Source organism: Syzygium oleosum, unplaced genomic scaffold, assembly GCF_021117445.2.
Source record: "Syzygium oleosum isolate NSW1041296 unplaced genomic scaffold, Sole_v2.1 Sole_v2.03, whole genome shotgun sequence".
Classification (NCBI taxonomy): domain Eukaryota; kingdom Viridiplantae; phylum Streptophyta; class Magnoliopsida; order Myrtales; family Myrtaceae; genus Syzygium; species Syzygium oleosum.
The window spans coordinates 15,195,494-15,267,582 of NW_026607487.1; the positions used below are offsets into that span (position 1 = coordinate 15,195,494).

General features: G+C 40.3%; 4 protein-coding genes and 1 long non-coding RNA gene across 5 annotated transcripts in view; 3 read left to right on the forward strand and 2 right to left on the reverse strand.

Annotated features, from left to right (window-relative positions):
• Positions 1-9,264: 9,264 nt before the first annotated feature.
• LOC115663885 (nudix hydrolase 1) lies at positions 9,265-10,335 on the reverse strand. Its single transcript, XM_030585864.2, has 2 exons — positions 9,968-10,335; positions 9,265-9,826 (listed from the first exon to the last, which is right to left on the reverse strand). The coding sequence occupies exons 1-2, from the start codon at positions 10,302-10,304 to the stop codon at positions 9,513-9,515; spliced, it is 651 nt and encodes a 216-aa protein (XP_030441724.1). The 5' UTR covers positions 10,305-10,335; the 3' UTR covers positions 9,265-9,512.
• Positions 10,336-18,778: 8,443 nt separating this feature from the next.
• On the forward strand, positions 18,779-31,882 carry LOC115671794 (phosphoenolpyruvate carboxylase 4). Its single transcript, XM_030593435.2, has 20 exons — positions 18,779-19,027; positions 19,489-19,652; positions 20,036-20,150; positions 20,487-20,564; positions 20,670-20,738; positions 21,005-21,083; positions 21,163-21,239; positions 21,327-21,422; positions 22,291-22,432; positions 23,358-23,489; positions 23,935-24,008; positions 24,102-24,383; positions 25,500-25,625; positions 25,722-25,823; positions 25,908-26,054; positions 27,250-27,348; positions 27,536-27,624; positions 29,029-29,155; positions 29,236-29,442; positions 30,821-31,882. The coding sequence occupies exons 1-20, from the start codon at positions 18,872-18,874 to the stop codon at positions 31,643-31,645; spliced, it is 3,186 nt and encodes a 1,061-aa protein (XP_030449295.1). The 5' UTR covers positions 18,779-18,871; the 3' UTR covers positions 31,646-31,882.
• A 3,794-nt stretch (positions 31,883-35,676) lies between these two features.
• Positions 35,677-36,426, forward strand: LOC115671719 (uncharacterized). Its single transcript, XR_004004628.2, has 2 exons — positions 35,677-36,084; positions 36,221-36,426. It is a non-coding gene; the product is annotated as an uncharacterized LOC115671719 (long non-coding RNA).
• A 2,423-nt stretch (positions 36,427-38,849) lies between these two features.
• Positions 38,850-44,754, reverse strand: LOC115672058 (probable isoprenylcysteine alpha-carbonyl methylesterase ICMEL1). The gene is made up of 11 exons (XM_030593816.2): positions 44,139-44,754; positions 42,871-42,947; positions 42,682-42,751; positions 42,499-42,579; positions 42,141-42,215; positions 41,691-41,792; positions 41,423-41,563; positions 40,408-40,473; positions 40,155-40,298; positions 39,605-39,695; positions 38,850-39,132 (listed from the first exon to the last, which is right to left on the reverse strand). The coding sequence occupies exons 1-11, from the start codon at positions 44,558-44,560 to the stop codon at positions 38,971-38,973; spliced, it is 1,431 nt and encodes a 476-aa protein (XP_030449676.1). The 5' UTR covers positions 44,561-44,754; the 3' UTR covers positions 38,850-38,970.
• Positions 44,755-70,643: 25,889 nt separating this feature from the next.
• LOC115671708 (phosphate transporter PHO1 homolog 1-like) overlaps positions 70,644-72,089 on the forward strand; it is a 5,028-nt gene continuing 3,582 nt past the window's right edge. The window contains exons 1-3 of the mRNA XM_056309079.1: positions 70,644-70,931; positions 71,018-71,318; positions 71,804-72,089. The exon at positions 71,804-72,089 is cut by the window's right edge and continues 123 nt beyond it. Coding sequence (XP_056165054.1) covers positions 70,701-70,931; positions 71,018-71,318; positions 71,804-72,089 — 818 coding nt within the window. The 5' untranslated portion in view covers positions 70,644-70,700. The remainder of the gene's footprint in view (positions 70,932-71,017; positions 71,319-71,803) is intronic.

The following is a 72,089-nucleotide window of genomic DNA, read 5'->3' on the forward strand; positions in this document are numbered from 1 at the left end:
GTAATAACCCATCCTCATTATCTTCCTTGCTAGCATATGACCATTCATGTGCGGACCACATACTCCCTCGTGTACTTCTAGCATCAAATGAACAGCTTCGGTTGAATCAACACACCTTAATAAAATCGAATCATAGGACCGCTTGTATAGGCATTCCCCGCTCAAGAAGAACTTCGACGCCATTTTCCTGATATACTTTTGGTCAGATGCGGTACTTTTCTCAGGAAATTCCTGTGTTTGAAGATATGCCTTGATATCATGATACCACGGATTGCCGTCAGGCTCTTCTGTCGTGGCCATGCAATAAGCCGATTTCTGTAAGACCTCTATCTTCAAAGGTTCAACTTCTAAACCACTTGTCACTCGTAGCATTGCCGATAACGTAGCCAGAGTATCGGTCTGTTTTGAGTCCTTGACAAGTATTCAAACGAAATGTCTTCAAACTCTTCCATCAACTCCTCCAGATAGACGTGATAGGGCTGCAACTTAGCATCTCTAGTTTGCCATTTACCAACGGTCTGAAGAATAATGAGGGTTGAATCCCCGAACACCTTAAGTCGAGCTACTCCCATTTCAATTGCAGCTTGTAACCCGAGGATGCATGCTTCATATTCGGCGATATTGTTCGTACAAGGAAATATCAATTTATTGCGACCGGATAATGTTGTCACTTTGGAGATATTAAAAGCGCCCGATACACGATCCACGACAAGTTTACGGCTCCATCAAAATACATGGTCCATACATACTCATCAATTGGCATGACTCTATCCTCTAACGGATCCAGATCCTCATTTTTCCCAGGATTTTCAGCCAAGACATCAGCAATTACTCGTCCTTTGACTGATTTCTGGGACATGAATCGAACATTAAATTCTGAGATGAGAATCTCTCCTTGTACTTCACTGATATGTGAAGCGCCTTATTATGACCACGTCCTTCAACTGGGATTTCCTCATCAGAAAATGCTACTTGATCTTTGAGGAGGATCGTCCCGACAAACCCTTCTAGCTTATCTTTTTCAATAGTCTCGGGCACATGAATCTCACCCAACACCTTCATTAGAACACTCCGATGCTTATCTGATGTCTGGAGAAGTTCCAACAACGAGACTTGTGCAGGTAACTTTCTCAGCTGATCAACCACGTTATATTCACTAGCCTTAATCACAGCTAGGAATTCCTTCGCTTCTTTCTCAGCCACTGACTTGGTCGGTTGCTTATCAGGATAAGTTCGCCCTGACCTCGTTATCAGATCAACGTCGTACGACCATGGAACCATCTTGTCACTCTCATAAGCGTAGGGCTGAAGTGATGCCAGGATCAATACTTCCGGAGTGTCGGGTATAATGATCCCGAGGTCATCGTCAGAGGCGTCCTCGAGAGCGGGCATGTCAGGATCCAACTTCACTTGTTCATCGGTCATCCTTGCGAGTTCTTCATTCCAATCAATGATGACTTGGGATATAGTGGCCACTACCCCGAATTCATCTGCTGTCCCAATCATCCCCTCTCTCACCAACTCATCCACTTTCTTTCTTATGTCACCAAGTGACACCACTTCACCGGTCGAGACATAACCAGCTCGGACTAAAGCATCGAACATATTTTCGAGAGGGACCCTGAAGCCTCGAACCTGCTTGACTCCCGGGCCAAGGACAACATTTGTACTGCTCGAATGATCAGGGAGTGGATTGTTCTGCACATTGGGCTTACCGGTTGGCTGTAGTGCCAACGCTCCAGTCTCGAGTAGATCCTGCACTCGATGTTTGAGCACTTGGCAATCATCTGTCGAATGCCCAACCTCACCTCTATGGTAATCGCATTTCTTCGACGGATCATACTTTGCATAGCCGGCAGCGTTAGATCTTTGTGGCTCTGAATTCAGCAAGTTCTTCTTCCTTAGCACCGCCAGTACCTGAGATAACGTCTCGGGAAGTGGAGTAAACCGGCGGGATTTACGCTGTTGGCGTGGGTCTTGCTGGCCTTGCCGTCCATAAGAGGTCATCTGCTGGGTGCTAAACTGTAGCTTAGGGGCATGAGCTGGCGTCTTCTGCGCATAGGTCATGTTGACTTCGGGGACATGCTCTTTGTCCTTCTTACTAGTAAATCTCTTGCTTGATGAACCTGACTCACTGTACCATCCTTTCTTGAGACCGGTCTCAATCTCCTCACCCATGGCTATCAGCTGGCCAAAAGATTAGGCGGCCATTACTAACATTCGTGAACGAACCGGCTGCGGTAGAGTGGACACGAACAACTTCATTAAGTCACGTTCTGAGGGTTCAGGCATGATTTGCCCTGCCATGTTCCTCCAACAAGTGGCATACTCCTTCATAGTCTCGCCCTTTTTCTGCTCAGCTCTCTCCAGGTCTTCCCTTGTAATAGTGACGTCGAGATTGAACTTGAAGTGCTTGACGAAAAGGTTTGCCACCTCTTCCCACGAGTCTTTCCGGTTGATCTGGTGGTTGGTATACCACCTCATTGCAGCATCCTGCAAGCTTGCTTGGAAGGTTTGGATCATTAGGGGTCCGTTAGACACATATCTATTCATGAGCCCTTGGTACATATCGATGTGCTGAATTGGGTTCGAGGTGCCGTCGTACTTCTCAAAGGCTGGCATCTTGAATTTATCGGGCACTTGGATCCAAGTAAAAATGGACAACAAGCGGAACACTTTGAGTTCCCTCCACTTCACGTAACCTCTGGTCGAGCTTGGCCAACAACTTGGCATTCTCATCGTTGGGGGGTGAATGAGGAACAGGGACCGACGGAAAAGCACTAGTGTCGATCAAATGGCATCATCCAGTTGAAGGGTTGTATTAGTGTTTACTGCAGGAGATTTGTCAAGGCGGAGGCCTTGACGGGTTGGAGGTGGAATCTCCGATTGGGAGGCAACATTGATCTGCTGCTGCTTGGCCATGAGATCACTCATCATTTTGGACATGGCAGCCATGATCAGCTCATTGATTGTATTCATGTGTTCTTTCAGCTTTTCGTCGATCATGGCTGCAATCTCGGCTTGATTGGCCATCCTTCTTTTGGTCACCGATCGAGTATTATGAGGATGAGGGGGATCCGTGGCAAATTACCTGCAAAAAGCAACGGTGGAATAAATACGACAAGTAAGAATAACGAGTCGGTCCATGACATTCTCTAGACTCTCAAGATGAAATTTCTTTCGAACGACCAATTCGTCCAGTAAATCCCGAAATTCCAAATTGCTTTATTCAATAAAAACCTGGACTGATTCCAAAATTTACAAATTATAGCTCAACGTTTTTCATTGAATTGCTCAAAATAGAAAATGTCTCAAAAGAATTCTTATAAAAATGTTCAGCAACATTTATTACCAAAAAACATCAATAGCATGAAGTACAAATGTAAGCTAACATTCCATCCTAAAAAGAAAGAAAAATTCCCTAAACCAAACTAGAAATCAGATAGTCTTCCTCTTTTTAGAGGTTACGTGATCTATAGGCGAATGGGCCTTCAAGGCGCGCCGTAATCGTGCATTCTCTTTAGCCAGAACATCTGCCTTATCCTGGGCCTTCGTCGCCTTTTCTTCGCTGATTTTGATTTGAGTCTGAAGGGTATGCCGTACTGTTACGATCGGGATCTTCGAGAGTATCTCAGCAGGGATGGTATGATGCTGAATATACCGGGCTGTGGCAAAATGACTTCTCATCCTTCCGGTGGGCTCATCCGCGGGTCAAATCAGCTTCTGAGTGGAACAATTCTGCCAAGCCTCAGAATGACGCCTAAGCTCGACTCTGTAGGACTCGTCCTTCTCGAACTGGACTTGAAATTCATTGGGCCTGAGTGGAGGTGGGACATCCTGCAGAACTCGGAATTGATGTGTAACTCGAAGGGGCTGATAGCAGGTTGCCCCATAAATGCCCATCAAAGGTACGGGCTTCTGATCGCCATGGTATAATCGAGCCTCAACCTCCCGAAACCACACAGCTTGCCAAAGGAAAATCTTAGAGCTTGGATCCTTGAACAGATGGACCCATTGTGTATAGTGCAAGCTCTTAGTTTGATCTTATATTTGTTTGAACCTTAAAATAGGGTTATCAATCATGTCCATTTCAAATACAGTCATATTTTCCCCAAATTGAGAAAGGTGTGAGAAAAGCCAGATTTGTAAAAGCTCAATCGGGGCTCGAAAAGCTCTATCTTTTCCTTTCTTGAATCGTGTCAGAGACATGAAAGTTTCTGCCAGAATTGTGTTTATAAAACTAACTCCACCACATATTTGTTTTACCGTCCTAGCTATCACCGGATCAATAGCATTTTGACGGAATGAAAAAACGATGAGTCCAAAAAAAACTAAGATAAAAATTTTAGATCTCATGAGGACGGAGTTATTTTGGAAAGATTCAATAAGAAAAGATAATGGGCATGCTTGACAATTACCCTTTAGCACTTTTTCAATTTCCTTTTTTGTCAAATTCAAAAATTCAGCAAGCACTACCACAGGATCTACCTTAATGGGTGGTTCGACTATATCCAACTCAATCGATTTCCCAATGGCAATACTGTATTCTTCCAGAGTCGGTGTAAGCTCAAACTTACCTCCCAACACAAATGTGGTTGTCTCGGAGCACCAAAAATGAGCGAGTGCTTGCATGATCCCGCTCTAAACATCTATGTCTAGGATTGGCAGCATGAATCCAATATGCTTGAGAACGTACTGCTGACCATCTGGCTTCAACTGGCTCCATAACTTCTTGAGCTCTAGCTTCGGAGTAGGCACGAAACGGATATTGAGGCGACCCATTCTTATAGACCACGTGCCAAAAGACTCAACCTAAACCATAGACCGACTCAAAATAAGATACAGAAAACCAAAGATAAAGCTCGAGAAATTACCGTCTTTGGGGAAAAAATGTCAATCACAGAGACGTGCACATAAATCGTGAGTTTAAATCTTAATCTATCTATCCTAATGGCTTTTGCAAAGTGAAATGATGAACGGAACGACACGTCGCAGCCTCGCGTACAACCATCATGACTAGTCGCGGCCTCGCATACCGTAGTCATGACTAGTCGGGTCCAATCACTTCGGCTTGGTTCGGTCGACAAGGGTAACCTCCATGCATTGGAGCCTCACGTGCATGAGGACGACCCTTGAGCCATTTTTTGAAAAAATTTTCGAGATCCAAATGGGATAACCTTTAGCGAAGTCTTACCGCCAAAGTTAAAGAACCATCCAAATACCATCTTAAAACTATGGGTGTGACCCAGGTCCGGTCACAGGTTGTGTGTGGTGTAGTGCAAATACTATAAATCGTGCACAACAATTATATGCAAACACCACTTCAATAGTACAAAAATTAAATCATAATTCCACTCTACCAAGCCTGCAAAACAAAGGGTTAGCCAATCACTACTCCCCTTATAACTCCCATCCTGCAAAACCATTTAACACCTAAGAATGAGAATTCAATCAAATTTTGTCAAATCAAGTGATTTTTCCATAAAAAAATTTTGGCCTAAGTCCTCCTTAAATTTTTTTTTTAAAAAAATTCAAGTTAATATCCCCAGCGGAGTCGCCAAGCTGTCGCGACCTAAAAAAATTGGGTTTTCCGATCTTAGGCTAATGGATTACTAGATCAATTAAATTAACTAACCTAGCTTGAGTTCTCCCAAACTCTACCAATTCGCAACTTAGGTCCAATTATGAGCATGCAAATATTTTCAATGGGAGTCGCCACTAATCATTTAAGGTAGGTTGATTAGAAACCTAAATAAAATAGCGGGAGTACTATTTTATTTCTGCGAATCAGAAATTATGGATTCGATGGCTTGGTTACGCTAGATTCCCTAACGCCCTTTCGGTATCAATTTCAAGAAAAATACTTAATTTGACAATTTTGATAAATCCTGACTTAGAGTTCAAAGGTGCAGAAATTTTCTTTTTTGATTTTTTTTATTTATTTAAATGAAAGCTAATCTATATGTAATGGCGTGCAAAAAATTGACATACGATTAATGCAACCTAACATGCAAACTATATGTCATGCGACGACGTGACCTATTTCTAATGACAGGTATATTATTTTTTGTATTTTTTTCTTTAATGAAATTCGGAATTAAAAATGCCAATTATCTAAACATGCAATTTTAAACTAAAGAAATTAACCTATTCTAGAGTAATATTTTTGGCATTTTTTTATCGAAATTCGAAATTAAAATCCAGTAAAAAAAAATATAACCGCTAAATCTTTCAAATTAAGTTTCGATCTGAAGCCTGATAGATCGATCCTAAAATTCGAAATACCCGTTATGAAAATAACTCTATCTAAAGCCTGATAGATAGATTTATTTCCACGTGTGCGGTTGCGGATTAGGAACTTTTCCTAATCGATCACATCTTGAAAAAATTTAGATATCTTAAATATCTTGGATATATTCAAAAGATTTTGAAAATTATAAATTCTATCCAAATTTGAAAAGTAATAAATATCCAAGATTTCAAAAAAAAGGAAATAAAATCCTAATTGGAATAATGCTTATTATCCAAATATGCAAAATTAGATATCAATAAGCACAAATTAGGCAACCAAATATTCGAATCAAATCGGGATATGATAATTACCTGATTTGCAGATTTCTTTCCTAATTTGAATCTGCAGCTGATCGGGATTGCGGATCGGAACGGGGTGGCCAGCGAATGACGGTGGCGGCGACGGCGACGGCGTCCGAACCAGCTCAGCTCGTGGTGGTGGTGGAGCGAGGACCAGCAGTGAGGGGCTCAACTGGCCGCGACGCCAAGGACAATGGCACCTTGGCTAGGCTCCAGGCTCACGGTTTGCTGGAATGCTTGTTATGAACTCGCTGGGGTGGTTTGCCGAGCCGAGGAACACATTGATCTGGAGTGGAAGCTATCGCCTGGATTTGTTCGACGTGTGGCTACGCTTGTGCTGGACCGTCGACTTGGTTGAACAACAAGCAAACACCGGAGAAATTGGATCAAGCGACGCAAGGTAAGGACTGGAGCCCGCCTATTTACTGATTTTGCTGAAAGAACCGCTGGAACACTGAATCGCAATAGCACGGACTGAATTGGAGTTTTGGAACGTAAGATGCCGCTGATTTGGAGCACAAGAAGCAGTAAGACCCAAGTGATGGCGTTGGTGTCAGTGGTAGACAACGCAATACTGAAGAAAACTCCAACTTTTGACTTTTCCCTGCACTTGCTCTCACTTTGTGAATTTCTGTGTGCACTTGACCATGTCTAGTGTTGACTAGATTTTATTGCTTTGGCAGTGTGTCTTCAATGGCTATTTCCCTCGAACGATGGAAGTGTTGGCGCGGCGATGATGGATGGTTGCCAAGCGCGGGAGGAACCACCGCGGGAGGAGAGAACTTCTCTTCTTTTTCCGCCGTCAATCTCGCTCTCCAAAAAAATTCTGATCTGGGAATTACGAGAGCCTCCCCCTCTTTATGAGACATAAACATATATTTATAGTGTAAACCTAGGTCAATTAGCCGGGCTTTATAATCCTAATGGGCTTAGGTTTAAGCTTTAATTTAATTCTAAGTGGGCTGAATTAATTTGGGCTTTTCTTTAATTAAGCATAATGGGCTAATTTAAGCTCAAATTAAAACAACCAAGCCCTTTTGCGTGTGATTTTCGGCCCATGCTTTCCGAGTGAGCCGAGTCTCGTTCGGTGCCCGAGCTCGATTTACATGATGAATTTTAAGCTCGCTTACCACCGCCGATCCAATGCGAAATACAGTTAATCTATATGAACCTAAATTTTATGCTATGTGATTTGTAATATTTTTGTTCACGGGTTAAAATTTGATCCCATTTTCTATGCAATTAACCACTAAATGATGCGCCGAAATTTAAGTGTCAACAGTAAGTCTGTTCTCAACTTATAACAATGGATAGGTATGGAATTTGCAATCGCTTGGCCTTCTTAAATTGACCGGCTTAGCCTAATCAAAAGCCACCGTGGTTACCCGAGCTTGAGGACGGCAACTCGCTGTTCCGCGCAACCCCCTCCTTCCATCTCTTGGCGCGCGCGCAGAGAGAGAGAGGGAACATTTGACAAGCACCATGCAGCGGTTGCTGAAATTATTGCGAGCAAATATGTCCTCAAAGCACCTGTTAAGCATGCTTGATTAGAAATATTTCAATTTTGAAGACGGTGATCAGATCTAGTAAGAGAAAAAACCGTGCATTGAAAATTGCAAAATTTCCTTAATTGCTCATTTCACCAGTGATATTGGGACACCCGCTAACAAAACCATAGTAAATTGCTAACGTTTGATGTATTATTATATCTTGTAAAAACTTTCGGATCTATTTTTTTCATCTGTAAAATTGTTCTTCGGCATCAAAGTGGCGATGGTTGGTGGTGGAGTGGCAGCTATTTGCATCTTAACGAGGGACTCTTAAAATTGAGTTATTTGGGTAAACATAGGTTGTGCCCAGAGGTGAATAACTGCGTGCTCGGTGTGCGTTGGGCCTGTTCTGTTGCTCAGGCCCACCCATAATTAATATTAATGCGTGAATATTCGAGCAAGATCGGGTGGACTTTAAAATTAAAATAGCCTTATTCAAAACCATCAAGAATTTTTTTTCTTTGGCAAATTATCGCGTTTAGATCGTGCATTATGGATTAGGATATGACGGTATGGATCATCACAATGTACCATAGAAGAACCAAATCTTTACCCTGAGTATTGGGCGAATTATGATACAAAATCGTGATTATTTGTGAAAGGCACGCATAAAACTAAATTGTCAAACTAGAAAGCTAACTACTTAGTATAAAATAATGAGGAGAGAGGAGAAGGATGGAGGGCAATAAATTAGTGCATAATTGTTTTGCTACTTTGGTGGAGAAATCACCGATTTTATTTTTTTTTGCAAGGACGAGTGACCAATTCTAGTAATCTAAAGTCTAGGTGGCACACTTTGAAACAATACTTGAAGAAGCATTTATACATACATACATTTTTTTTATCTATTCTTTCTTTAACTCTTCTTACTCTTCGACCTTTTGCTCTGTTTGCTCTGTTTCAAGAGTCCAACACCATACTTGTAATACTAGCGTCCCCACCCCTCAATACCTTTACTAGCAGGATCGCATGTCTATTGACATACATACATACATACATACATAGTTTTAGGTTAATAGAACAATTTGAGATAATTAGGCCCCAATTGGGTTCCTCCACATGTGATCCAACCCAAACCCGACTTAGGCCCACTCGTTTGCTACCTCCATGACACTAACTTGCCTAATCTCTTTAAGATGTCTTTGCATTGTAACCGTAACCATCGAGCGAAACAGAGGGAAACTTCATCAATCCAAGATGACACATGAAGATACGTTCAAACCTAAAAAGAAGCAAAGCATACTACTTTGGCTATGAAACGAAGGATCTCATCCAACCCCGCGAAAGACTCCCAAATGACCACCTAACTCACTAATCAAAAACATCATCATATAAATTTGGCATCAAAATGCGACTCAAATTGATCACTCTTCAGCTTCTAGCGAGGCTTGGGCAGAGGAAGGGATCGAACCCGCTTCGGACCATCCTCCCGAGCGGCCAGAACAGCGGCGCGGGGAGGCTGTCCCAGTCGTACCAGCCCCACCCGTGGCATTTGTCGGGCTCCCGGTTCTGGGGCTCCTGCTCGGGATCGGCCAAGCGCGCCCGCACGAACACGGTGACGTAGTGCGCCGGCGTGGGCTCTTCCAAGAACACGTTGTTGGTCACCGTCAGGAGCTCCGCTCCGTCGACCCTGAGGCCCGTCTCTTCCTCCACTTCTCTCGCGGCGCACTCCTCGAAGCTCTCCCCTGAAACCACCCACACCCAAGATCAGCTTGACGCTAGAATTTCACTGCAGGACACAGGGCCTTGAAAGGCAAGAAATCGATCGCTTCTCCGCTCTATGGCATTCTTCCGAAAATGAGTTGCTTGGAGAGAGAGACACACACCGAATTCGAGGTGGCCGCCTGGGAGTGCGAAGGTGGAGTCGCCGACGGCGGACCGACGGCGGCCCAAGAGCACCGCTCTACCCTTGAGCAAGAACACGACCACCGCCACCCGCGGCACCCGCGACGGCGCCGATCGGTCTCCCATCTTCTGAAGAACGAAGATTACTCCTTGAAAGCTCGAAATTTTTTTACGAGGGCGGCTTTCCAATTGGACGAAGCGAAGTGGGCAATTCAGCAGCACCTCCATTGTTATATAGGGGGGTCGAAAAGTTGAAGGAGAGGGGAGTTTCGTGGGCAATTTATTACCCGCTATTTTGCTTCGCCAGTTCCCGCCCATGCTGACTTTGACGTTTGACGCTTCTTTGCGCTTTTGCTGTCCCTCTGTTTCTACGACTTGAGCGGCACGAAAAGAAACAGGAAGTTAGGCCAAATTATTTAAGTTAGTCATCCCGGCTCGAAAATAAAATCTGACTAACCTTTAAACTGATAAGTTTGCAGTTGTGAAAGAACCAGAAAAGTACAGATAGAATCGATATTGTGGTAAGCAATTCAAGAGAAAATGAGTAAAATGGGGGGTCTACGTCTACATGAATTGAATAATAGTGTTTGAAATTGTTACCCATATAGGTAAATTTGGGTGGACCATCGAGCATGATGGCGCTAGCGTGAGTCGCCCATCTTCTAAGAGGTCAAAAGCTTAACATCATATCATGAACGAACCTCTACTTAAATTATGTCTTGGATATTTTGTTACGGTGTGTGGAGAGAATCTTGACTTTTAGAATGTCGATGAGACTTACAATGACAGAGTTATCAAGTTTTGACCTTCGAGTTTAGAGTGAATCATGTCAATGACTGAAATCAAATACTTATAGAGGATATTAGATTCGTATGACAACGCTAAGAAAAGATTGTTGCGTTGGTTAGACATCCCCACGGGGGGATTAATGGTAGTACAAATACTTGAACTTTTTTATCATTAGTCAAACAAGCATGAAACGCCGCTCGCTCCATTTCTCTTCTCCATCTCTTAAGCCGCGTTTGGTCGACCGGATAAAAGTCAGGATAGGATATATTTTATCCTATCCTGTGTTTGGTGGTGGTCCAGGATAAGATAAGGTCGGATATAGACCGGATATAGCCCGGATAAAAAAAATCCGAGGGGGGAGGTGGGATAGACCCGAATAGGATTTCTAATGCCTATTTTTCTAGAAACACTATGCTCCACTCGCCGTCATCTTCATCCCCACACCTTGTGCGCTTTCACCAAAAAAAATTCTCGGGTTTTTTTCCTTCACCGACTCCTCCGGACACGTGAATAGAAAAAAAAAATTATCATATCCAACTTTAAATCCGTAGTCCACCAAACAGTGGATAGGATATGAAAAAATCCCAGGATTTCTTATCCTATCCTATCCAGTCCTATCCTGTTTAGAAATCCGGACGACCAAACGCAGCCTTAGGGTTTCCTCTCTTTTCCAGCCGCCAACCCCTTCTCTGAAGTTACGTTCTTGAGAGAGAGAGAGGGACGCTCCCTTCTCCGTCTCCCTATTTCTTCCTCTGCAAGAGTCTGTCAAGACTTCTTTGTTGATTTCATGGAAGATGTTGGCAACTTCCTCCACGGAAGTGAAGAGTTTTGTCCCAATGAGCATTGAAGATCGAAGTGCAAGCGCCTCAAAAGAATTTTGCCCTCTTCGGATTTGCTCGCTCGCTTTGGCTCTAGGTGCTTGCTCCTGAAAGTTGAGCGCTTTGCAAGTCTCCGAAGATCCTCTCCCGCTGTGTTCTACGATGAGCTTATCTTATCTAAAAGTGATTTTGGGATAAACTGGTATCTGTTTAAGAGCTCTTCTCTCTCAATTTGGAGTTAGATCTAAATTTAGATGCTCTTCTATCCCGATCTAAATATAAATCTAGATATAAATATAGGATTTACAAGGCATTATTTGTGCTCTTTCAATATATTGGTGTTATTATTGTCTCTATCCGGTGATAGTGGTGAGGACGCCGAACCTAGGCGCGCATTCCCTTTTGACAAAACCGTAGCTACTAGAGAGGTAAATTTCGACTTGTGCTTATCGCTATTGATGATGCAAGTTTAGATGATCAGCTGTCGGTGGTGCTCTGATGCTGTGACAAATCCATTTTTTGTGAAATGAGCGAGTTCCTGCAAGTTATACCGAGTTGATTCATTTTTCAAATTTGCTCTAGACTGTAACTCTTTAATATTGGTTTTGTCTTGAAGTTATGTATCTCTTTTTCATGTGAAACTAGCATGAAACTCTTTTTTGTTCCATCTAGCCCTTGTACTTCTTAAAATCATTTCAATTCCATTCTTCCATTATATCTATTTACAAAAATTACTGCCGTGGCAGCTCACACGATTAATTAATCATTAAGTTTCAAATTTGGTCTAGACTGTAACTCTTTAAGATTGGTTTTGTCTTGAAGTTATGTATCTCTTTTTCATGTGAAACTAGCATGAAACTCTTTTTTGTTCCATCTAGCCCTTATACTTCTTAAAATCATTTCAATTCCATTCTTCCATTATATCTATTTACAAAAATTACTGCCCGTGGCAGCTCACGCGATTAATTAATCATTAAGGGGCTGTTTGATAACCTGCCAAATAATACCCGATTCTATTATTTTGTTTCCCAGAATAAAAAAAGAATAGATATCCATTCGGTAAATTTTTTGTTCTCGGACATAAATTTATTCTCAAAATCAAGAATAAAAAAAAAGTTGATTCTTGATTCTAGGAACAATAATCGGAAATGAAAAATAAATTTATATTCTTTTTCTATTCCAGAAATAGAAATTTTGGATAGTTACAAAACGCTTTCAAACCCTTAGAAATTGTTTCCGGGAATGAAATAAAAAAAATCATTTCTGAATAGAAATTATTTTCGAAAATAAAATGGTTATCAAACATATCCTAAGTGTCAAAGTTGCCATTTGACATGTCGAATCGAGTGGGCCGCATGCTTGCCCATCTTGCTATCAAACCATAATCATTGACACGGCTGAATTACTAATTAAGCTTTGATCAGTCGTTTTATGAGATGAGGAGCCGCTTATCAAAATTCGCAAGGGGGCAACGCGACTATAGGAACAGAGTGTCCCTTCGCAGCACCGAAGGAGCAGAAGATTTCCAAGGCCCCCGTTCTCATCGTACTTCGATTCAATTCATGTTGCCATTGGATGATCATCGTGATGCAAGTCACGATGTGCACGAGCACGTACCCGACACGATTACTTTCCCAATGGGGACGGTCAAGCGAAAGGGGCATGTCGACATTTGAAGTTGGGGGGGTTTCAAGCAAAAGACAAGAAAGGCATAGATTCATAGGCACGCTTGGAAAAGGTTATTTGACCATTTTAATTCGAAGAGAAAGAACGCTCTTTTCTAGAGAGCTCTTTGTCAGTTGTTACCACAACATGACTAGGGATGAAATTGTTATTTTTGGGTCGAAAACTTGGGATGAAATTGAAAGGGCAAATGGTTTGGGACTTAGAGATACTTAGGATAATTCCTCTTATATATCTGATTTGACTTCATTAACATAATTCCATTTTCTACGTCATTATTCCTATCTTGGTATTAGAGCCAGTCGATTGTGATTTTCACCGATTAGGTGCACGCACAAATGAATCCATCCTTGCCACTCAACAGTTTCGTGCGCACAAGCCTCATCCAAGAAAGCACTTAATCGAATCCATTCCATGATGGTCATGCTTAGACGCGAACCGCATCAACCACGTCGCCCTATCGAGCCTTTTCACGAAGGAGGCTTTTCTTTTGATGCTAACCACATAAGCCACATTGCTCGATTATTGTTTCGCAAGTTAGACGCATTGGCCGCTTGTTATTTCTCCTCCGATTTTTTATTTTTCGCACGTAATTTCGAGAAGCCAACACCACCCCCAGACTCGCCGCCCTCACACTAGCTAGATCTGGAAATTTCGCCACGAATAGTCGGGACGTCGCCTCGTATGTTGCGTCTCTGCTGTTGAACACTGTTCGGACTTGTATTCAAACTTAAGTTGACATCTTCAATGCATTTTGAGGGTATGCTAGAGATATATATAAATATTTCCTATACATATTTAGGATAATTTCTTTGATTTTCCATATCTCTTTTGATTATACATATCTGATTTGATTTCCTTAGATAGTCATCTAATAAAACCAATAAATAGGCTCATGTATTCCTTTCTATACACATCGAAATATACAAAAATTCCTCAAATCTATCTTCCACATTATTATTAACTGGACGACTGATCTCGTCCGGCGTAGCTCAACTTATAATACGCTAGAGTTAGTAGATTTAGATGCAAAGCATGCACAATCGTGAAAATATAGCTTTCCAATTATTTGATTTTCTTTTTACGACTTGACACGCAAATCTGTTCCATCGCCTTCAAAATCTAGCCTACATATATATTCAAAGTAGAATATATACATAGACTTACTATTATAGATATACTAACATATGCTTAGGAATTAGAAATACAGAATTGAAGATTTTCTATGATCCGAAATTTGCTAAAGCGATCAGGAAAAATTATCAAATCAGTCCTAAACCTATTGTACGGCGGCCAATTCAGTCCTAAACCTTTTAATTTTGCCAATTCAGTCCTAAACCTTTCTAATTCTTGCCAATTCAGTCCTTCCGGTCAATTTTGGCCGCCCGGCGCTGACGTGGCAATTTTTTTTTATTATTTTTTTCAATTTTTTAATCTTTTTTTTTCTTTTTTTTTCTGATTTCTTTCTCTGGCCGGTCTGGCGACCGGCGGCCGGTCAGAGGGGAGGCCGGCGAGGTCGACCTCGCCGGCCTCGCCGCTGCTGAGGCGAGGCCGATCTTGGCGAGGCTCGACCTCGCCGTCGCGAACCAGGCGACGGCAAGACGAGGCCCAGCAGCGGCGAGGCCGACCTCGCCGATGCCTGGGTCGCGACGGCGAGGTCGGCCTCGCCTCAGCAGTGGCGAGGCCGGCAAGGTCGACCTCGCCGGCCCTCCCCTCTGGCCGGCCGCCGGTCGCCGGACCGGCTAGAGGAAGAAATCAGAAAAAAAAAAAAAGAAAAAAAAAGATTAAAAATTGAAAAAATAATAAAAAATTGTCACGTCGGCGTTAGCCGGACGGGCGGGCCTGGCACGGCCATCGGCCAGCCGCCGGTCAAAATTGACAGGAAGGACCGAATTGGCAAGAAATTAGAAAGGTTAGGAGCAATTACCGCCATACTAATAGGTTTATGACTGATTTGATAATTTTCCCAAGCGATCATGAAAGATAAATTACTGGGTAAAGCTCACACGTGAACGTGTCACATGATTTGACCTCTCGCGAGCATACTATTGGAAAGTTGGGGAACACAGCGTGCATGAAAGCTAAAGAGATATCGTCCAAATGGGTCTAGAGATGGATTCATGTGATTTTCTTTTGGGTCGAGTAAGTAATAAAGCATACCCTTTCGTGTGACTCCGGTTGAATTCCAATAGAAAGTACGAATATACTATTATAAAACCACATCTCGAGTTTCACGGATTGGGACTCCTACCCACTCCTCTTTCCCCACACAAAGCAAAGCACTTTCAAGCTCGGGAGCATATAAATGTAAAGATACTTAATACCTAAAAGATATATGATCGAATTGATCGCTGTATAATAGATTTAGAATATTTTGAACAATCACCTCCCAAATTTCACATCGGCTCATCCCAGACGAACTGAAGTCGGCGTGACAAGTTGGCTCGTAAGTCGATCTGCCACGCATACACAAAACGGCAGTGTCATGTTTCCCATCACACATTGAAACACTACCCAACTTGCTTAATTTTTTTTTTTTTTTAAATCTTGGCACATTGCTGTGTAAATCGATGATTGTACCCCATCTCATGAGTCTCCAGGGGATTACTACTTCACGTCAGCTTTGCGGAAGGACGTGACCAAAATTGTACGACCTCAATAATTCTAGGACAACCGTCCAAACATGTGAAAACCAGTAACTATCACATGGTCCTACAAACCAAAGTGCGCCGTGACCTTATGATAGTGACTCTTGAGAGCTAGGGGACCACCCGCTTTCGGTTTTGTATTTATCCTAGCGTACATCCCCAAAACCATTGACTGATCTCAAAAGAATGAACTCGTATCGTAGTTTCGAAGTATTGAAGTCGCAACCTTCTCAATAAATAGTTGCAATTTGTATTGTCTATGTCGCCATGTCGATATCGGACACCGCCTCTCGAAGGAGGGCCGAGAAAAAATCGCGGCCCTGTATCAAAGTCAGAGTACCTACGAGTATTAAAGTCATTACGAGATCTACACATGTTAAGGTGATTGGCGTCTCCGACTCAAAACGGTGAAGATCTTAAGTTAGATTTGAACAAAAACTCAGGGTGAGTTTGTTCACTAGAAAATGAATATTTTACAAAATATTTTTCTAAAAAAATGATTGATTGTATCTTTCACGGAAATGGATGAACGGATAATATTTTCATCATCCACGGAAATAATTAGAAATAAATTGTTGTCGATTATATTTTTTTTCAATAAATAATTATTGGGATATGTACACTAGAAGCTTTAAAACCTTATCGAGTCCTAAACTTGCAAAAAGTACAATAAAACCTTAAAACTTGTCAAACTAGTTTAATCAAGTCATAAAGTTAACACCGTCCAATTTGACTAACGAAAAATGTCGACATTGTTTTTTTTTTATTTTTTATCCTACATGGTAGTGACATGACTTTTTTATTATTTTTTTAATACTAAATTTATTTAATTTAAAATTTAAAAATAAGCTAATTTTTTTTAAAAAAAAGGAGGAAGAGGAAGGACTGCAACCTGCAAGCCCTTGCCGCCGTCGCCGTTGCCACCTCACCATCGCCAGGAGGGGCTTGCGAGGGTGGGGGACAGCAGGCGAGGGCCTACGAACCCTCGCCCAAATCTGGGCCAGGGGTTGCAGCCTTCTCCCAAACTCGGCGAGAGTGGTGTACCATCGGCAAGGGTCGCCAGGCCAAGGCTGGCGACCCCCGCCTGTCGTCTCCCACGCTTGTCGGCCCCTCCCGGTGATGGCAGGGCGGTAACGAGGGCTTGCCTGTCCTCCTCCCCTTTTTTAAAGCTTGTTTTTGAAAATTTATTTTAAATAAAATTAGAATTAAAAATCAAATTTGGCTAAAAGACGTCGTTTTAGTCTTATGTTTCATATTTTAACCACGTCATCGCCATGGAGGAGAGAGAAAATATTAAATGAGCCACGTCAGCATTTTCGGTTAGTTAGTTTGACGATGTTAATTTTAGGACTCAATTGAACCAGTTTGATAAGTTTTATGGCGTGGTTACACTTTTTTGCAATTTTTATGACTTAATTGCACTTTTGTGACAAGTTTTAGTACTTTTAGTGAACATATCCCATAATTATATATTTTTCTCCAAACAAATGGAGCGTAGACATAAGTTTTTGGAATCGAATAGCATATTCCTCTTTTTGTTTTTCCTACCGTGTTAATAATCTCGATTGGCCCAAGGAGATACAAATCAAAAAAGAATTTTACATGGGGAAAAGCTAAGGGAATATCCGTGGGATCTTATTCGCAATGTAAAGAATCTCCAAGCATTTATGCTCATAACCAACCAAAAGCGTCATTTCTATGCTAATGCATTTATTCTTGGATCTAGCCAAAAAAAAAAAAAATATATGCAGACACTTATATTCCGTGCAAATGAACCTAGTAAAGGAATAATGTGATTTGATTTATTTTAGAAAGGAAATTACTTAATGCATGATAAGGAAGGTTGCTTGAATTTTAAACGCGGGTAGGATCGATTCATTTTGGCAGCACGATGATTTGGTTCGCATCTTGGATTACTATTCAATCCACTACTAAGTGATGCATAACCGTTATACGTTGTTCAGCTAGCACGTATGTCTTGTCAAATTTCTTTAAAAGCTTTCGGGTCGGGATTTCTTTCTGGATTTGATTCATAACAATACTCTTTCTAGCATTTATTTAGATCCCATGTATTGAATTTACATGGAAAATGAGTTGTATCAAATTTTTTTTAGAAAAACACATCTCGCTTTTGTTTCGATGGCTAATGTACACACACTCCGCTGTTTTATGTATATATATAATTCGCATGCCTCTAAGTAAAACCTCGCATCACTAAGACCAATTGTCCTTCGGTGTAAACTCATCATCTTATTTAGTGTCCGGAGGGGCATGAGAATTTAGGATCTTGGGATGAACGTGCGTTCACTTATTTTTTCTTTTGGAAAGAAAATGAAGAGGGCACGAGGATAATGGACGGGAAGGCGTAAAGTGGTTTTCGAGAGTAAATCTCGGGAAATATTTAGCGTTTTTTTTTCTTTATAAAAATAGAGTCGCGTTAATAGTAATCGGGTGAAAGATCAAGCCCGCCTTGCGGTATCTTACAAAAGATAAAAATATTTGATTCCTTATAGTATGATTTATTTAATAAACGAATCCGAGGGATTCATCGGGCAGCACATTCTCCGGAATCACCTTGGCCACGGCCCACGGGGCGCCATGCACGGAAAAGACCAAATCTACCCCCCGGACCTCACCGCCCGCCCCGCGCGCGCCCGTTACCCGCTCGGGGGTATTTTCGGCATTGAAAAAGAGCGGGGCCCCCAAAACAGAACAGAACAAAACCAAAAAACTACCGCGTCACGCTCTGCAACTGAAAATCACACACGCTCTCTCACTCTCTCCCCTTCTCTCCATCAAAGCTCGCTGGCCCTCCTCGCTCTCTCTCTCTCTGTCTCTCTCTGTGATCGCGTTGCGCTGCAATCCGTCCTCCGTTTTTGGCTATCGGCGCTCCCCTCCGCCGCCGCCGCCGCCGCCGCCCTTGCCCTTGCCGCCCTTGCCGGTGAAGATGACGGACACGACGGACGACATAGCCGAGGAGATCTCGTTCCAGAACTTCGACGACGACTGCAAGTTGCTCGGCAGCCTCCTCAACGACGTGCTCCAGAGGGAAGTCGGGGGCACGTTCATGGAGAAGATCGAGCGGAATCGCATTCTGGCTCAGGTCCTTCTCCTTCCCCTCTCTCTCTCTCTGTCTCTCTCTCTGTTCACGGCTCTCTCTTCCGATGTGCATGCTCTTCGCTCGTTACAGTGTAGTAGGTAGCCTGCCCGAGTCGTCTCGCCTGTCGTCTTTTCCTTCCCTTCCCGCGGATGTTTTCTGGATTTTGCTCCTTCGTCGTGTCAATTTTGGTCGGAGTCTCTGTTTGGATGATGGAAACCGAGGGGACTACGTTGAAGCTTCGGCTCGCGACGAAGGAAGAGGGAGGTGTGCCATGAAAATGAACGAAGCAAAAAGGGGCCCGTGGATGCTGATTTTTCTCGATCCTATCTATGTTTTTGCATGCTTTCAGTGAAGCGAAACAGAGATCGAAATGCTGAAAGGAAGAAAAAAGAGGTACATGCCTGCGCGACGCGACATGCTTTCCTCTCCTGACGGTTTTTGGTTTTTTTTTTTGTTGTTTCTAGAGTGCTTGTAACATGAGGACGGCGGGAATCGAAGATGCGGCGGAGCTGCTGGAGAAGCAACTCGCGTCCGATATATCGAAGATGACGCTGGAGGAAGCCCTGACGCTCGCCCGCGCGTTCAGCCACTATCTCAATCTGATGGGAATCGCCGAAACCCATCACAGGTAGTTGATTCGGTGACCGTGTTTGTTCGGGTGTCCCGGTGGTCCGGTTGCCATGCTTTGTCCTCTGATCAAACTGCTACTATCTAAATAAGCACTGCCTATCGGATTCTGATCAGTGACGCCCGAGAAATTTTGGGTTATACTCGAAATGGAAGAATCCATTCACGCGAGTAAATAGAGGGACTGAAACTGAAAGTATTACTGAATTCAGAGGTTGGGCAACATTGACCTGTGAGAGAACGAATTGAAATGGCTACAAGCATGGATGAGCAGGAATTTTTATGCATCTCCTCAATTGACATGTTGTCTGTTTGTTTGCTTGGTTCGTAGATAGTTTGATTGAGTATTTGTGTGCTCTCGGGATCTCATATCATCTTGTGCAGGGTGAGGAAGTCACGGAATTTGACGCATTTATCAAGGTCATGTGATGACATTTTCAGTCAGCTGATTCAGGGGGGAGTCTCTCCGGACGAGCTTTATGATACAGTCTGCAAGCAGGTTCAGTGTTCTTGCTTATGTGCTTTCTGGTGGTCCTACCCTCTACTGAGTGTTCTGGTATTTTGATTAGAAAGAATATCAGTGCCGAGTCCCAGGTCACTTGCTATCTAAAAATTCATCTCCACCATACTAAGTGATGGACTATGGTATTATCATCTTGGCATCATAATTTAATGAGCTCTGGACCGGAATGCATGATGTAATGATATTTTATCAGTAACTATGCTTCCTCATTTAGCACAATAATGCATCTAACATTAGCACACAGCATGTAGTCAGTCATCTGGCATTAATATTCTGTCATGTGGCTGATTCATTTTCCTCTTGTTCCTTCAGGGGGTTGAGATTGTTCTCACTGCGCATCCCACTCAAATTAATCGCCGCACCTTGCAATACAAACACATAAGAATCGCTGTAAGTCTTTTGGTGGCTTCAACAAAGATAATACTAGAGAGCTGATGTTTGTCTCTGCAGAGCTCGTTCCCCAGCTCTATTTACTTTATGCATCCTTTTCTTCAGCATCTTTTGGACTACAACGACAGGCCTGATCTCACTCATGAGGATCGAGAAATGCTGATTGAAGATCTGGTATTGTGTCTCCTATCTGTATTCTGGAATCTGCAAAGTGAGTACTTGTGTGTGCATTTGCATGTTATATACTTACACAGGCAGGGTTGCTGGTATGCGTGTGCATGCATGTCCATGTTATTTTCCCGTGTCTGAGACACATCCTTCTGCGCTGATAGGAGCCACTCCTCTCCCTGAATTTCTTTGGGAAAGTTTCTTTGGAGAAATGTTGGCTAACTTGGATTTTTGTTTCCTACTCATTTTTGATTATTCTTGTCTTTTTCTAGGTTAGAGAAATTACTTCCATATGGCAAACAGATGAGCTGAGGCGACATAAACCAACCCCCGTAGATGAAGCCAGGGCTGGTAACCTGAGATACATGCACAATTTAGATACGTGTTGGCAACGATCTAGTTCATTGTGAAACATTTTTTTACATTTCAGGGTTGAACATTGTTGAGCAGTCTCTTTGGAAATCTATACCTCATTACTTGCGCCGTGTCAGCAGTGCTTTGAAGAAGGTCTATCTCGAGTAGCCCTGACAATTTGAATGCTTGGGTTGTATTTCATCGCTTCATCTCTAACAATTTCATATGCTTTTACCACAGCATACAGGGCGGCCCCTTCCTTTGACTTGCACGCCTATTAAATTTGGATCTTGGATGGGTGGTGATAGAGATGGAAACCCTAATGTAACAGCAAAGGTATTCTTACCAACTCGAATAATGCATAACTTAATTGGTATGGAAGTTTTACAAGCAAGCCCTGCATTATGATGGCCCAACTATAATGTCATCTTAATTCAACACTCAAAACTCTGAGCTTTCTGGGAAAGTGACAGATGACCGAGATAAAAATTGCGTTTTGACACCCTTTACTTATGGTCTGCAGAATGTTGTTGTACTTAAGATACAAATGTATAGGTAGAATTGTGAATGTATATATGTATATGCATACATCTTTCAATTATATGAAAAATTCAATGGTTCTGTCTGTTTGTCAAATTTGTCTGTGAAATTCGTTTTTCACATTTTCAAGTGGTGAAAAACTCGCTTGGTTATTATAGTGATTGGACCTCCACTTCACTCTCTTTTTTTCTCTCAGCCACGCTTCCATTTTTGACGCTTCCCACTTTCTTCATTCCTCTCTTTCTCTCTCTATTAGTTTTGACGCACATGTATGTGTGTGCTCCTATACTAGTATTTTCTTAAATGCTTAGAAGAGTCTGGAGCAACAAAAGCACATACCCAACCAAATATTTCTTCGTTTGGATTTGTGAACTGTGAACAGTGAAATTGCTCTAGCGTTTCAAGTTAATTTGTTAACCTTTACTTGCCTCGTCCTTCAACCGCTTAAAAGATCCAGATGAGAAAAAAAGAACCTACGAGTTACTCTCCTGCCATTTTCTTGAAGAGATTCATATTATTTTCTGGGTTCCCTGAATAACAAAAATTGCATATTCCAATGTCCTTGGGACTGGACTCCCTTATGGTCTTCTGCTTTGTTCTTATGGGTGGTTGTGCCTTATATTTCGTCTTAGATAATTGTGTGATCTTAATTTTCTTACTTCAGGTGACGAAAGATGTTTCTCTTTTATCAAGGTGGATGGCAATTGATCTCTACATCCGAGAAGTTGACAGCCTGAGATTTGAACTATCCATGAATAGGTGCAGTGACAGGCTATCAAGGCTAGCACATGAAATTCTTGAAAAAGGTCAGAGAACTAAGATTCTCATGATAGGACTGGATATCCTGGCCATTGATGGGATGTCATAATCATGATGCTTTACTATTAGGAAGGCACTGGAACTTAGTAGTTTGGGAATCATATCTCTGATAGTGATGGTGACAATGTTAATGATTACATGATTGCAGCGGTTTTAATATCTGTTTTCAGATTGGAGTGTCATACAAGTTTTGTTTTCAATTGAGTTCGTCAATAGGCTACCAATGAATTTCTCCATTGGGATATAAAGTGATTAATCCCTCTGCTCCTTTTGCTACCTCCATTGCATTTCGTTTTTTCCCTATTAAGCAAGAAAAAGAGACAGGAGGCGTTTGGTCTTTCGAATATAAGATCGTATAGGATGAGATTGGACTGGTTGACAAAAACTCCTTTGTTATATTCGCGTTGTTTTGAGAACGACAAGATAACAATATATTGTGTCCGAGCTGTGTTTAGTGTGAGTCTGGTCAGACTAGACTGGTTTTTTACAATAATTTAGATAGGCTAGAAAAGAGGGCTAGCTTTCTTCGGCGATTATAGAATTATCAAATACTAATCAAGAAATAGAGAATAGCAAAGCAGGGCAGTCGGTTGAGAGAGAGAGAGAGAGAGAGAGAGAGAGAGAGGGGGGGGGGGCATGTTTACAACAAAAAGCAGCGGTGGAGGTGCCGATTGGTTGGCTGTGCCGTCAACACCATTGGTGGACATGGCTGGTGAGATAACTGTATGAAAACTTGGAAATAAATGATGATAAAGTTCAGAAAAGCTGATTTTTTTTTTTTTGCTTTTCCTGGTTTGTTGGATAGGTGTCAGCATTTGAACAAAAATTGTGTTGGTCTGACTATTTTTTCACCATTCACTATTGTTGTTATTTGTTATGAAGTTGAATGGCTATCCAAAAAATTCTCTTCAGAAACATCATCGGAGGATAGGCTTGAGAGTCGAAGTCAATCTTTGACTAGAAGTCAAATAAAGCTTCACAATCAACAACTTCCATCTCTTCCAACTCAACTCCCAGCTGGAGCTGATATGCCATCTTGCACAGGTTAACATTTACTATGTTTCCGCCTAAAGTTTTACGCCTTCATCCACATCTAGGATTTTCTTTTTTCATTTGTTGTTGCTTTCTTCAATTGGGGAAGTATGTGACTCCTACTTGCAAGTTGCTGTGACAGCAGTCCGAAGTTTAAATGCCCTCGTGAAATTGTTTGGGCTGCGAGAATAAACAAAATATTTAAAAGTATTATAAGTGGACAGAATCACAATGGTTCAAGGGAATAGTGACGTGCATTGAAAAGACTATGTATTACAGACAAGTATGGGAAGAAGGGCAACAACTAATTCACAGGCAAACTTTGTTTCGCAACTACTTTTTTTACCGTAATTTAGTGCTTATTTTATCTCCATTATTGGGAGCAAATCACGGTTGTTTTTTGGCTAGACAACAACTTGGCATTATTATTTTTTGTTTAATGTCATGTCTCTTGTAGAATGCAATGATGGTGACTCTCAGTATCCAAGACTGGAACTTCCTGGTAATGATTATATGCCATTAAATCGCCAGGTAAACCAACTTCTATTGCAATTGTGGTGTGGAGCTGCACCCTGTGCAGTCAACCTTTTTTATACACCTGATCCTGTAATATTTCTTCTGTAGGATGGTCAAGGTTCTTCATGTTCAGATCCTCAGTTCCAAGATTCAGGGCGCAGTTCTTCTAAACCATCTGAAAATGGAAATTTAGCTAGCTCCAACAGTTTGCAGCCTCCTGTGACACCACGTGGTTCCTCTTTTGCATCCAGTCAACTTCTTGCCCAAAGAAAACTCTTTGCAGAATCACAGATAGGAAGATCCAGCCTCCACAAGCTTCTAGAGCCAAGTCTGCCTCAGCTTGCTGGAATTGCTCCTTATAGGATTGTTCTTGGCTATGTAAAGGATAAGGTATTTTCTCTCTTGACTGAGTGACCTGGTTTTACGATATGGAGATGCTTAATTCAGATTGAACCAAACAAAAATAGAAAGATTCTCGCCTAGAATTACTAATCATGGGGGTAGGACCAGCCAACTTTTCTTCAGCCGTGTTTGACTTTAGGAGTTCTTTCTTGGAACCCAGTTCTGGAGTTCAAAGGTTGGTACGGAGAGGGAAGAGGACCAGCCACTTCCTTTGTTATTACATTGGCTTAGCTTTCTTAGATCTGCTCGTCATGCATTGATACCGTCTATTTCTCCCAGTTTATCTCTCCCCCGCCCCCCTCCCCACACAAGAAAAAATGCAAAATTTTGGGCCTAGGATAACTAAACGAATGTTGGAAAGAAATTTAAATGCTCTCTTTTTTGCAGCATATCATATACAATATTCAGTGTTAACAATTCTCTAAAGATATGCAGTTTAGGCTTGTAGGTAATCATGATGCACAATTAAAAGCAAATGATTAGGTATGTGCACTGGGTGCAAAGCTGGTAGTCAGGTCAATGATTTGAAACAGTGTCTCACAATTAAAGCCTTAGACAAGATAAGCTGCATTTTCAAATGTTTCAATAGATTGATTTGATGTGGTTTATTATATTTCATTTGTGTCTCTGCCTCCCTTATCTCTTGGACTGACAAGTGCATGTGTGAAACATGTGCTCATTATTACTGGTATGGCAACTGTTCCTGGCATATTATTATTTTCAACCATTCTAATCTGCATTATTATATTTGAAATGTTACATGTGGCTTGGGTTTAATAACATGGACCAATGAGCTACCTCCCCTCTATTGAATGGTTAGGAAGTTGGCATCCGGTTCAATATTCTTTGCAGGACGGTTATCGTATCAATCGAACCAATTAGATTGTGTGGTTTCCCGTTTTAGGTTGGTTTTGGGTTGATATATAAAGTTATTTCATGGCAGTCGTTTTTGTAATGTGTTCACCGAGTTCTTTGACAGTGAAACTTTGAACCACTTTTCCATAGAAGCAGGTCACATTGACCAAATCACATAGATGGCTTGTATTTTTTCTACTTTTCGTTTAGTTGAGTGTAACATGAAGTGCCCAAATTTTCTGAGTTCAGCTTATGAAGACACGTAGAAGACTGGAGCTTCTCCTTGAGGATCTTCCCTGTGAACACGATTCTTGTGATTATTATGAGTCATCAGACCAGCTTCTGGAACCTCTGATTCTTTGCTATGAATCTCTGGTATATAGAATCTCCTCCTAATGAGCCCCAGTTCCTGTTCCCACTCTTTGACAGTGATGAAGCTCTCTTCACGCTGACAATTCTTATTATTTGTAGCAATCAAGTGGATCTGGCGTGCTGGCAGATGGTCGGCTTGCTGACCTGATTCGGAGGGTGGCCACATTTGGGATGGTGCTAATGAAACTTGACTTGCGTCAGGTTTGTAAATATTAGGTGCTAAAATAATCCTTGATGATTGCTACTTCTGCGACTCATTTCAAATTTTCTTCTTTAATGAGTCAGGAATCAGGAAGGCACTCGGAAACACTAGATGCCATAACAAGATATCTTGATATGGGTACATATAGCGAGTGGGATGAAGAGAAGAGACTGGAATTCCTGACAAGAGAGTTAAAAGGGAAAAGGCCGCTAGTTCCACTTTCCATTGAGGTAAGGTCTGGGACGGTACTGTATATGATAACGCCTTAAGTATGCAAGAAATAAATTTATGAAATGAAACATAACTATTGCTAACCCTTTTACCTCAAGAGTATAACTTCTGGCCCTAATTCGGTGCAAGTTGTTCCATATTTACTTGAAAATTAACGTGTTGCGAATGTTTTTATAGTGTGTACCTCGAGAAAGATGGATCTGAATTTTTTCTATTAGGACCTTTTTCATGAAGAATGTTTTGACTGGGCTCTTAAGAAGTCTAATAATTTGTACTGAAGAAAACAAGAACGTGGCAGAGAAACATGCCGTTGCTTATGTGTACATTTGAAAACGTATAACTGCATTAGACCTGTCAAATGGGTGGGTCGGGTCATAAATGGTCCGACCCAAATTGACCCATTAACCCATTTATGAGTAATGCAATTTTTTTAACCCATACCCGACCCGACCCATACCCAACCCATACCCGATCAGACCCATATTGCTAAAACATTTCCATATTTAATTAAATCTAGAAAAATTCATACCCAAACTGAGATGAGAGTGCGAACTGAGTGACCGCAAGGTTGAGTAAGGGCGAGAGAGATGAGTTGAGTTTAAATCAGTTGGAAACTCATTTACGACCCATTTATGACCCATTTAATACTAATATTAGACTTCTACCCATTTATGACCCATTTACTAAATATAACTAACCCATTTATGACCCATTTACTAATATATGGGTTAAGAAATGGGTTTATGACCCATTTTGACAGGTCTAAACTGCATGCATCCATCTGTTCTCATAATCACTTGTCCGTGAGAAGTGCATGAAATATATCTGCTATGTGGGCTTGGATTTAGGGTATTTCAACCCTGGCAATAAGTGAAAAAGGGCATTCTCTCATGATTCTCCGTAATTTGTCCTTAGAACTGGTGATTATATTATTGACTGTGACATATTCAGGTAAAACATAAATCGAGGAGTAAGCAAAAAGATATTTAGAACAACCAAATATATGTGTTGTGGATCTGTTAAAGCTTGTCTGCCTTTCTGAAATACTCTTTCTGTCTGAAAATCAGTCTACATTTTGTTATTATATCTTTCTGACCTATACCTACAAGCATCATTCTATGTTGCGTCATCATGTTTTACAATTTTCCCTTATGGCAATACATATATTCTGACTTGTGAGTTGAGCCTCTTCAGGTTGCCCCTGATGTCAAAGAAGTACTGGACACATTCCGAGTAGCTGCTGAACTGGGAAGTGACTCATTAGGAGCTTATGTGATTTCTATGGCTTCAAATGTACTATTCTTAACAGTCAAATGCTATTTTACTTTACTGCTGTCTACTTGTTTTTACCTTCAAGGTGCTCTTAGCCTTGGATTTTTAGATGCTAACTGTAGTCTACTTATTTTTACCTTCAAGGTGTTGTTACTGTTAGCCTATGATTTTCTGATTCTAACTGTAGTCTGGAATTGGAACATGGTAGGCAAGCGATGTTCTAGCTGTGGAGCTCTTGCAGAAAGATGCTCGCCTTGCAGTCAGTGGAGAGTTAGGGAGACCATGTCCTGGTGGAACGTAAGCTCATATGCTCTCTAATGTTGATACCTTATTGCAGAGATCCTTTCCTATTATGAATTTACTTCATTCTCATAATAAGATGGAATGTCTGATTTGCCATTTGTCTGATCATTTGCTCCATGAATTGCTAGTTTAGATACAGGTATCGTCTGCATCTCGAATGTATGCATAAGTGATATTATTTCAGATTATGATATTATAGGCCTTTTGTCATGGGAGTTCATGTTTTGTACATTACATGGTTGTTTGAATGTCAAGTGGTGCCATCATTTTTGAATGGTTGCTTCCAACATGAAGTCAAGCACTTGACTTTCTGGTACTTTCTTAACGTTAGAGTAACTAAATATTAAACCACGCCTTCATCTAATAGCTTAAGCTTTTAGAACAGTTGGCAGTGGTCTCACAAAATCTCACATGGTATCAAAGGTGGAGGTCCGAATTCAAATCTTTCTAGGCTCCATTTGCCACTCCAATTAAATATGTCCACGCTTAGTACTAGACAAAAAGACTAAACTAAGCGTGATGGGGAGTGTTAGAGTAATTAAATATTAAACCACACCTTCACCTAATTGCTTCAGCTTTTAGAACAGTTGACAGTGGTCCCACAAAATCTCACACTTAATAATTCTTGGAAAAGAGGTATTTTATGACACTCTTGTGTCGAATTTTCACCAGTGGATTGATGCATTTACCTCCAGCTAATATAAATACAACAACATACTTTAAAGTCTGAGTTAATTCTTCTTTTGCCCTGTCGGTACTTTCTTTTGAGCAATATTACTAGAAAGAACAAATCCAGGTGATTTTGACTGGTCCAAAACATGGATTATTTTTCAATTAACCAGACACCATTACAGAAGCCAACAAAAAACCACCTTTGCTCACGGTTAAGGATCCATTTTAGGAACAAATATCCCTGTGGTGTAGGAACATACAATATGATACTACGCGACACTTTATACCCGCGTAAGTATTTCTTTCTAGTCCCGTTGTGCTTCAGCTGTGACATTACAACCAAGAAAGTGAGTGGAATTGCTCTCATCATACCTTCTTCTGGAGAACTTAATCTAATTTCTCGGTCATGTGAGCCGATTCGCATTTACTCATGTTCTCCTTGGTTGCTATTCAAAGGAAAATTAACAAGAACCAACTCATAGTCATGGCTTCTAGGTGTGTGAAATTTCTCATTATGGAACAAGTTCTAATGCTGGAAGCACTTTTTTCAGCAAAGGGAGGCATGCATTTTTAATTTTTTCACTTTTTGTAAGAACTTGGACGACATAAAATTTCGAAGTCAATTCAGCTTATGAGGCTGTTCAACCTGGTTTGATGGAAGGCTTGCTTCTTGTCCTTCGTTCTCTCTTGCCTGGCTCTTCTCATATTACCTTATACTCTAAATAGGTTGCGGGTCGTTCCTCTGTTTGAAACTGTGAAGGACCTTAGAGAAGCTGGGTCAGTGATCAGGAAACTGTTATCAATTGACTGGTACAGGGAACACATTTTAAGAAATCATGGTGGCCACCAGGAGGTACATATTTTAGAATATATATTCAAGAACTAGTTAGATAACTTTCAGAAATATTAAGAATCTTTTAATTGATATCACAGGTAATGGTTGGATATTCTGACTCTGGTAAAGATGCTGGGCGCTTCACAGCTGCATGGGAACTCTACAAAGCACAAGAGGACGTTGTAGCTGCATGCAATGAATATGGCATTAAGGTTACCTTATTCCATGGACGTGGAGGGAGCATTGGTCGGGGTGGTGGCCCCACATATCTAGCTATTCAATCCCAGCCACCAGGTTCTGTCATGGTTAGTCATCCTATTCACATCTAGCATGACATTAGTCAAGAATGAATAAATATAACATAAGGATCAAAATTGCATCCGCTCGATTCAAACCAAACAATCGTAAAATCTTTTGCAAGACATTAGTCAAGAATGAATAAATATAACATAAGGATAAAAGTAAGTCTTGTTATGTGCCTGTATACCACTGTTTATTGACAAAATAAAAACTCCCTTTTCTATTTGAGGTAGATCTTTCTGCCAGACCTATTTGGGTGTAGTTGACCTGAAATGAAGCATTTTGTGAAATGGTGCTTGAATTCTGTATTGGATCCCATCTATGGTTGCCTATTTGATACACGGACATAACATGAGTGTTGTGAGGGAGAAGCTTTGTCTGTCTTGAGTCATAGTTGGACCTTAATCTGGCTGAGAGTCTGTTTGATTAAGCCAACGCATACAAGACAATTTTCAGCCAGATTGATTGAATGGTGATTTGAGCTCAACATAGCACAAGCTAAAACCATGCGAATCGGCCTATTCACTCTCTGGAACAGCTTGTTTTGAAGGTTCTGTACAATTCTGTTTGACATGAGATATATCATATGTCTTGTGTTAATACTTATAAATACAATTCATAAGCACTGTTTGTCTTCTCGGTCCAGAACTGCACTTGTACTAATGTAAACTTGGAAATGAGAAGTCTTACTGCACTTCTAGTTGGTTATTGTGCTTTTTTTTATACATTTTGTGCAGTTATACACCACTTAATTAAATTGTTAGAATAATTAAATATTAAACCACGCCTTCATCTAATAGCTTAAGTTTTAGAACAGTTGGTAGTGGTCCTACAAAATCTCACATGGTATTAGAGCCCAAGTTACCAACAAGTCTGGACCCAATAGTCACGTGGGAGATATGGGTTGTTGCCGCTCCGACTCAGGCTCGATATGTAAGGGGAAGATTTATCCACATCGGTTGTGGAAGGGGCGGGTGGTAAGTTATATGTGTGAGGGAAAGCGTCACTCTTTGAGCTAGCTTTTTGGGTGAGAGAGGCCCAAGACCACCCAACATTGATATTAAAGCTGGAGGTCCTGAGTTCAAATTTTTACAGACGCCATTTGTCTCCTCAATTAAATATTTACATGCTTAGTATTAGGCAAAAAGACTAGACTAAGCGTGAGGGGGAGTGTTCGAATAATTAAATATTAAATCACGCATTCATCTAACAGCTTAAGCTTTTAAAACAGTTGACAGCGGTTCCACAAAATCTAACATAAATAATATGATAGTTTTGAAGTTCTGTTAGTTTGTGCATTGATATAAAGTAAAGCTAGTTCTGTATCGAGTAGTCAAGAAGCATTCAGAACCATTTCTTAGGTACAACGATGGTGCTTGACAGGGTACACTTCGCTCAACTGAGCAAGGAGAGATGGTGCAGGCCAAATTTGGGTTGCCACAGACAGCGGTAAGGCAGCTGGAGATTTACACTACAGCTGTTCTCCTTGCTACTCTACGGCCCCCACTCTCTCCTAGAGAAGAAAAATGGCGTAACCTCATGGAGGAAATCTCGAAGATCAGTTGCCAGAGTTATCGCAATACCGTATATGAAAATCCCGAATTCCTTGCCTACTTTCATGAAGCTACACCACAGGCTGAACTCGGCTTCCTCAACATCGGAAGCCGTCCCACTCGGAGGAAGAGCTCAACGGGAATTGGACATCTACGTGCCATTCCGTGGGTGTTTGCATGGACTCAAACTAGATTTGTTCTTCCAGCCTGGCTAGGTGTTGGAGCAGGTCTAAGGGGTGTTTGTGAGAAGGGACATACTGCAGAGTTACAAGAAATGTATAAAGAGTGGCCTTTCTTCCAGTCCACTGTTGACCTTATTGAGATGGTGTTAGGGAAGGCAGACATACCCATTGCCAAGCATTATGATGAAGTGCTTGTATCAGAGAGCCGGCGGGAGCTTGGGGCTGAACTAAGGAGGGAGCTCTTAACGACAGAGAAGTATGTCTTGGTCATCAGCGGGCACGAGAAACTATCTGAGAACAACCGGAGCTTAAGGAGGCTGATCGAGAGCAGGCTACCTTATTTAAATCCCATGAACATGTTGCAGGTGGAGATACTAAAGAGGTTAAGGCGTGACGATGACAACAATAAGCTCAGAGATGCATTACAAATCACCATCAATGGAATCGCTGCTGGCATGAGGAACACCGGCTAGAAAGTGTCCTGTCGGTGGTTCTACCGAATGAGCCTGCCTACTAACGGACACTTTTTTAATCCCTAAGCCCGTCTTTTTGGAACATCATCTCTTTACTGGTTATAAGTGGTGTAATCAGAGATACACGGCGAGGACAATATGTTCGGTCGAACCATGTTACTAAGTTTATAGTAGAAAATGTTACGCTTGAATTGTGGCCATGTTTCATAAAGTATAGCCGAGAATGCTTTCTCATGCTTTGTCAGGCCAATTGTACAGCCCACTAGATTTCACTGACGAGGCAAGCACATACCTAACTGGTTGTAGCTTCTGGCTGAGCTACGAGACGCAAATGCATTTCCTGCATGCGAAACCCTATTTCCTGCGTTTTCTTTGATCCTCATTTCTAAATCTGCCCAAACGGTGGGGGCATTTGGGTGATAAACGAACTTTAGAAGACGAATTACTTGATTTCTCTCCACTTCCTCCCTCAAGATTCTAAAATATCGTCCTTTTTTCTCACTTTTATATTGGAAAAGATTTGTTTGTCACCGTTGACACCAAAAAGTGATCTGGTCATCTCGACATGTGCCTAGCACGTGAATAAAGAAAACTTGTGAATGTCGCGTGAGCAAGGATAAAGATAATCACGTGTATAGTATATGAGCGCTATCTTGCACATATTGATCTATTGATGGGCACCGGAGTCAACATGTGGCGATCGATGACAGTATTCTTTCATGCCACGTGTCTAGTTGACGAAGTACATTGACGGACGGTTGATAACCGCCAACATGGGCGCCTGTGGTGAGTTCTTTCACCATTCAAAGCTTGAAACTGTCAAGACTGCTAGCATTAAGGATGTATGCTGTGGAGAGAACAGTTATCATTCAAAAACCCAGTCATGGAACAATCATCGATGACTACAAAACTGTCCCCGTGTGAAGAAGATAGTGTGAAGAAGATAGTTATTCAAGAACGTGAATGAGTAAACTTTGAGGAAATAAAGGAGCAGATGAGGTTGATGGAAGTTACTTAAAGAAGTAAAACTGCTGAGCATCGTCTAGGAGCGGTTGCTACGCGGAAACAAAGGAGTATGGATGAGGTTGACGGAGGTTATTTGAAGAAGCATAACTGCTGAGTATCATTGAGGAGCGGTTGCCACACCTTCACTATAAATACCACCACCTATGCAACAAAGAGCCCCTCGCACAAATCAAACAAAATGTTATCTTTAAAGTATTTTTAAACTTTTTTGCACAGTACTTTTAATTCATTAGTTGTAGCTTTCAGATTTGCGTCGTTGATTAAATTTTGGCATGATATTCCGGTGTGGTCAGGCCTTGTCATCAATTAAATTCCGGCATAATCTATTTACATTTATACTCACTGTACTTTCTGGGCTTTGTCATCGATTAAATTCCGGCACAATAATCCAAGTTCGTATCGTTTCTATCTGAGTGAAGTTGTTGATTCCATAATTTGCCTGGATACCTCTTGTCCGGAGTTGCCACAAAACCCAGTCTCCTGTTATTAAAAGCCGAAGAACTACTTTCGGCGAAAGATATTTCGTCACGGGAACAAAAATTCCGATGAAACAATCACTCAAATAAAGATCGGTAAATTCATCTAAGAGGTGGAAAATTCAAGACTTTGACAAATGTAAATTATTTCAAGATAAGAAAATTCGATAATTCATGAACTGTTAAAAAGAGTTAGTAGCGTCATGAAAATGTCGGTAAGTGGCCAACAAGTTACCGAGAAATCAAATGACCGGTAACTTTACTTATCGATCATTTTTTACACTAACTCTTTTCGGAATCTGCAAGCATAGAAAAAGAAATTCGTTTTCTTAGAACGAAAAAGCAGAATTGTTCGCGTGCCTTCAAAATGAAACGTCAATAATATAAGATTCCACGTACGTGGGAATGGGAAAATATAGACCAATAGGGTCGAGATACATCATCTCCGCATCTAGCAAGCTGAGGGAACATGTCCAGATAGGGATTGGGATGTGATAGGCGAGTTGTTTGGCTGAAGAAAGAATCTGATACTACTTTCGCATGGTGAGCTAAGGGCGGTAGCATGTGCCATTGCCGTTCTTTCAAAAGATTGTGAGGATGGCTGTGCTGCGGTCATCCATTATTGTCTGCTAGACCCCCCTTGTCCACAGTTTCTTCTTTCAGTGAATAAAACAGTAGGACGGATTGACCCGCGTTGATCACACTTGGAGTCCCAAATCCGTTAACTCGGTTTGAATTATAGTTACTCAGCACCGCGAGGAAGCTAATGTTCCACGTTGGTATACAGTGCCGATGCAATCACACTGGTGAGTTGGCAGTCGGTAACTTCATATGACGTAGGCACAAACCGGCCAGAGGTTGGCTCACGGGGTCGCTCAAACTTTTGACCTTAGAAGAGTGCCTTAATTTGTTCATGTCATGGCATCGTTATCCTCAACTCTATCTATGTCGTAAAGAGAATTTCATGGTAGTTCTCAAGTCAAGCGTACTTACCTTGGAGACTCTGAGGTATCGAGAGCAAGTTCGTTACATGAAATGCTGCGTTGGAGACTCCGGAATCGATAGCGATTGCATCGTTACTGGAATTTAAAAAGCTCATAAGTTTCTCTTATCCACATCTAGATCGTGTTACGATGCGTATATAGTTTGGAAAACAACTGTAAGAGAAGGGAAAATGTAAGGCATAAGCAAAGGTTATACGGTACAGCTTTCCTTGTAATGATCTCACGTAGAACCTGCTGCCATGTGAGGAAGGAAATACCTTAGTAGAGCATTTAACAATCGGCGAAATCGAGCTTTCACGACGACAATAGGAAGAAGATGGAAAGAGGCAAAGGAAAGGAAGTACTTAGAATACGTGAAGGAATATGCTTGTGCTGAGGGAAATTGGTAATGGGGATGAAAAGGTGGAACTCAAGTGGGAAGAAAGTGCAGAGAAACATGAATGGTGAAATCCCCCATCAAGGGCTCTAACTGAAGCGTTAACTTGGCAAATGCAATCTTAACTATGATCTGCGTTATAGTAACGCAGTTCCTACGTTTTTGCCTACTAAAAGAATAGGCCCATTTCTAAAGTTCCATTTGTCAAGCACGGAATTCTGTTCCATAATTGATACATACGTATCATCGGTAGCAAATTTGAAATATCGATGGTAAGTATAAAGTGACTGGTAATCCGGTCAGCTGTTTGTAGGTTACCAATGAAATAATAATTTTACCATCCACAAAACAATAGTAGATGGACACTTGTATTTTTTATTTTTATTTTACAAGTGGGGGTGTAACTATTTGTAAGTTACCTATGGAATAAAATTTTTAGCATCAACAATCCCCATAATAGATCACCACTTGGCCGCTATCACTTTCTTTTGAGCAGTAAATGTATAAGAAGGTTGGTAAGTTACCCGAACATTGGATGGTCATTGTTGTCAACATTATTGATAAATTATGTCAATATACCTAACTAGGATGATGTAGATTGCACGGTTTTTACCATCGCTATTTAGAATTTACGAAAGGTGTGACAAATTTCCTACTGAATTGTTCCATTTGGGCCAAACAGAATTTTAGACACGTCTAAAGAATGAAATCCCATTTTAAAAGGCTATGAAACAGTAGAGTCCCAAAGGCGATCATGCAACTATTTTTCACACCATCAGTTAATCTAGTAAAAGTTACTATAAGGTCCAATGATGGTTCGAAAAACAAATTACGTGATCATCTTTGGATGGGTAACACGTGTACTTAAATCTATACCACACATCACATGCTCTAATCCCGAACTTAAGTGGTTTCTCGAAGAGCAAATTAACAAGTCATGTATCAGGTCAAGATTAGATTTGAGTTTGAGCCGTGTCATTGGAAGGCGCAATGTATGCACTGCTAAACATATATTTCAACTTTGCAGGTATATGTCTATCAAATGATTCCCAAGCGAAATATCGCTTCCTTTTTCACCGTTTTGAGAGATAGATGCCTGAAAATTGACAGGCCAAAAAGGAGTTGTGCCTTAAAAATGCTGCACCACAACGAGCATATTTTCTCACTCATGGTGTAGGGAAAAATATGCTTAAGCAAAGCATCTGATACAATCTTCTCTCTGAAAGAACTCTCCAGTCTCCATTGTTATTCTCCAGCTCAGTTGCACTTGATTCTGTTATTCCATGCCATTGTTGATGCAATCGATCAACTATAAATAAAGGGTTACTGGAAGAGCTACCCTTGAGGCCAGCAAGATATCATCTCTTTCGCTCACAAGAGAAAGAAGCCCTAGAAGAAGATATGGCATCCCTCAAGGCTGAGAAACCTGCTGGCTCTCAATTGCCTGGCCAGGCCAAGCAAGAGCCTCCCAAACAAAGCGGCAGCGCCCCGAAAGCCCCGGCGACGAAACCTGCCCCCAAGAAGGCCGAGCCGAAGCCGGCTCAGCCTAGGAAGAAGGTATAACGTGACACCCTTTTTTTTCTCATTCAAATTTAAATGGAATATAGATTCAAAGTATGGATATTTTGTTAAAATTTGCAAACTGAAAGATTAAATGTCGTTTATCGTAACTTTCTTAAACAAGTGTTGTCAGGCAACCGGTGGCAAGAAATAGAAGATCGCGTCGCGGTTTTTGTCGTGCCGGAGACTCTGTCGTGAAGCTTACACTCATGGAAGGGCCTCTCTAATAAGTGTGTGTCTTTGATGAATACGGTGTTGTACTTTAGCTTTTGAATTTCGACCATGTCCTCCCTCCGTTTCAGCTCGCCGTGATGAATAAAAGATAAGTATTGAAAGAAACAGATCTTGTCATATTCTTTTTTTTTTGGTTGCTACGAACTTTGAACGAAATCGAGAGTGCTCGGTGATCAAACTTGGGTAGGCTGATCACAGCTAGAGCGACTTCCCTACTTTCGTTCTCGGGTCTTACACTGGCCAATATTAATTGTCCAAAAAGTCTTTAAGCTATTGTACGGCGGCTATTTCAGTCATAAACCTTTCGATTGTGCCAATTTAGTTATGAACTTTTTGATGATTTGCCAACGTAGTCCTACCGACCAATCTTGGCCGGAAATCGATGACGTGGACACCAGTAATCTCACATGGCATGGTCGGCGTTGAACGTGGCATGATCGACATTGACGTGGATAATTTTTGTAATTTTTTGTAATTTTCTGAAATTTTCATTAATTTTTTTCTTTTCTTTTCTTGTGGGGCTAAGGCCTGGTGGCCCTCTCTGGCCACTAGGTGAGGGCTCCACTGGCCCTTAATAGGAAAAGAAAGAAAAGAAAAATAAAATACAAAATCATTTGTAAAAATTATTCACGTCAACGCATATCATGACACGTAAGACGGTCGACGTCCGACTCATCGATTTCTGATCAAAATTGGCCGGAATGACTATATTGACAAATCATCAAAAGGTTTGGGATTGAATTGGTCGCCGAACAATAGATTTAGGACTTTTTAAACAATTTAGTCTTCACCTCTCCTCTATGTCTGGCCTCTTGTACTAGTGGATAAGTCTCACGTATCTCAAACTAGCACGATGCTTTTTAAAGTCGTGATGGCACATGGCGATCCGCGACCTGAGCGGAAAATATCCTACTGGCGATGGCCCGCATAGAGCTGCCTTCACAAAACAATATGGGATTCATATTTTGCATACGACACCCACTCGGGTGAAAGTTAGACGAGTGAATTTCGTGCATATACATATCAATAGAACATCTCACCATTGATCTTAAATATATACAGTACGATTTATGTGGAACAATCCCAAATTGAACAATTATATGAACTTGTTAACCACGCGGAAGATATCTAAAAACGTAATATATGATACAATATGCAAATTCTACGGCAGATTATCAATTCGAGAAAAGAAATTAGGCTTCTTGATGATCAACAATGATCAACAACACCCCTAATAAAAACATTTTATAAGAAAATTGATAACGTGAATACCATGTTTGAAAAAATCTACTGATCCTACACATGATCAGTAGAGAATGTAACTGTTTTATGCTTGTAGTGTACTTATCACGTCAATCTTGCTCTTCTAACTTTGATTTGTGCAGCCAAAATGGACTTTTATGATGATAATAACGAAATGGATGTACATTAATCTAGAGCCAATAGGCAATTGGCTTCGTTCTAGTTAATAATCATAGCCTATTAGTACTTTTACAATTAATTAAGATAAAAAAAAATTTGTTTTCTTAAATCTAAGTTAAAATGCCTTACCAATAAAATGTCGCTTTAGATGGTATTGGAGTTTGCTCGTCTTCTTATGCTTTTGGGTTTGCTAGATGGACTAGTTGCAATGCTCGAAAGTTAGCACGGACAATACTAGACTGCTTATTAAAATAAAATAAGAGCTGGAATGCCTTAATTTGCATATATCTGTAGACTATGATAATCCATAGGTAGTCAGAAACCCAGTTTATAAGGAGATTCAAATTTTAGATTTTCCGAAATAAATAGCTCTAGGCTGTATCTTTATTATGATTTGATGCAAAAATATCCAAAACTCAACAGTTTGGTGGTTTGAAGCTACTACAAAAAGTAGACACCATATGTAACCAGGAAAGACAGAATAACTTCAAACGCTATTTCTATCGGAATCATTTATTTGTCACATTGCCTGCTTCAGCCTTGTTCCTCCAATGTGCTGTAAGCTGCAAAATCTGGTGATTGTAAAGAACCATAAACGTAATTTAGCTCCCTTAGGATGTCGTTCGTTTCGCGAAAAAATGAGTGATTTAGAAAATATTTTCCAAAACATAATCGCTTGTATCGCTTACAAAAATAAATGAATGAAAAATTATTTTATCGTCCACAAAAATAGTTGGCCATAGATTATTATCGATGATGAAAATATTTTCGTTGACTAATTTTTCTAAAGGATATAAGCAATTATTTTTCGGAAATTTTTTTCCAAATCACCCATTTTCCGCAAAACGAACGCAACCTTAATATGAAAAGCAGAGGAAAAAAAAATGCAAACTTCATCGACAAAAAGATAATAAAGAGCATCATAAAGTCACATGCAATTTCATTACAAATACTTTGTATCTGTGGTGTACAAGTGCATTTTACATCAAAAGCAGTTGCAGGAAGTATGCCGTTCAAGGGATCTTCCTTGGAGATCTGAAGAAAGAGACCAAAATTTAAATAGCTAAACAATGACAGTAAAAAGTAGATGGAGAGGAAGAGAAATACTGTAGCAAAAACACTAAAGTGAGACTTAGAATGGGGTATTATTCACAGTAACCTAAGCTCTAAATATAATTACCCCAATAGGTGGGTTGTCTTTGAGCTACCTAATGGCAACATTACAGTTCAAAATGGACTGACAGCGCGTGCTAACTTCAACATACACTCAGGTACCATCCGACGTCTAGGAGGAGCTACCGCATCCTTGGTGAGAGCCTCTGTATCACCAGCATGTATGTAGCCCACCAAATCTTCCAACATATCATCTTTGCCACCCCTCATAGGATCCTGGAAAGTCATTTAGGATAAGCTTAAACCCAAATTAAGTAAATGGAGACTCATCGTATATGCCAAAATAAACTAATGAAATTATCAGTATTTTTTGAAGTTATAACAAATCAGGCAGTTATTGAACATCTCCCTAAATCAAGTCAATTATTGGGTAGGAAATTCAATAAGACAGTCCAACGAAGGATCATAAATGGCGAACTGATTTCAGGAGAATGAAGCATTTAAAGTAAGTGGAAAAACTCCATTTACTTGAATCAGTGACAAAAAGGATTGACTGTGCAGAAATAACTTGGGATATATATGAATCGGATCAGAGGACCATCGCCATGCTTAATGCACGAAACTTGAAAGATCCATTGGATGAAATGAGTAAGAGAAGGAATTTACTAATTCTGTCCTCCTACCATAGACACAACCCAAGTGGAAAAGAAGTAAAGAAGACATCAAAATGTCCTTAGCATCTCCTAACCTGGAGAAATAAATCAGTGTGGGTTTTCCCTTTGTATAATATTGATTCCGCTTTCACTCCAGCTCTGTGAAGAGTCTCCGCAAAATTTTTACTGTGAAAAAAATAAGTCAGAGGAAGCTATGTGGAAACAATACTGACATACAAACATCATCCTGCTCGGAATGGCAGCCTCGAGAATAAATACTTACTCATCTTTGACACAATCAAGCAACAATTACATAGTATATCCACATGGGATATCATTGCTGATGAAGCATCATTGTCAGTCAAGAGACATGCACAATTTGCAACAAGTCTGCAACAACTTGCATGGTTTACCAACCAGAATTGTGGTGAACAGATCATTGTCTAATAATATACTTATCTTGGTTACAGTTAAATGTCATGATTATTAGCGCTTCACGATTTCAACAAGTAGCGTTTGTCACAACATTGCAGGCTCTTTACAGCACCTACTAGGCCATCCAATTCAGTTTATGCAAGTAGCATTGATGATTCAATCTAAGGATTTATCCTTCATTAGACAATACATCCTGTAAGAAACACAAACCTGGCATCTGATGGAATAGAATAATCTGCAGTGCCGTGAAACAAAGTAACAGGAGGCAAACGAGAGACAGCAATTCTTATGTTCGGGTCCTGGGCCACTAAATCCGGAGAAAATCGTTGCAATGATTGTTCACCCTCCATAATGCTTTGAAAACAAGGAAAACGAAACACCTCAGATCCTTCAATTTGATGGAATCAACTGCTGTATTGAGTTCTTAGAAAAACAAAGATATGCACTGGGTAATGGAGGGTACCCCAGGAAGATCGAGCGGTACAGACCTCGACTGTGAAAGTAATCAACGAGTTCTAACAAATTGTACCTGTTCACAGAAATGTATGTAAGATGACTACAGGTGATTATAGTTGCACCTAAAAATTGCCCAACAATCAGAATGCTACCAGTAGGACTCTCAAAACAAAGCCGCAATGGATCAGAATATTCATGAACCCTAACTTGTAGAGGTTGAAATTTCAAAACAAATCAGATCACTGAATTTCCATATGAAATTGATCCTGGATATTAGCTTTGCTGTTAGATGATACGATTTGAGCAATGAGATAATCATGCGATTGAATTGAAATAGAATTAGAAACCATAAGATCTGAACCACAGGTACACAAGAATGGGGAGCATAAACCAATCACGCTGTTGGCTCACTACTGACGAAACCGTTAGTTTCAATACCGAAACTGAATGATTAAGGAAAACTTAATCTAAATTTTGATTCTTGTCACTGTCATATATGCATGAACTACCAAGCTGAATTTGATGTGGGAAGTTCAAGACTAGCTCTTCAAAGATCATTCTTTGAGGACAACATTCTGTGACATGGCCAAAATAATATATCAAGTGCAACAGGAGATTTAATTTAAAGAGAATCCAAAAGGGAAAACCTCCTTTAAATCGACTCCCAGTTAACAAATTGTCATTTGGTTTCTATAACTTGTGAAACAGAGGCCAGGCATTCCCAAATCACGGTTAACTAGTTGTAGTCTGTAATACGTTGAGACTTCACATCTGCGAGAAAATAAATACTACATGACAAATTAAGAAATAAAGTATATACCAGAAAATGGGTCTGTCAGTCATACTGTTAATTAACTTAATCTGCTAATGCAGGTAGGATTCCGCAGAATACCGGTAAAAAGTCTCTCATGAGATGGTCCAAGATCAGTCAGACACATTTTCACTACCCGACGACGACCATATAATTCTCAAATGGCAGTTATGAAAATAGAGTTCACCGGAAGATGTCAAGAGATATTTACCCTCCGGATAAACCAAAGTACGCTTTAATCTGAGACACACTCCAAGAAGTGCTCTCTCCTTCACCACACTCTTTAATTGTTTGCTCCAAGAGTGCGCAAGCAGCGATATGTGCCCCAGCTGACTGTCCCATCAAATAAACTCTACCAAAAGAAAGCATGCGCTGTCATCATGACTACAAAAGTTCGATGCCATGTCCAATCAGATACTGGCAAAAGAACATGAACTGACAGTGATTTAACTCTCTTAGGACTTCAAGAGATCTTTTACCTGTTTGGATCGCCTCCATACTCAGCTATATGGTTGCACACGAAAGAAATACCCTGGGAAGCATCCTTAACCATATCGCCAATGGTAACTTGGGGAAAGTTTCTGCAAGCAGGCGCCATTGAACAACTTGAGGATTTCGCTATTCAACATTTTGCTGATCAATGAATTTTTTGCAAAAAAAACTGTTGCAAAATATAATATTTATTACTATTTTCAACAATGCCATCCTCCTCCAGCAGTTCTAGCAAACCTTTGCCTATCGATGTACATCCGGTGCTTTTATAAAGGTAAGCATGGAATGAGAACTGTAAAAAGTAATCAGATTTTGCAACTTCTCTTTGCCAAGAAAGTGTTCATAAACTAACCATACTAGCTCCTTGTCCTAAGTTTTGACTCACTAAAATCATGTAAACTCAACCAGTTTCTGCAGAAATTGCATTCAATGTAAACCTGTAATCAATGCAGGCCACCATGATGTCTCTTTCTGACAATTGTTGTCCTAAAAGAGATCCCCATGCTTTGTAGCTGCATGAAGAGAAAATTGCAGTAGAATGTTATATCTAAACCACAGCAAATGAGACAGAAAACTTGTTTTCCTTCTTCATCCATGAATTCTGTCAAGGGACCAAAAATATTATCGTAAAAGATCTTTGTCAAGGGACCAACAATATTATCCTAAAAGATCTTTCATGCAAAAATATTAGCAAACATTGCAGTTCTGCCATCACAACTTTGTCAAGGATATCCATTCTCAACCAAAGAATTCACTCTCGCATTTTACTCAACTGACACATTGAGGAACACTCACCCAATTATCCAGGCTCCACCAGTTATAAATGCAACCACTGGCTTTGGCCCATCCATGTTTTTCGGTAGATATAAATCAAGCCTGCACTAAAAAATAACTTCCAGTAATTAATAGATGATCAGCGGAAGCACAAAGGGTACACCTATTTGGTGCATCTGACATAACAGTCAAGTTTGATGTTACCTATTTCGGGGTAGATCACCATAAACTATTCCTCTGCGTACCTGACTAGAGAAGAAATAGTAATACCCAACTGCAAAAAGATAGAACATTGGTCATATGCTTACCACATGTTAACACTAGTAGTATAAGCTGTAAGTAGGCAATTAATATTGGAATGGCTCAGCAAGATAGACATAGAAAAGTACAGACCTTGGACAAAACCAGGCATTAGTAACAAGGAATAACAGCCAAGAGCAAGAAATCTTGTAATCCATCTGTAGCCTACCCTGAATAAGAATTAAATGATCGGGCAACATCAAGAAGTTGAGATGGAAATGCATAAGAACCTTGTACTTCACGTTTAAAAGGAAATGAAATTCCTAGATGATTTCAGTTTTTAGATGAAAAAACAAAGAAATAGAATGCATTGCGCCTCTTCTATGCAACAAATAATGAACTTCACTTCCCACTACTCGTTTCATTTTTTTCGCCAAAGCTTTTCCAGGTGCATCATGTAGCATCCAATCTCCATTTCCTCCTCACACAGTCCTAGCAATTTAATTACATGACCATCTGGCCGATCATTCACACGGCAATTTTTCTGATTGTCTCATGGCCAAGTGCCTATGCTACAAAGGCGCCACATGCTGAGGTTCTGAACATACCGATATTTCCATATAGTGTTTCCTAATGCTGAAGAATCAACTTCTACTCACTTAACAGTGGTCAGAAATAATGTAGAAGGACAGTGAACCACAACTTTTACATCAAATCTGCATTCACTAGCAAAGAGCTAACTCAAAATCCAACTTAATCCTACTTAGCAACCATGATCATGACACCATTCTCGAAAGGCTGCTTGTGGTTTACAGCACAAGGAAAAACAGCTAATCTTTAATGTGACTTTCTAGTTCGACTCCTGCCCCGTTGGTAGGCAGTAATGTCAATTGATTCTTCTTTCATAACAATTATGACCAATATCCCACATTTGAAGTTCAATTACCTTAGGGCACTTTACTGCACCCCAACTCAAGGACTCGATGACTTTCTCATTGGAAAAGGAAAATCATCAGTAATTTCCACTGCCAATCTGGACTACATGCATTTTCTGAATACGCGATTTTCGTCATGACCTCTTGAATGAGGCTCAGCGAGAATTTTGCCCCCCCAGGAAAAAAATCAATCAGGTATGCGGATCAAAGCATGAACCATGGCACTTGTTTCGTCGCGATCATGAGAAAATTAGAAACTTACTGTGCTACAAAAGGAAAGTTGCAATAAATATCAGGGAAAAAATTTGAACTCAACGAGGAAATTACTACCCATGAAATATCGCAGTCAAGTAACCATGCCATGGGGCTTAATAAGCTGATAACATTACAAATTCAGCATCTGTTGTGCAGGGTACGACCATCGATTGAAAAAGGAAAAAAAAAAGAAGAAATTGCGATCACCAAATGAATAAACGGCCACATTACCCGAGATATCTCAAGAGCTTCAAGCTGAGGCGCGTCAGCACGAACGTCTCGGAAGCTGCATCCGCGACCTCGCGCCCCAGCGGCTGGTGCCGGCCGTTGTCGGACATCGACGAGAGGGAGTTCTCGCTGGCGGACCGCCGCCGCCGCTGCTGTTGGAACCCGGATGGGGGGGCGGCGGCGGCGGCCGGGGGCACGGTGGGGGCGTAGCTGGAGGCCCTGGAGAGGAGGGGCCTGACGGAGGCGGCCTTCTCGTCATCGAAGGGGGAGGAGATGAGGAGGAGGTTCGCCATCGGGTCGTCACCGGGGCCGGCGCCGCCGTCCTTGGAGGGCGGCGGGGAGGCGAGGGAGGAGGCGGGATCGAAGGAAGGGGGGGCAGCATGGCGTGAGGATGGGTTGGTGATGGGCAGGAGCGGGGACGGCATTGCGATGGGAGGTGAGCTGGGGATTCGCTGTCAGACGTGTGGGGATCCGTTTCTTGGGGTTGGCTTCGGTTGAGCCACCCAGAGAATGTTCGAAGGCGAAGCGCTGGCGGAGGGATCGATCGGAGATGACGAAGTATCTCGTCAATGTTCCAGCAGAAGCAGAGGAAACAGAGGAGAGACAGAGAGGGAGACAGGGGGAGAGACAGAGAGACGATTGGCAGAGAGAGACAGAGAGAAACCAACGGGGGAATCGGAAGTGTTGAAGTCTGATTTGGAGGCTGCCGGTTTTTACTTCCCACTTTCTGGTGAGATTGGTCGTTGTCTCATTTTAAACGCTTCTCTCCTAAGAACAAATGGACATATTCGCTTCAGTTGTTTGTCTCTTAGACACTTTAGATGAGAAAAATATTCATTTTTGTGTTTTTTAAGATAGTAAGACAAGAGATGGCTTAGTGTGTCGGAAACTATAGGGCATTACCGATTAGTTGTTTAACAGGTATTCCCGAGGAATTTGTTAATGAAATCGCATGCTTATAATAGCGTGATCTCAAAATACCAAGCTCCATAGAACACAGAAAGATTGATGTATTGAAATCACAAATTTTCCCTTTAGAATGCTTTATAAGTGTCGATGGGCACTTGTAAAACATTATTGATTATATGAAACGAGAAAAGTAATGCTTAGAAAATAAGTTTTGCCTGTTCAATTTTTGCCTTCGAATGCTTTAACAAGGGTGCATGCGATAGCCATATTAATGTAAACCGGCTTTCAATATTAAGGTATTTTCCATCGCTATATAAAGTTCAACGATCAAATTGTTGGATTTATTGAACTATTGCATCGCTAGCATGATCAGTTCAGCAACTGCTCTCGCTTAGTTATGGATCTCTATGTTCGTATGTACAAAATTTACCGAGTCGATGTGTCCCCATTTAATCTATCTCAACAACCTCTCTAGCTTAGTTGTGTATCTCTATGTTCATATGTACAACAGTTACCATATCGATGTGTCCTTATTTTTATCTATCTATATTTATGATTGTCAGGCCTATTCGCTGCCCTTCTTGAGGTCATACAGGTTTATGAACTGTTGTAAATATTTTACAGAATAGGTTGCACTTAGAGGAGCTACTATGTTTATAAAGGTACTTATACACGCTTCCGCAAAAACATCAGTGAAGGCATCAACGGGAAAATTGTCCAAAAAGCTCTAGATTTATTACAGTTTTGCCAATATAGTCATAAATCTTTTAATTTTGTTAATTAAGTCTTAAATATTTTTATGTTTTATAAATTGAGTCAATTTGACCAATTTTAGTCGAAAATCGCTGACGTGGATGTTAGCCATTTAATGTGACACGGTCGGCACTGACATAGATAATTTTTAATAATATTTTATATTTTAAATTTTTTTGAATTTTTATTTTCTTTCTTCTTCTTTTTTTTTTTTCTTCCAAGCCTTGGCGAGGGTTGCTGGCCAACCCTCGTTGTTACAGGCAAGGTCGGCCGACCCTCGCTAGTCATATGAGAGGGCTGGCCGACCCTCGCCAACCGCAAGCGAGGGCTTCACGGCCACTGGGAGTGGCCGACGGGAGTTGACCGGCCCTTGCTGGACTTGATAAAAAAAGGAAAAGTAAGAAAGAAAAAGAAAAAAGAAACGAAAAGAAAAGAAGAAAAAAAATTCAAAATCATAAAAAATCAATTTCTAAATAAAATTTATAAACAATTTGTCTACGTTAGTGCATGCCGTTCTACGTGGCACTACTGGCATCTATATCAGTGATTTCCAGTTAAAATTGGCCAGATGAACTCAAGCGGCAAAACGTGAAAATGTTTATAACTCAATTGGCAAAATTGAAAGGTTTAGGATTAAATTAATAAAAGTGTAATAGGTTTGAGACTTTTTGAATAATTTTTCCGGGGATCGACTTATCCTCACGAATTGTTATGATGGCCCTCGGGTTCGCGACTTATTTAGGCTTGATAGTCAATGTGATCTTCTCACGTTAGGTAGTAAACAATATTCAAACGGGTACACGTGATAGCTTTACCTTTGAATTACTCTTCAAGCAGGTCACCCTTGTGTAGCCTACCAAATCCTGTTGACTTTCTCACCATGACCATCATTAAATTACTCGGGACTTGCTTGAATTCCGGCTTGCTCGAGTCATTGTTTTTCTATCCTCTTTGCATTGCACGATCCAAAAGGAGTCGCGCTTGCCCTTGATGGTATCGTCCTCAACCTCAGATCCATGTGAAGCAAAGCGAGGAAGCTTTTTGAACTGGCGGCAACGATTTGATGATTTAGATTTGGCGCAACAAGGCAATCTGATCTTCTACTTCTGGACTTAGGCAGAATATAAGAACCAGCAGAATAATGTTAGAAATTAGAACCCACATGATGATGCATGAAATCTCCGGCCAATCTCCGATGACACCGAGCTCATCCGGCTTCCGTGGATGGCCGGACACCTTGCCGTGTGTGTGTGATAACTTGACTCTTGGCCAACAATTTCATTAATTTTAACCACATTTCATCATCTTTCTCACAAAAACTGACTTAAGTATCGGAGGGTCCTCCTAATAGAAATCAAGGATGACTTCCTCCCTCCCTCTTAGGTGTGCACATCCACGGCAGTTGGAGGAGCCTGGTGTCGTCGAAGATCAGCCGGAGATTTTGTCCATCATCAACAACCCATTTGATTTATCATCTGAAGTCATGTAATACCGATTTTTGATAGGCATCACTTTGGCTTTTGTAATCTCACAGTTTTTACAGTTTCGATGCTTACATTGTTGCAACTCCTTATCGACAGATGCTCAAGATGACCTTACCAGAGAATGGATTAAGTGTTACAGCCCGGATACGTCTTTCGGCCCAAAAGGCATTAGAGACGGTCCAATGATCAGGCCAAGCCCACTTAAGTCTTGGAGCCACAAAGCCCGGCCCATCAAGTGCTACTAGAAAGCACTCATGAGTAGATGCGAGCATTTACGACGGCCAACCAGCCCATGACCATCATGCCATGGTCCGATTTCTTCCTTACCGATGCGAGCTTTAAAAGCGGTGCTTCGGGGTATCGGGATGAAGTGCAAGAATTACAGAAGGGATGATGCAATTGGGTCGTGGGATCGGCGCTATGATGCCTGTATTTGGAGTTCGTTGGGCCAGTGATCATCTTTCTTTTTGCCGGCTCGGCTTATATCGAAATCGAGTATTATCGCGTAATGAACATTACCAATTACGGACCAACGCCAGATCACGATTAGGGTCGTTGAAGAGCCTAATTATTGCTCGTAATAATTGGAGTTCGAAAGGGTTCCCCTTTCCGCAAAGATCAAAAGCAAAATTAAAGGGTCAAAAAGGAAAAGAAGGTTAACTTTTTACATTGTAGTCCATGCTACGCTTCTCCAATGTGTAATTGCTACTAATTTTGTTGACACTCGTCATGTCGTCACGCTTGAGAAATTGCGTCTCGTTCATGAAGAGGCCAAGATAATATTGCCTAGCCAAAAGACAACATTGATACCGAATGGATAGACAATGGCTGATTTTATTGAACATAATAGAACTCGACTCCACCTTGTTGTGTAAAACCTGCTTTATCATCGTTGCAGAAGTTTACGTGAGAATATATATACATACGATTGATTCCTGAACTTTAACTCAATGTGCAATGTCGTCCATAAACTTTTAATATATTTAGTGTGGTCCATGAACTTTTTCTCAATGTATAATGTTATCCCCGAGCTTTTTATTTGTACAATATGGTCCATAAACTTTTGATACACGTTCAATTTAGTCCCTTTCGACCAAAAAAAAAATCTTGTTCCCGAATTATATGAAAATATTCAATGTTGTTCCTGAATTTAAATTAATAGAAAGACAATATTGTACATTTTCATATAGTCCACGGACTAAATTAAATAAGTACCGAAAGTTCGGGGTTCACATTTAAAAAATAAAAAGTTTATGAATGATATTACACATTGGGTAAAAGTTCAGGGACCGCATTAAAAAAAATTAAAAATTCAAGGACAATATTGCATACTGAGAACTAGTTTAAGAACTACTTGCATCATTTTCCCAATAAACAAAAGGTAATCCGCATCGAACCGCACTCGACCTCTCCCAAAAACCCAACAACGCAAACCGAAATCACAATCTCGTTCTTTTCCCTCAAGAAAAAAGACATCAAGGAGAAAGTAAAAAGCTGCAATGATTGCCACAAAGTTCGATTCATCACTGTCTTTTCCCCGCACGATTGATTTTGTTTGTTTATCTTTTTATTATTTTTTTCGCCATCGCTTTTTTTGGGAGCAAAAGTAGCGGGGAAGATCATATGGGTGTTAGAGATCATAAAGATCATTGACCAGTTTGTTTTGTCTACTAGCTTAGACCCAAAAGGAAGAATTGCCGATTTTAAGAAAGTTTCGCACCTATCGCATCAAATGCTTGATCTTGTGAGGGATACAACGTTCAAATCATCCAAGTTACTTGTAATTGCGTTCATTTTGATCCTGAAAGAATTTGGACAAAATTTGAATCACAAATTAAGGGTGATAGTTCATTTTAAAAAAAGAACTTCAAATTCTAAGAAAGTTTAGTTCAAATTGGATCAAATGTTCCATCTTATTAGGTTTAGAACTTTCTAATCATTCAATTTACTTATAATTATATTCAATTTTGATTCTAAAAGAACTTCAAATTTAAAGCACAAATTAAAAGTCGCGGTTCGTTTGGATTGCACTCGACCTTTTTCAAAAACTCAACGACACAAGCCAAAATCATAATCTCATTATTGTTGCCACAAAGATCAATTCATCAGTGTCTTTTCCCCGCACTGAGTGATCTTTTTTGTCTGTCTTTTTTAATTTTCCCATCACTTTTTTGGGGGCAAAAAGAGTCGGAAAGATCAAATGGGGATTGAGAACATTATAAAGATCATTGACCAAAGTGTTTTTTCTGCTGGCTTGGACCGTCTGACTCCACTTTCTCTCATTTTTCTTATATTACTTTCGGGAGTTTTCCTTTCTGGTTCAATAAGATACTTAATTTATTGTAATTTAATCGATTCAACTATGCAATAGCACCATCGTCGAAAAAAGAGAGGGACAAAAACCATGCAATATTAACAAAAAATTGCGCCCTCGTTCTTGCTAAATGTAAAATTCTCTAGTGTCAGAAACATGCTTTGGTTCGGGTTTAAGCCAACTCAACACCCATTTTCTGAAATTTTCCCCTAAAAAGCAGATACTTATGAAAAAATTTAAGTGAATTTGAATATCGTTATCTGAATTACGAGGATTTAGGATGTCTAATATCCAGTATGTTGAGGTGCACTTGTGAGAGTGTTAGGTAAAAAAAGCCTCTCATCAAAGATGCGATTTAAGGTCGAGCAATTGATGTATCGGGGTTGGCTCATCACTCGTCTGCTCAAGTTTTTTTGATGAAGGTCAGTCCAACTGATTATATTGAGTAGGCTCGGACTTGGAGTCTTACTAAGAGATCTTCCAGGACGAAGGTATAAGCCAAAAATAAAAAATAAAAAATGAAAATCAAGCCAAACACTCCATCAATTTCATGAGCTACGCCAAGTTGAAGTTCATGCAACCAACAATCATTTCAGAGAAAAGTTTAGGTTTATCAATTAAAGAGAAGCATTGCAACAAGGCATTTGGAATTCTCAGAAAGAGAATTATTGGCCCGCTAAAAGAAACAGAAACTATACATTAGATCCCGTATGAGCTTGAGAAGAGCTGATATATGCCTAGCAAGCAAAAAGAAACCGAGAGAGTCTTTGTACTATTTCAATAAAATGTGTTCATATTTGTCGGTCATAATTTTGTCGGGTTTCCATCGTCGCGTCTGAATCGAGATTCTCTATAAGTGGTTAAGAGCTTTTCATTATTATTAGCTGAAGTAGTAATTCTCGCCATTACCTGTTGCCTTTAATTTCTTCAAGTAAGTCTAACTCCCAATCAACCAACTTTACTGTTGCGAGATTTTGTTGGACCACAGCTTAAAGCGTTGGCTGGACTTTGCTTTCCTTGTGTTTTGTAGGAGCAAAAAAATTTGTAATAGTGTCTTTGTACTATTTCAATATGTTGAAAATTTGGATTGCGCCGAAACATGATTTTGGTATCGATAATAGTTTTTGGTTAGTGATGTGCAAGTGTATATATGTATGGTCTAGTTGATGTAGAGGAAAGGACGAGGATAGGTTATATGCAAATATAGTTGGAGGAGGTGTTGGTATAGGAGGTACATGATATGGAGTTTATTTTAATGCTCCCCCTTGATCCATTTTCGTGATATTCCTAGCATGCTTTGTATCATATCAAACTTGGCTGGGAATTCTTCTTATGATGTCCCATGCCTTTTCACGGCGGAATACATTTTAAACAGATGTCCAGCTAAAGCAATGTAAAATAAAACTCCAGTCGAAGCATGGAGTGGACGGAAGCCTTCGGCGAAGCATCTCAAGGTTTTTGGTTGCATATGCTACGTCCACATCCTTGCTCAGAAAAGGAGCAAGCTTGATGAGAAGATAGAAAAAGGTATCTTCCTCGACTACAACAACCAATCAAAAGGCTATCAGGTCTACAACATAAGAACTAAGAAGCTCATGATCAATCGAGACGTCGAGTTCGACTAGAATGCCGCCTGGAACTGGGAGAACGAGAAGATCGAGAAGAGGTGTGTCACCTTACCAGACATATTATTAGTACAAGAGGAGACAACATCACAAGAAGAAGCTGAAGTGTTGGATTCCACCACTCACGACGTAACACCACCGTCCTCTCCAAGAGTGACGCAGGAAGAATATACTCCAGAGACTCCAATAATGAGGGTAAAATCCCTCAGAAGAATTTATGACTGATGCAACTTTGCTACCTTAGAACCAGAAAACTATCAAGAGGCGTCCAAAGAAGAAGTTTGGATAAAAGCCATGGAGGAAGAGATCAAGATGATCGAGAAAAATGTAACTTGGCAGACACTACAAGAAGAATTCAAGGTACTAAAAAGGTACACACTATTCAACCGTAGACCAACAATAGAAAAAGCTACTCCTCTCCCACGTGTACTACACACTTCCAAATAAACTCTTTCTTCCTTTCTCGTGCTTCTATCTCCCTTGCCTAATATTGCCCTATATTTCACACACGCTTCCGCAAAATTGCTACACAATAAAATGTGTTTATATTTGTCCGTCATAATTTTGTTGGGTTTCCATTGTCATGTCCGAGTCGAGATTCTCTACATGTTGTTATAGCTTCTCATTATTACTAGCTTAAGTAGTAATTCTCACAATTACTTGTTGCCTATAATTTCTTCAAGCAAGTCTAATTTTCGACCAACCAACTTTGTTGTTGTGAGATTTTGTGGGGCCACAGCCTAAAGCATAAGCTGGACTTTGGCCTAAAGCTTAGGGATCCAAAAGCGTAGAATAAGGGCCTGGAAAGATTAGAACTCAGGATCTCTTGTTCTGTTAAGATTAAGACGTGATGTAATACTTTTTAACAACTGTTTTGGATTGTGTACCAATTGGACTCCTTGTATATCGATCCTAGGCAACTTGGCTATGGTAAATGGTTCCTGGCCGTTTGGCTTTGATACCATTTATAGAGAATTTCGACTTGAGTGTGGCAGTGGAAATATGATGAAACCATGATGTGCAAATAAAAAAGTGCACTCTATTGAAAATGGTACAAAAAAACTGAAATAATTCATTTGCTTTCCTTAAAAAGATTAAAAAATGTGCAAGTTGCTCTTACAATATCCTCTAACTCTTATTCTCACGTTGTTGGTTTACTAGGCTTGTGACAAAACTCACCCCGCCTAAGTCACTTAGCATTGCTTGTCACCAAGGTGTTAAGAAACTCTTTCATTCCATGCATAAGCAATGCAACACAACACCATGCAAGCGCTTCACATGTACACGTTCGATGCATCATTATAACATGCAAATGCACTTCATGCACATTCTTAAACCACTTCAGCCCGTGTATATTCACGAGTTGACACCTCATATTCTTGCCTTTATTCTTTCTTATCTAGGTATAGATATTGATGTTTAATTCAATTTTCACTAACAAATTGATGGGTGCCCAGTTTAGCCATGTAGCAATAATTAATGAGCGATTCTATCGGTAGAGAAGCCATCGATCCGTGCGAGATCATGGAAGTCCAACATCGGTTTGTACATTATAAAGTGTTTAAGTAGTGAGTGTGCATAAGATGAAATGGTTAAGATACACAAAGTGCTTTTTGCATGTGGTGATGGTGTGTTGAATGAGCACTTGCATATCATTGTGTTTGTTAATATGCATGTGTAACTTGTGTTAGAGAAGTCTCACATGAGAAAGTTGGTGTGGTATGAAGCAGTTAATATATCCTAATTGGTCCATAATTTATTGGCTTAAGCTTTTGAATGAAGGTGGGTCCAACTAGATATGTTGATCGTTGAAAGTATCATGCTTCTACTATGTGCCCCCGACAATTGGTATTAGAGCTGATGGTAGATTGATGGACCCTCAATCTGTTCGAGTGTTTGGTGAATAACTTAAGGAATGAATTTGGTGACCAACGCGATTTCCAGGCGATGGGTATTGTGGTGTAGTAATGGGGCCTAATAATAGACTTTAAGGTTCAGTATGGAGAAAGAGACTAGAGATTAAATTGGGCGTTGATGGAGATTCAAGTTAAGATATCTTGATGAAGAAGAATACCTAGATTAAGGGGGAGCAAACCTAATATCGAGCTTACACGTGAGGGGAAGACTATTGAGATGTACGTGTAAGTTGTGTTAGAGAAATCCAAAATCGGAGAATTGTTATAGTATGGAGCAGTTTATATATATAGTAGTTTGCCCATAACTCAATCCGAGAATTGGTGTGATGCACATGTGAGTTATCTTAGATAAGTTCCAAATTGGAGAATTGGTGTGATATGGAGCAGAAAATATATATCTTAGTTGGCCCATAACTCAATCGGAGATTGGTGGGGTGCACATGTGAATTGTGTTAGACAAGTATCAAATCGGACAGTTGGTGTGGTATGGAGTAGTTTATATATATCTTACTTGGCCCATAACTCAATCTGAGAATTAGTGTGGTGTGGAGAAATTAATGTATATCTTAATTGGCCCATAACTCATTGGCTTAACCTTTTGAGTAAAAGTTGGTTTAACTAGATATGTTAACGGGCTTGGACTTAGGCATCATGTGGTGAACTTGCCGAATAAAGGTATCGGGTTTCTGCCACGCGCTTCCAATAGTGTTGTATCCTTTAAGATCGGAGATAAAATGGCTTCTTTATGTCTCAATGACAAGAAGTGCTAAATGCCCCAAGAAAACTGATTCTTACCACGATGAGAAGTTCTTTAGGTAATCCAATTATAAACTGAAACTAGTGTACTAAGGAGACAATGGTAGGATAGTGAGAGAATTAGAGAGGCGAGCCTTTAAGAGCAACTTGCTTAGTTTTGTTTTGTGTTTTGAGTGAGAGCAATTAAATTGTAAGTGTCCATGTACAATTTCAACATAGTTGTGGCTTTTATTTGCATATTATATATATTTTTTCGGGTTTCCGTTACCACATTTACGTTGAGATTTCTACATATATGACTTTGGATTTGCTATTACCTAAGTGATAGGAAAATTACCAAAAAAGTCATAAACATATTGCATTTGTGCTAATTCAGTTATAAACTGTGACGCCCCATAACGTCACGCGCGACATGTGTCCTTTCCAAAAATTTTTTATTATAATTATGCATGCGGAAGCATAACAAGCATTTCACAATATCCCTGACAAGAAAATTGCACGAGTTTCATAATATACATATCTTCAACTTTATACATACACCAGTAGTTATTAACGCAACATAATATATAGTCCTGGGAAGAAGGTTAGGTCTACTAGCACCACTACTCCCACAATAACCCAAAAGCGAGCCACCATCAATCCAGGGGTTGATGGCCTCTGATAACATCTCGCCCCTTCCATCGTCATGTCCAGGGGGACCATCATACAAAATGAAAAATAAGGGACGAGCCGAAGCTCAGTAAATGAAATCTCTAAGTCTAAAGTAGGAGTTCACCTTCGCACCCGCCTTGGCATAACAATCACAAACATCCGGAACATCATAATTAATGCATGAGCACACACCTTACCTTCTTTGCAAATGCCTCACACGAATGCATGGTATTATATATTCAATGCAGACATGTCATATAATTTCTTGATGCATTAGTATCATTTGGTGCCTTATTAACATGCATATATATTCAAAAGCATGCATCTTATTCATTGTTTCATTACATCCAGATTCACGGGTCTTCCCGATTTGCGGGGCATCTCAACTCCAAGGCATCGCGTAACATCCGACGGGGCATCCCGATTCGCGGGGCATCTCAAGTCCGAGGCATCGTCACCACGATCTCATGGACGACGGAACATTTTCATATCATTATTTACATTTCTCATACACGTAATTATGTCCAAAAATCAATATGAGTCACTCACATCATTTCACTCAAATGTGAACACATGACTTTTCATATATTACTTACACATGTAATAAAAACTTAATTCTTTCATTTTTATGCAAGTCATGATAACATTCTTAGAGAATTGACAACGTGAACATTGACAACTCAATTCATCGACAAAGTGATCATTGACAACTCAAAGATCGATCACGTGATTAATCAACAACACTTAGTAATTCGGTAACTTAATCAAATTACAAAACTATCACTTTCAGGTTGAGCATTCGTTGTTTCCACATCTTTCACACAAAAATTGTCATCATATCGTAGAGAAAATCAAACACTCATTCGGAAAACCGTCAAACACTTCCTAGACAATCCATCAAACACCTCCTAAGATTAACGATCCAATTCAAGTAAAAACAAAGATTTCACATATCATCATTAAAATTTACCTACACTTGACAACGATGGCAAACAAAATATAAAAACCATCAATCGACCAAGACACGTACTCATTAGAACAACCTAGCTTAGCGCTTAGAGTTTTCACTTACCTTGAATAAAATGTTTGAGCAAAACCAAAGCTTTGGATACCTTTGATTTAGAAGTTTTAAAATACAAACATGGGAACTTCACATTTGCTTCAAAGGAAAAATGGCATGGAACTCTCTCTCTTTGCAAGAATGAGTTAAAACTCTCTCTATTTAGGAATTGGATTTTTGAAATGGCTTCACACGATAGAGAGGGCATGTATTTAGAAGCTTTCATGAGATACAAAAGGATAAGAACAAATAACCAAGGGTTGAATGTAATGATAACTTTGGGTTAAAATCATTAGATCTAAAAATAGAAGGGTATGTGGTCCAATTGAAATGCTTCAAGTGGCCCTAAGTAGATAGCTAGGATACAAGTGGTCTCATAAGATTAGCTAGAGAAAGATATTTTGATTCAAATAAAAATTTGCTCCTTCATGTCCAAGTAAATTGGTGAGTCATAAGAGCATTCATTGCCTTAATAAATAAAGTGTTCCAATAGAATTGATTCATGTGCCCCCTATGCTAATAGTTAGGGTGCAAATGGCTTGAAATCATAAGCCAAGAGAAGATATATTAATGTGAAGGAGAGAAGGCTTCATTCCATTTGGCCGAGTATGAGCAATAATCATTCCAAGCATTAATAAACTAAAGCCAAATTTCATGAGATCAATGCATGACCTCATTACTACCAAGCTCCATATCTTCAAGAGGAAAACATGTGAGGGGTTAAATACTTAGGGAAAATAGGAAACATAAGCACAAATGGAAAAATTGCCAATTGATTCGATAAAAAAGATTTTCATAATAAATATTTTGTTAGGTTACCAAAGTAACTACTAATTAATACGTAACAAGGAAACCAATGTTCGTTCAAAATACTAATAAATCCGAAAATTATTTTGAACCCACTAGTGAAAGATAATGGATGCTGAGAAAATCTTAACTCAGTTAATTTAAAACTTGAAAATCATCCAATATGAAACTCCGAGCACATAAATCATTTCTTCAACTAATATGGCGGCAATTAATTAATTACCGTCACACTACACCATCAATGTACGCATCAACCTCCTATCATATCGGACTCCGGGCAATAATGATCACGAAAAATCGTTTTAAATATCATTATAAAACATGAAAATTCTGGATGTCACATAAACCTTTTAATTGTGCCAGTTTAGTCCTAAACCTTTTGACGTTTTGCCAACTGAATCAATCCGGCCAATTTTGGCCGGAAATCACTAACATGGACTCTGGCCGTCTTACGTGGCATGGTTAGCGCTGCCGTGGATAATTATTAATAATATTATAATAATTATTCGAATTTTTTATTTTATTTTTCCTTTTCCTTCCTTCTTTTTTTTTTCCCATTGTGGCTGGCGAGGGTCGCTGGAGCTCGTTGGCCATTGGGGGAGGGCTGTGAAGCCCTTGCTCGGCCTCGCCCAAATCTGGGCAAGGCCATCGCAGCCGCGAGCTAAGGTGGCCTCGCTCATGGCTAGCAAAGCCATGGCCGCCTTTGCCCATGGCCGCGCCTCATGATGGTCTGGGTAGGCGCGGCTATGGCCTTGCCCAAATCATACGCAAGGTTCGTGAGTCCCTTCCTTTGTTTGTATTAGCTTTCATGGGTGCAATCACTTGTGGGTTTGACCTTGTTTCTTTTTTTCTCATTTGTTTTTTTTTTGCGTGTGAATTTTCATTTCTGGTGGAGCCTCTCTGTACGGTTCTTTGTGGATCAAAACATGCCATCATTTTTCTTGAGGTTGCCCATCAATCGTGAAACCAGATTCCTTACCCTAAAATATGAAAATATTATTTAAAAATATCCGCGTCAGTACCAGCCGTGCCATGTAGGACAACCGGTATCCACATCAGCGATTTTCGATCAATTTTGGCTGGATGGACTCAATTCACAAAACATAAAAAATTTTATAACTAAATTGGCACAATTGAAAAATTTAGAACTGAATTGGCACAAATGCAATAGGTTTAGAACTTTTTGGGTAATTATCCCCCTAAGTGACTAGTAAATGTTAACAAATTTATCATGTAGGAGACATAAGTTAGATAGCTCATGACACAACAAGAGAAACCATTTGTTCTTCGCGAATACCAACCTTCAATTTTTGCTGTAAGTGAATATTATCATTCAATATCACTGATGCAAACCTACTTTTGGTAAAGCCCATTTGGACAAGTCGAAGTAAATTAGGTTTAGCACGCTTTTTTTTTGACGTGTTTGGGTAGTACACGAGAATGGAATGGGATCACTCTCTTGCCTTCTATCCCGGCTTTAATTGTTGGTAACTTTGGAATTGGAATGATGAGCATAGCCTTTTCTACAAAAGTATGAATTTCTCTTCTTTCCTCATCTTTAAATGCATAAAATTTCAATTTCCGTGTTTCTCATAGATATCTATTTTTAAAGACATTATTGAACATTTTTGCCTTAGGGTTTCTCTCTTGCAAACAGGCATGCAAATTTGAAAGACTCATTTTCACTCATTTTAATCTTTTTTTCCTCGTCCATTGTCATCACCATATTGCACTTTATTGTGCCCACTCATGCCGAGCGAAACGATGAAAAGACAAAAAGGAAAAAAGTGGACATGGAGTTGCATCAAACATTGATTGAAACATTGCTTTTTTGTTTTAATTAATTAATTCAAGGGCATAAGCGCAGCAGCCCAAGTACATGAAGATCCATATAGCACTCTGTAAGCCTTTGGCTCGTAATTGGCTTTGATCTAGAGCAATTTGCTCGCAATCGACAAAAATTTGAACATCTTTATTATATTTAATCAACATCAATTTAATTATAACTGTAGCTTTTCTTCAATATGCAAAAAGGTGAGTATTATTCTAAGGTGCATAGTTTTAGACAATCAATCGCAGAATGCATGTAATCTATCCATCTCTCCTATTAATTTGACTTGCCACGAACTCTTGCTTATCCTGTACAGGCACGAGGGACTGTATCAATTTAACTCGAGATTATTCGATTTCGACTAGGTTAGCATCAAAACGAAATGGCTTAATATCACGAAAAAGCTCAAACTGGTACACCTGTGACAAATTTACCCTCAGTTTATTTCCGTTAAATTTTACTGTCAAATTGCTTTGTTAAATGACATACGACAGTTGACTGATGTGCCAGTTTTATGTTTATCCTCCGTTTGTCACATATGTAACAGTTTGTGATTTTTTTTTTTGTATTAATTCAGTTTAACGGAAACTAACGGAGGGTAAATTTGTCACAAATGTACCAGTTTGGGGTTTTTAGTGGTCAAAATATTAGTTTGGGGTAAATTTGTCATAGGTGTACCAGTTTCGAGCTTTTTGTGATAAAAAAATTAATTTGGGATAAAATTATTACAGGTGTACTGGTTTGGGGTTTTTATGGTATTAACCCAAATAAAATTATAGTATAACAAGTTTGTATTCTCATTTGAATAACATGTGAAACATCTTACATTTGGAAAAGAATCCAAATGATTTGTTTGGCTCCGGTCGAATCACCATATCAATTCAATCTATCTAGCTTTTGCTAACTTTTGGGGAAAAGTGTTGAAAAAGTTATAAACCTTTTGCATTGTTACCAATTTAGTCCTAAACCTTTTTTTGGTGCCAATTGAATCCTAAACTTTTTCTCTTTGCACCAATTTAATCATTCTGGCCGAATTTTTGTGACGTGAACGCCGGCCGACTTACGTAGTGTCGCTGGGGCTGACGTGGATAATTTTTAATAATATTTTAATGTTTTTTCAATTTTTTAATTATTTTTCTGATTTTTTTTCTTTTTTCCTTCTTTTCTTTTCTTTCTTCAACCTTTTTCCGATGATCGGCCACCCCGGCCATGGCAGGGTTGGCTGGCCTCGCCTGGACGAGCCCGCCATCGCCTGCCATAGGTGAGACCTTGCTGACCCTCGCTTGGGCGAGGGTCGGCCTCGCCTAGGCCACGGCGGCCTTTTCGGGCGATGCTCGGCGAGGCAGCTGTGGCCTGGGCGAGGGCTGGCCTTGCTAGATTTGGCCTGGGCGAGGGCCGATCCTCGCTTGGCCTGGGTGAGGGCGAGCCCCGATGGAGGCTCCCGTCGCCAGATCTCTCGAGGCTCACCCAGGCTGTACCGGGCGTCGCCTAGCAGGGAGAGGCTGACCCTCGCCGGGGCGAGGGCAGCCTGCCTAGACATGGCTGGTGGCCAGTCACCGGCAATGGGAGGAAGAAAGCCAAAAAAGAAAAAAAAAAGGAAGAAAATTAAAAAATAATTAAAAAATAAAAAAATATTATTAAAAATTATCCATGTCATCACCGGCGGGCCTACGTGGCACTGTTGGAGTCCATGTTAGCAAAATGGACTGAATTGGCACAAAGACAAAAGGTTTAGGACTAAATTGGCGGCAAAAAAGATTTATGACTAAATTGGCACAAATGCAAAAAGTTTAGGACTTTTTTGACACTTTTCCCCAACTTTTTGTGTTCCACATCTATGAAAATATTTCACAGTATTCAATGTGCCGAGGTCATGTATAAAAGCGGTTCCCAAAAAGGGTTCAAATTCTGCTCATGCAAAACTGCCAATTAACACATAAAAACACTAAAGAAAAGAGTACAAGCCAATTTTGGCCAAGTGAAGCGTGAACTTTTCCAAAATGGATAAATACAAATCGTCTCTGAATTTTAGCCCAATGTACAATGTAGTTTTTGAATTTTTAATTTGTTCAATGTGGTTCATGAACTTTAGTCTAATATGCAATATCGTCCCTGAACTTTTAATTTATTTAATTTGGTCCATAAACTTTTGGTATATATTCAATCTAGTCCCTAAATTATATAAAAATGTTCAATATTGTCCATGAGCTTAAATTAATGGAAGGACAATATCGAATATTTTTAAATAGTCTAGTGGTTAAATTGAACAAGTATCAAAAGTTCATAAAGTTCATAGACCACATTGAACAAATTAAAAGTTCAGGGACTACATTTTACATTGGACTAAATTTTAGGGACCACATTGAATAAATTAAAAGTCCAGAGACTACATTACACATTGGATTGAAGTTCATTGACCATTTGTGTCATTTTTCCTTTCCAAGACGAGGGGTTTCATATGCTTTTGTTGTGGGGGCATGCAAGTTGGGTTGAGCAAAAGAACTGGACCGGATTGAACCGAACCAAGAATCGCTCTAATCGGCTGGTTTGGGGTGGTTCACGGTTTCAATTTATTGGAACCGGTGAGTATCGATTCGGTTCCTGATTCCAGTTGTGGACCACTCACCCATACCGCCAAAACCTGACAGATATATAATAATTATTATGTGTCAAAACCCTAATTAGAGTACCCTTTGGGCCTTCCCTAATTCACTTCACAACTTTTCACGCTCTCTTTCTTTTGCTCACCCCTACTCACGCTCTCTCGCAACTCCCTCGCAGCCTCACTCGCCATTGTTGACGCAAATCACTCCCCTCACAGCCTCTCTCTCTCTCACAAGTCACGATACTTGTCGCTCTCTCTCCCGTAAGTTCAAAACCCTAATTACCATTTGCCCCTTTTCTAGTTTCTTCACTCAAGTTTGATGCCTTTAGAGAGATTGGGCAAAAAGAAGATGAGAGCCGAAACAGGGGCAACGACCAAAGTGAGCAACAATGATTCGAAGAAAAGGTCGGGAAGATTCGATAGGTCAAGAGAGATCGCGCCATTGTCACGCAACGGAAGCACCATGAAGTAGGCTCTCAGAATCTGTAGTACCTCAAAATTCGGTAGAGAGATCAATAATCAACGTGCTCACAAACAATAACACATTGAATAAAGATACGAGATGATAGAAAATCGATTGTCGTCATCGCTGTTGATGAGGGATTGGGAGGGGAGAAGCAGAACTTACGAAGAAGAAGTAGGAGGAAGCATGGAGTAGAGGGTATGTGTCATGTTTCTCTATTGTTTGCTTATATATATCCCGGTGATGGTTGTTGACGAGAGAATATGAACTGAAGTGTTGTACACAGAGCAAGAGTACTCATGAGCGGTTCCTGTACCCATCTAGAAATCAGACTGGAATCGATGGACCGGTTGTTGGGTGGGTCTAGGAACTAGTGGGCGGTTATTAGTTTGTGGAACTAGCCCTTCATGGGCAATTTCCAGTTCTAGGATGAGAACCAGCCCACTCGGGAACTGATGACCCCTTCATGCAAGAGATGATAGATCTTATCCTAATCATTATGTTGCTCAACAACACGTACACGTAACGAGTTGGAATCACATGCAACCCTAAAAGACAATCCTCACATTTCTAGTTCATCGTACGTGATGAGCAATTTGTAGTGTGATATTGTATGGTGGAAAGTCGGGACTAGTTGGGCATTGCCATTTGGCTTTTATAATGGTAAAGAATGTTAGGAGTGTGCAGCAGAAGTCTAGTACCTTCATATGGGGAGATTGTCAAGAGGGAGCCCAAATCTGAGCATGTCAACATATTTAGTTGGATTCACATTTTCTCGAAAGTTTAAGCCAATGAGTTATGAGTTAATTAAGATAATACTAACTAGTCCAAACCACACAAATTCTTCGATGTGAGACATTTTTCTAACACAACTCACACCAAACCAATTTGCCATCGGCTCTAATACCGTTCTTGAGATGTTCACCAAACACCGGAACAAATTGGGGGACTACTAATTTGCATCGGCTCTGATACCATTTGTTGGGAGCGCGTAGCAGAAGCTTGATATCTTCACTTGGGAAGATTGATAAGAGGGAGCCAAAGTCTGAGCATGTCAACATATCCAATCGAATTCATATTCACTTAAAAGTTTCAACCAATGAGTTATGGATTAACTAGGATATGCTAACTGCTTCTATCATACCAATTCTTCGATGCGTGATGTTTTTCTAGTACAACTCACACGTGCATCTCAACAAAGAGCAAGAGTTGTATACATTTGTTTTTTTTTTTTCCCTTTTTCGCTTCTTCTCCTTGATAGCTTATGATCTTTCTTAGGTGAATTTGACACGACGAAGATGACTGATGAGCTTAGGTATTATCATGAAATTTGACTTCATGCAAAGACTATGGTTATGCGATGTAAATAATAACGGTCATTGTTTTGATTACAAGTTGGAGAATGTCCGGGTGTCCTTGTCACATAAGAGAGATGCTAAGTTTGGTGAAATGGGAAACCAAATAAAGTAATTAAGTGAAGTGATCAATAGTAATTAGATATTGTATGCGCCTCACTTATTTAAATACCCACTTACAGTCAGTCACATCACTCTATAAATCAATTTTGTAAATCAATCTTTGTAAACTCGTATAGGGAGCAATGATGCCATGAGATCAATCTCCGTTTGATTGGTACATGTGGTTTATAAAAGAAAAGAAAACTCTGCAATTGCACCAAAGAGAAACTAATCCTAACCCGTCCACTCTCTTCCTCTCTCTGCACCACCGTCACTACTGCCACCGTGTCACCCATTTTGTCCTTGTGCTCACATCTGGACCTCATATCCAAGGTTAGCGACGCTGACCTATACATCGAGACTGTGATCATACATGCATACATACATAGAGTAATATAGCATACACCGTCAGTGGAAAAAAAAAACACTCACGCAAGCGACCTTATAAACCATCGATTTAAGAGAATGAACAATTATAATCCTCAAATGAAGGATGTATAAGGTCGCTTGTGCAAAATGTTCTTTACACCGGAAGCGATGATCTATCTGTTGTATTTATGGTGAGTTAATGGATCAACGAATGTGAGCAAAACGAGATACGTCTCTTCCGTTCACGTATCTCATTGATTCATGTATCTCTCAAGTTCATGTATTTCTTGGATTCATGTATTTACTTAATTCACGTATCTATTTAATTCATGTATCTCCTGGATTCTTGTATCTATTTAATTTTTAGTTCATGTATCGTTTCTGTACATGAATTCTAAAACTCTATAAATAGAATAGAGTTGAAATTCTTCATTCCAAGCAAGGTTCGAAAAGACCTACATCTCCTCTCTTCAATTTTCTCTAAGTGTGCTGGTTTCAAGAAGTGTTTGACAGAGTCCTGTTTGCATAGCGCTAATTCAAACGGGTTTGAGGTATTTCATCTTGGGAGGCATAGTTCGTAAAGCTACTTAGCACCGTTGGCATGAACTAATCGCCTTAAGGAGATTTAGATTGGGATATTATAGGATAAAGAGGGATTTGAAATCCTCCACATATCCCCGGATTGTAAAAATATTTTTATCATATATTTGGTGCAACCTAAGATAAGATTTGAAATTTTTGGAAATTTTTGAAAATCCGCAACCTAAGATAAGATTGAAAATTTTTAAAAGTCCTTCTCATTTGAAAATCTTTAAAAATCTTTGAAAATCCCATTTTCTGACTTTGCTCCTCCTGTACGTGAGACTCAAACCCTCTCAACCACGTCAGGGAAGTCGACTTTAGGAGCATGAGGTCTCTTAGTTGACACGAGTTCACATAATTTTGGGATGACCTTGTGAATAGCGGGAGGCACTTCCTGTGGGTCATACAGCTGGACTTCATCGCCGAAGAAAGCGGCTTCTCCATCTCCGAGGAGCTAAGAGAGGCGACAGTGGAGAAGGTGTGCATCATGGGATGGGCCTGCAGGATGAGTTTCAGCACCACGATGCCGTTGGAGCGTTCTTGATGAACAATAGGTGGAACTCGACGCTGAAGAGCATGGTTGCCAAGAAGCTAATGGTGTGCTGGCCGTTCTTCGTCGACCAACAGGTGAACAACTAGCTTGTGAGTCCATACGTGAAAGGTTGGCTCGTGAGTCCATGCATTAAAGGTCGGGTTTGAAGTGAAGGACATATGCAACTGGGGTGGAAAGGATAATTTATGCAAACCCGACACAACGATCGTCTTTAGGCCCCTTTTCACCCTCACTCGCTGGACAAATGATCGTTGGCTGGCGATGATGACCAGTGTGGTTGGAGGTGAGGGCGATCGTGCGGTGGTTGGAAATGATGATGATTGGTAATTTTGGTGGCGATCGGTGCCAGTGAAGCAATATTTGATGCGTCACTCTATCACTCCGTTAAAAGATAATATGAATATCTTAGTTATTTTTTAAAATTTTATATTCAATCCGAGTTTATCTCACCCCTTATGCCGGATTTTTTATCCGGCAATTTATCCAGATGTATCCGGGTATATCCAATCCAGAAAAAAGTCACCAAACACTGGATATGATAATAAATTATCATATCCGAACTCAAATTCGGACTATTAAATGTAGCCTTTATGTATTTTTCTTTTTGCGGAGGACTTAATAAATAAGAATTCTGAAAACTTTGCACTTATGCGACGAAAATCAAGGGTTAAATGGGAGCCGGAGGAGGCTGCAAAGGGAGAGAAAAATCAAATCAGCAATCAACTATTTACATTAAAACGAACACGACATGTTTATTGCTCATATAATACATATATTGGAAATTCTATGCGTGATGATATATTCTCTTATCCAAAGTTGCTTCGATTCTCGATAATGAGACGACCCATGATCACATTCTTGATTTTTTACCCACCGGACTTTTCCGAGGCTTTATTTTCTCTAGAAAGGGAACAAACCTAGGAGGCTAGCATCGAGCTTATACTATCACATTCATTTACTCATTTCCATCACACGTGACGTTTCACGGCATAATTTACAGGTACATGTATAGAATTCTTATGACGTCATGCATCCCATAATCTCTCAAATCTTCAGGAATATTTGGTTTACTTATCTGGATTATATATCATAGATCATCCAATAGCATCGTTCATTAATGAGCAGAGAGCCTAACACCATATAAATGATTTATAAAACCACGCATGTGCTATGTAAAGTTCTTCGATTCAGTATGTTATAGGAAGCACATTTTCCTTATTGGTTCAATGTCCATGCACTTATCAGATGAATACGATTGCAGAACCTTTTGCCCTAACATATATGCCCTCCACTCTCCAGAAAGATTGTGACTCTTCACTAGGTTACAAGCGAATCCGAATCGCGTACCATTCACCATCATATGCTCCTGTGCGGACGATTGTAGATGCACATAGGGAGCATATACTTGAAGAGAAGTAACTGTGGGATGGCTAGGGTTTTTTCCAAGAACAAAAAAAGAAAGATTCTACAGCAAATATGACCCTCTAGAAGCGTGCGTTTAGAACTTCAAAGGGTATTTAGCGCAAGTATATGCTGGATTTATCGGATCATCTCGAGCTTCCTTTGAAGAGGATGATGAATCAATCCGTTTTACAGGAGAGAGGATGAATATTATTATCATTTTTTTCCTTTTTACTGGGCATTGGATATTCTCGTTTTGTTTTTTCTCTAGTTTGGCAGTACAGAACCTCATAATCTGGAATCACATTCTCTCTGACAATCCATGTTTATGGTATTTTGAAGGAGTATAAACCCGACCCCAATTGAATTATCCGAGCTTTCGGAGTGTCGATTGAACATTGGAACAGAGTGGATGGAGAATGGCATCTTGATCTGGAGAGATGGGACCCTGTGATATTCTAAGATGCAATGTTTATGACAAGATTAGAGTAACGTGTAAGCAGTTTTAGATATTAAAGACGCATTGGTTGGGTTCGACCTTTTCTCTTTGGTAGTGGCTTTATTCAAATATAATTGATACTTTTATTCTTCTGAAGCCCATGGCTGAAAACTAGGAACGGTGGATACATGATGTGGGGTACCCTTGAGATAACTTAAAATTATTGAAAAAAATGCCCCCGATGGATTTGACCTCTACATACCTTGAAGAAAATTATGCATCTCATGCACAAAAGACATAATATTTGTGTGTTAGCCATATTTCATCAAAAACTGGCAAATTTCTGTTGTTCACTGTCCAAAAAATCAATAAATAAATTTTGGTGAATTGTTCGAACGAGAGTTGGCAAATCAAAACTAGTTGTTTAACCAATAGGAGAAAAAGCAGTGAGTCAGGCAAATAAATGTCGATAAATTCACACGAGGGTTGACAAATCTAGGGCGTTGGGAAGAATGGCAAATAAGAGTTGGTCGACGACTACAAGACTCGAAAAAATTTAAAAGAAGGAACCAAATAAATGTCGATGAGTAATTTAGATGAGAGTTGGAAACCCTTAATTGATGTTAATTCAGTCCTAAACCTTCCAATTCTGCCAATTTAGTCATAAATCTTTTTGCATTTGTGCCAATTAAGTCCATCCGGCTAATTTTGGCTGAAAATTGTTGACGTGGATGTCGGCCGTCCTACGTGGCACGGCCGGCACTGATATGGATAATTTTTAATGCTATTTTAATTTTTTTTCGATTTTTAATTTTTAATTTTAATTTTTCCTTTTCTTTTATTTTTTATTTTTCTTTTTTTTCCTTCATTTTTTTCCAAACCCTGGCCGGTGAGGTCTACAGTCGACCATCGCCGACCATAGGTAAGGGTGCGAAGGCCCTTGCCTGGTGTGAGCGAGGGCTGAAATGCCCTTACCGGCCAACGGGCGAGATTTGGGTGAGGGCTCGACGCCCTCATTTGTGGTCGGCAAGGGCGTGGAGGCCCTTGCCCGTGGCCGGCAAGGGCCGCGACGCCCTTGCCCAGCCCATGCGGGGATCGCTGGGCCTCGCCTATGGTCGGAGACCATCACCAGCCAGGATTTGGAAAAAAAAAAAAGAAAAAGGAAAGGAAAGAATAAAAAAAAAAGGAAAAAATTATTAAAAATTCGAAAATTATTAAAAATATTATTAAAATTGTTTACGTCAGCGTCGGCCGTACCACGACGATTGGCGTCCATGTCAGCGATTTTCGGCCAAAATTGACCGGATAGACTAAATTGGCACTAGGTCAAAAGGTTTATGACTAAATTGGCACAATTAAAAGGTTTAGGACTAAATTGACATTAATACAATAAGTTTAGGATTTTTTTGATATTTTTTCCCTTTATCAACTCTTTCAGAAATCTATCGGAGCGAAACTTATTGCTGGACAACGACTCTTGCAAAAAGCAAACCTGTACGCGGTCGATGTTAAGCAAACAATAAGACTAATCAAAGGAATATCATCTTGTTACCATTCGAATTACTGTCTCTGTCGTTCCCCGCTCACGGTGTTTTGCGGACCGCCACATGTGTGACGCAATCATATTTCCAGCTTCACATAAAAGTCAATGTTGGCAGAATAATAGGCACGTGAGGGGTCTGATAATAAATCCTTCGTGTCTGACCCTACAAGGAATAACAGATGACAGAGATCATCATCATCGCCATCATCAGATAGGTCGCGCAACCACAGTAATGCGATCTGAATCGACCCCCATTTCCATACGCAGCTTCTTTTCTGATTGGCTAGGCTCTCCATGATTCTAATGTGGTTTCCTCTCCTTTCACTCAAGTTTTCCAATTGTAAATTAGATCTCTCATCTCGTCTTGGGCTTCAGAAATGAAATTGGGTATGTACCAATGAGAAGTAAAAATTAAAGTTAGGTATCACAGGCAAGGTGTGCTGGGGCTACTAATGTGACTCGTGAGTAAAATGTACCCCACTAGTCACACGAATTTCCGGAGATGAAATTGCATTTTGGGTGTTTGTTAGTCTAGATTCTCTCTCTTTACAACAAAGCACGTTGTAGACGTTGGATGCCTAGCTTGCATTGTAAGATAAAGTGTCGAACCCCAACAAGTGAATTGATTCGGTATAGCGATTAAGCTTTTGTGTCTCCTGCCCAAAGAACTGATCTTATCGGTGTTGGTATATGTCACCTAGTGATGCTCCATCCATTTGATGTGCAGTTCTGCCTCCCTCGCCATCTTATAAGAATGTCAAGAGTCGCATCTTGTTCGAATCTTCTCGTTGCGACGATTACTTTTCGCCCTAGTCTGATCAAGTATAGCCAATAGACTTACTGGGGAGGAGCTTGCTTGATATCATCTATAAAGACCTTACCCAATTCACACTGGTCAAACTCCCAAAATGAGCACTCTGCTCACCATGTAGGTGGGTCTTACTTTTGAATGACGACACAAGCTCTCGTCCATCTCATGCGAGGTCTTTGAGATGTTATGCTTGGACTAAATCGGGAAAATGGAGCGTCTCGTCACTTTAAGCGAAAAGTCCATTTGAATCTTATTAGGGTCAATACGAGTCATCAACCCTATTAAACCCGACCCTATTTAATGCATGACCTCTAATTGGTGAAGAGGTGTCTGAGAGAGAGAGAGAGAGAGAGAGAGAGAGAGAGAGAGAGAGAGAGAGAGAGAGAGAGAGAGAGAGAGAGAGAGAGAGAGAGAGAGAGAGAGAGAGAGAGAGAGAGAGAGAGAGCACTATGGTGTATCTTCTTTGAGTCAGCCGGCTTAGGCACGCTGTCAATTTTCCACGATCATAGTGCAGATGTTACGGTCCACATTCACATATACCCCGCACAGAGAGAGAGTGAGAGAAAGAGACAGAGCAACGGCTACGGATTTGGGAATTTTTCTTCAGGCACTTTGTGGAAGCTTACATAGATAAAAATGCAGTCATGTTGACCATGTGGAGTGAGAGAGTGGGGGGGTTTCAGTTTCACACATGGAATTTAGAACTTGGAAACTTCTTCCCCATCATCCCTTACGTCCACCATTCTTAATAATGCTTCTTTTCTTCAAGCAGCCACAGCATATTTCATCTAACTCTATATATATATATATAAGCTCCAAGCTTATCCTAGAAGTGCACACCATCATCTCCCAAGGATACTCCCCACATTTGCTAATCTCCCTCCTCTTTAGGAATAATCCAATAGCCAAACCGCGTTCCCTAAAAGTAGATAAAATTGCATCATGTGCAGAATTTCGATCCATCCAATCTTCCTTAGTGGAGGAATCATCACATCCTTAGCCATTTGTTTATAGTGGCAGAACATAGTTAATCGCGAAAAGAGGACGGCATGAGGAAAGCGTGGGAGATACTCGAAGATTAAGCGAGATGTTAGTGCTCGTTGTTAATGCTAAACCAGACTTAGTGGCTTAATTGGCTTAGATATTTAGAGGAAAGATCATCGATGCCCACTTAGGAGGATTCATGATTATAATTATGAGATAATGCATGTTAATGATTGGTACTTGTGTTTGTTCCAAAGTACATACCTATGTATAGTTCTAACATATTCGAAAACAAATATTAAGTAGACTCCCTCCAAATGAGCTCAACTTGCCCTCGATCCTTCTCTCTAGAAGTAATCACTTGTAAGAACAGAAATACTCACTTCGAACAATTACGCATCTAATAGACTTGATTGCACCCATTAAAAATTTTAGGATGTAGTTGCGTTCCGTTCATATCTCGACAATAAATAAGATTATCCCAAAAACATGAATATCTTCCATTAAATGATGCAGCAATCCAATCCTATACGCCGGCATTCAAGCGCATGTCTTCCATTTCCTTCCTTTTGGGTATGCAAAACGAACGGGACTTTCTGGTTATCCTCAACTAGTGGAAAATCAGGCTGGTCTAATAGGAGGCAGCCTTAGTGCATGGTGTGCCTATACATTGATTAACCCAAATGACCTTCCTTCCCGCAAGCAACTTAATCCTCAAAAACACATTCGCCCATCATTTTCGTGATCTTCCTGAACTAAATGGTCAACACGTAATTTGAGGATGGAAATTACAAACTTTGCAACCTCTGCATTACATGTTATATAATCTCCCTCCAAAGGGCCTTTTTTTAAATCCCATAGTTTTCGAACGATCTCCATAGAATGCATATGTTGGCCACGAAGCTTCTTGCGGTGACGGCGGTCCGATCAGTTTCCGGCGAAGCGGGCATCTGAGAAAACCCCCCCTTTCAAGTGGGAGGGAATGATAGGATCGAATTAATGCTTGCCAAGGGATAAGCGAATGTGCCCACCAGGAATAAGTACTTGCTACCTCATCATCACGCGTCTCAAGCTCGCTCTTTTTCCTCGTATAAATACATGATCACGAGCTTCAATTGAACCAATCGAGCAGCTCACTCCCAAAACAGGGCCTTAAGACATCATCCGTCGTTAGCACAAAAGAGACAGAGAGAGAGAGAGAGAGAGAGAGAGAGAGAGAGAGAGAGAGAGAGAGAGAGAGAGAGAGAGAAATATGGTGAAATTCTCTAAGCAGTTCGAGGGTCAGCTTGTGCCTGAGTGGAAAGAGAACTTTGTGGATTATTGGCAACTCAAGAAGGACCTCAAGAAAATCCATCTCCTTAACTCAGACACCTCGAAAACTGACAATCACCACTGCAACAGCTCTTCTCAGAACAGCATCTTGTCCTCTCTCAGGAAGTTCTCTGTGCTGGGCCAGAGGCACAGAGAAAATGGAGTCATTCAAGTAAAATCTTGTCCACTATACAGTCTAATTATATGCCTATGCCTGAGCATGAACTCATTTGCCTGTTGTTTTGGCGGTGATTCTAGGTGCACAGAAAGCTCGCGTCTTCGGCTAGCAGGGGCGACGTCTACGAGACCGAGCTGCACGAGCAGTTGGCTGATTCGGAGGCCGCGAAGGAGTTCTTCACATGCCTGGACTTCCAGCTCAATAAAGTGAACCAGTTCTACAGGACAAAGGAGGAGGAGTTCTTGAACAGAGGGGAGAAACTGAGGAAGCAAATGGATGTACTGGTTGAGCTCAAGGCCGCACTCAAGCAACAGCAAGGCGAGGGGGCCTTGAGCCAAGATTTCAAGGAGGATGTTTCCATTTCATCCCACATCTCCTCTGGTATCTAATCCTTAGCCTTCGACTTTTTTGAAGTCATAATATAACCTTGTAACAGGACTGGTTCTTCCTGGAAACCATTACTCTAGGCCATTGCGACTACTCACAGGCTCTGTGTTTCCTCATTAAAGAAACCAACTTCATTAACATCTAGGATAGATCAATGCCATTTTTCTAATACACTTTTATGACATGCTTGTACTAAGTATGTTCGGCATAGTGGCGCTTCCGTAAAAATGATCACTATGTATTTTGTAGGGATTTATTGTGGATGATCATGTAAATTATATCGGATACTTTCTCTACGAGTTTGATTAAAAAAATGTGAAGGGGTGAAAATAACAGCATTTTAGTAAATTTGGAAGGAGAAAAACATAGAGAATATCAGGATCATGACCCTTAATTTTGACATCTTTTTAAGAAAAGACAATTATTAAGCAAACTACAACGAAATGATCACTCGAGTTTTTACTTTTATCTTGCTGCAGAGGAGTCAGTTAAGGACAGAGCAGAACAAGAGCAGCAGCAGCAGGAAGCTAACACAGATGACCCAGAGACAAATGAAATGCCATTCTCAGAGTTTCCGAAAGCAGAGGAAATTGGGGATTCGAAGAGAATCAAAAGAGAGGACAGCAAACTGCGGTCGCTCTCAACTCGCTCTTTCAACTGCCAAGGAAAGAACTTGAAGATCAACATCCCTCTAACTACGCCAACTCGTACATTTTCTGCGATCACTTACCTAGTTTGGGAAGACTTGATCAATCAGTCCTCTAA

Bases quoted from the DNA above. Each gene is read 5' to 3' on its own strand.
- LOC115663885 (XM_030585864.2), bottom strand. From the start codon at position 10,304: ATGGGCGGGAACTGGCGAAGCAAAATAGCGGGTAATAAATTGCCCACG. The intron at 9,827-9,967 runs GTGTGTGTCTCT...GGGTGGTTTCAG, and splicing joins AGGCGGCCACCTCGAATTCG to GGGAGAGCTTCGAGGAGTGC.
- LOC115671794 (XM_030593435.2), top strand. From the start codon at position 18,872: ATGACGGACACGACGGACGACATAGCCGAGGAGATCTCGTTCCAGAAC. The intron at 20,565-20,669 runs GTAAGTCTTTTG...CCTTTTCTTCAG, and splicing joins ACAAACACATAAGAATCGCT to CATCTTTTGGACTACAACGA. The intron at 24,384-25,499 runs GTATTTTCTCTC...TTCTGAGTTCAG, and splicing joins TTGGCTATGTAAAGGATAAG to CTTATGAAGACACGTAGAAG.
- LOC115672058 (XM_030593816.2), bottom strand. From the start codon at position 44,560: ATGCCGTCCCCGCTCCTGCCCATCACCAACCCATCCTCACGCCATGCT. The intron at 42,216-42,498 runs GTGAGTGTTCCT...CTCTTCATGCAG, and splicing joins GGTGGAGCCTGGATAATTGG to CTACAAAGCATGGGGATCTC. The intron at 41,564-41,690 runs GTAAAAGATCTC...TTCTTTTGGTAG, and splicing joins TATGGAGGCGATCCAAACAG to AGTTTATTTGATGGGACAGT.